This window comes from Taudactylus pleione, unplaced genomic scaffold (genome assembly GCF_031769625.1).
Source record: "Taudactylus pleione unplaced genomic scaffold, aTauple2 ptg000400l, whole genome shotgun sequence".
In the NCBI taxonomy this organism is placed as follows: Eukaryota; Metazoa; Chordata; class Amphibia; order Anura; family Myobatrachidae; genus Taudactylus; species Taudactylus pleione.
In genome coordinates, this window is record NW_028284802.1 from 5,240,475 (window position 1) to 5,293,277 (window position 52,803).

The 52,803-nt window shown below is 43.1% G+C and overlaps 1 protein-coding gene across 1 annotated transcript; it reads right to left on the minus strand.

Annotated features, from left to right (window-relative positions):
- Positions 1-837: 837 nt before the first annotated feature.
- On the minus strand, positions 838-46,249 carry EGFL8 (EGF like domain multiple 8). The gene is made up of 9 exons (XM_088446561.1): positions 46,148-46,249; positions 43,111-43,190; positions 38,881-39,009; positions 36,470-36,582; positions 35,145-35,240; positions 26,927-27,088; positions 4,952-5,016; positions 1,742-1,904; positions 838-1,028 (listed from the first exon to the last, which is right to left on the minus strand). Exons 2-9 carry the CDS (start codon positions 43,170-43,172, stop codon positions 979-981), a joined length of 840 nt encoding a protein of 279 aa, XP_088302687.1. The 5' UTR covers positions 43,173-43,190; positions 46,148-46,249; the 3' UTR covers positions 838-978.
- Between the last annotated feature and the right edge of the window lie 6,554 nt (positions 46,250-52,803).

Sequence of the window (52,803 nt, forward strand, 5' to 3'; positions counted from 1 at the left end):
ACCACAGGAGCTGCTGGACCTGCCTTACCCGGTAAATCACCACTAGATCACCAGAGACAGTTTGTTGACATTTTAATCGTGTCGACATTTGATCAGTGTTGACAATGAATATTGACAAGGTCGATGTCGACATGCTGCATGTCCACATTATAACCATGTCAACATTATAAATACGATATGATGAATGTCAACAAAATATACCACACCCAGTATTAGAACGTGGCAGAAAAGGACTTTATGCAACTGCAGGGAGCATCTGATAACGACAGCGTTGAGTTGGATAGGGAGTCAGGCTGCTGAAGTGCCCGCAGGAAGGGCCCTCAGGGGCAGAACCTCATATAGGGCCTGATTTTGCCGCGGATGGCAAGAAGCAATTGCAGACTGCACATGTGCTGTAACATGCATGTGTATGAAGCGAGAACAGAGGGTTCGCCATGTGGGTGGCCGGATTGCTCTGTCCATGCAATGGGACGGGAGTGCCATGGGAGTATGGTGGGCATGTAGCTGGTTTGTAGCATGTGGAGAGAGGTGAGACGCCTGTATCAGACAAATATTTTGCACTCAGCCTGGGGTGGGTGCGAGTGCTGATATTAGTGGGAGAAGCGATGCGTAGGCATGAAGACGGGCAGATACTCGCGTATGCTGCCACTTTGCACCCAACCCGGAATCAGGCCCATAATTTTCACCTGAGCACTATAAGGAAGTATTTGTGTCGCCAGCACTGAGAGTACCCACTTTTGAACCATTTTTTAAAAAATATATATATTTTCATTGTATATGACATATGTAAAATGAGCTGTAGATCTGTTCCCATGAAGAGAGATAACAGGAAATGTGTTTTATATAGAAATAGTATTTATTGATTACTGTGACATGACACAAAGGAACTACGGAGTTATAAATAGGAAAAAAAGGGGTCATAAATAAGCTTGTTCCATGGAGGGGCATATAAATAATTTGGGGGGACTCTGTAAGAGGTCAGCGCTTCAGATCTACAGGCATCTCGATGTCATTTCCGCGACAGGAGCCTGGGGGAAATGAGAGGGAGAGATCAGATGGGTCATCACGTTATTACCCGATCAGCCATACAGAGGGGAAATAATCTAGACCAGTAATCAACGGGGGGATCTGGAAAAATAGAGAGAGGGGGTAGGAATTATCGCAGTTGAGTATCTGTCAACTAAACACAGTGGACTGAAACGGTATTCTTGAGAATGCCACCTATTCAGTCAATGGGAGCTTGTGACATCACTTAGAAGCTGCAGAGCTGAGGGTGTGTCGTGCAGCTACTGTGCCTCATGCCTCAGTGATGAAGACTGGCACCATAGAGTGAGGAATGGATACAGATTTGTAAGGGGCATAATTACACCCTCCTGCGATGCTGTAATCCCACCAAAGTAATGTATGAGGAGGCATAGGCAATACCCCTCCAGCAGCCACATCCCCCAGCACCCAGGCCACCCAAAGTCTTAGCTGCCAAGGTTAGAAGGGAAGCAGCCCGGTGACAGACAGCAGGAGTATAAAATGGGGAGGTACGGTGAGAACCCCATCTCTGCTTCCTCTAAAATTTTGGCCCTCAACTTGGCAAATGATAGGAATTACTCTGGGTATGGATTTTGCTAAAGGCAAACGTGATGCTGATCTTCTCTTGAAGAAATAGAAAAGGGTAAACAAAAAAAAGTTAGTCTCTCACAGAGGCACAACCGCAGGTCTGGCTTCATTATCCACTGTTATCACTTACACTCCCCCATCTTTTCTTCCATGTACATCAGCTGATCACTCAGGAAATCCACTCGATCCAAACTGCGTATCTGCTCCCAGAATTGCTGCACCTGCTCCATTCGGATCTCTGATAGTTTAATGGGGAAGAGTCTTTGCAGAGCTGACACAGTGCTATCTAACTTCTGTGGAACAGAGACATCTTCAGGGAACTACAATGTTTGCCATCTTCAGGCTACTACAATGTTAGACACCTTCAGGGGACCAGAATGCAAGACATCTTTAGGGGACTACAATGATAGACATCTTCAGGTGATTACAATGTTACACATCTCCAGGGGACCACAATATTAGACATCTAGAAGGGACTGTAACGTTTGGATTTTTCGGGCTACTACAATGTATAGACACCTTCAGGGGACCACAGTGTTTGACACCATCAAGGGACAATAATGTTAGATATCGTAAGGGGACCACAATGTTATACCTCTTCAGGGGACCACAATCTAAGACCTCTCCAGGGAACTACAATGTTAGACATCTTTAGGTGATTACAATTTTACACATCTCCAGTGGACCACAATGTTAGACATCTTCAGGGGATCACAATGTAATATATCTTCAGGGAAGAACAATGTTAGACATCTTAAGGGAACAACAATGTTAGACGTCTTCAGGAGATTACAATGTTGCACATCTTCAGGGGACAACAATGCTAGACATCTTGAGGAGACTACAATGTTAAACATCTTAAGGAAACTACAATGTTAGACATCTGCAAGGGAGTACATTGTTAGACATCTTCTGAAGACAACAATGTTAGACATTTTCAGGGGATTACAATGTTAGATGTCTTCAGGGGACTACATCATAGGGATTACTATGCTAGACATTTTAAGGGGACAACAATGTTAGACATCTTCAGGGGATTGCACTCTCAGACATCTTCAGTGAAAAATATTAGGTGTCTTCAAGAGATTACAATGGCAAACTCCTGTTCTACTTAAATAGGCGATGACTAGGAGCCAGTATCAGATAGGGATTTAGACCTAGTGAAGTGGAGTGTCTACATAGATATAATGCATTGAGAGGACAGGGTTTAATTAGTGTAGTTTTCCACTCTCTTCAATGACTAGTCAACAGGACAGGTTTTCCTGATAATGTATGTCTTCTGACAGTTTAGACCTGTAACTGTGATTCAGTGGTCATCATTTTTGGGTACAATGAGCCACAACATTTCCTGAGCTTCTGCATTCTACTGGCAGTCATGCAGTATTAAAGGGGAACTCCACCTCCAGAGATTTATCTGGTCCATGCATCTTCTCTTTAGTTACACCATGCTTACAAGAGAGCTGTGGTGTTAATACAGTTGTACAGTTAATACAGTTGTACAGTATCAAATGCAACGACCTGAGGTTATGTAATGGTTTTATTCAAAAGCAACTAAATTAAGTCCATATATCTCTGCATGATAGGATCTCCAAAGGTGGGATTCCCCTTTATGTAGTGGGTGGAGAATGTTGAAGAAAGTTGAATCTAGATGAGGAAAGATGTTAATTTAACTAAATTAACAATAGCCATGTGGAAGTTGTATGTCCTTTTGGTCTTGTTACACTTTCACATACGAATGGCAAGCTGTGTAGCGGAAAGTGAAATATATCTATTTATACATAAATTATTATTATCCTTTATATGGTGCCACAAGTGTTCCGCAGCGCCTTGCAAAGTACATAAATAAGTGAACAAGAAACCAGTGACTTACAGTACAATACAATGCAGGACAAGGACATGGTTTATATACATTGCTACATTAGTGATCATAACACTCAAATAAGCAACAGGGCGTAAGCAACCAAGTGTTAGGTGCTCAAGTGGGGAGTAAGGATTAGATGAAAGTACAAGTAAGGAGAAGAGAGTAGAGGGCCCTGCTCAAGAAAGCTTATATTCTAAGGGGGAGAGGCAGACAAACCGATGTGACACAGATGGGGTAGACATGGAGGAAGGAGCATGTAGCAGCAGGTTAGGATGAGAGCTAGAAGGCTTTGATGAAGTAGTGGGTCTTAAGAGCCCATTTGAAGATTTGTAGATAGGCATAGAGTCTGATGGGGAGAGGGATAGAGTTCGAGAGGTGGGGAGCAGCGCAGGCAAAATCTTGGAGATGGGAGTGGGAGAAAATAAACAGTTGGCAGGAGAGGCGGCATGCATTAGTTGAGCGAAGAGGGGAGACAGGAGTGTGAACAGAGATGAGGTCAGAGATGTAAATGGGAGAGGAATGGGTGAGGGCTTTTTTAACCCAACCTTGAGTTGGGTTCTGAAGGGGAAGGACAGCCAGTGGAGGGCTTGTAGGAGAGGGGGTGCAGATGTAGAACATTTGAGGAAGAAGATAAACCGAGCAGCAGCAGGGAGGCCATATAGGGGGAGGTTACAGTAGACCAATCTGGAGATGATGAGTGAGTGGATGAGGGTTTTAGTAGCATCATTGGTGAGAAAGGGTCTGATCTTGGAAATATTTTTGAGATGGAAATGGCAGGACTGCAGGAGATGCTGAATGTGTGGTTTGAAGAGGAAGGAGGAGCCCAGGATAACTCAAAGACAACGCACTTTGAGGCTAGAGGAGATAGTTGTGCTGTCAATTGGTAAAGAAATTGTGGGAAGTGAGGTTATTCGGGAGGGTGGGAAGATGATCAGCTCGGTCATAGACATATTAAGTTGAAGATGGCACTGGGACATCCAGGAAGAGATAGCAGAGAGACAGTTGGAAATACGAGTGAGGAGAGAGGGGGAGAGGTCAGGGAAGGAGAGCTAGATCTGAGTATCGTCAGCATAGAGATGATATTGGAGGTCAGAAAAGCACTTGATTTTCACCTAGAGAGGACATATATAGGGAGAATAGGAGAGGTCCAAGAACAGAACCTTGGGACTACCAACTTTAAGTGGAAGTAGGGGTGAAGAGGAGTCATGAGAGGAGACAGAGAAGGAACGTCCAGAGAGGTCTCTTAGTACCTAGATCTCTTAGGTAATTATAAGGAGGGGACACATGGCCTTTAAAGGGAAATGTATTCCCTATCTCTAAAAAGTTAATTTCTCTATGAAGGTGCCTAGGTGAAGTGTGCCACGCTGGCACAGGTGAAGCGTATCATGTTGGGAGGTATGCATTGAATTTAGGCTTCTGTGATATAATGATACCCAGCAAGTAAACTGCAATAGTGCGACATTTGGAGACCACCCTTACCTGCTCTAAGGTTGTAACAAGGCTGCGCAGATCCTGTACCTCATTAGAGAGTCTGTGCGAGGCATCTGTGAAGGGTATATAGATATATCAAAATACGGCAAATACGAGTTGAAGATTAATATTTGTGTAAATTGTAACTCATGCCTTAATTCATTTATCTATATAATAAGCAAGAAAGCATGTCTGTCTGTTTGTCCCTTATGCACGGCCAGTTTTGGACCTAGCTCCACCAAATTTGGCAGGGTGGTGTAGTTTGAACAGGATTAGGTTTTTGCCTAGGTTTGAACTTTGTCAGGGCCACACACTGTCACACAATCCCTACAAATGGGGACACTCTTAAATTACACAGGTTCCAGGGCTGGCTCCAGTGGAAATTGGTAGTCTGCCAAAAAACCTGTGTGAAAGCTACAAAAGTATCCTTTTATCCTCACAGTCTGAGCAAGTGTCATGATTGTTTGACTCCTGCATGTTTATGACTCATGCAAGTTCACATTAAATCCAGAGTTATGGTGCATACACACGGTCAGATCTGTCAGATGAACGACTGAATAATTTTACCAAAGATTTGAACGATTTGACAAACGATTTGAATGATTGAACGATTTCAGACAGTATTAAAATTAATGGAATCGTCCAAATCTGACTGCAAACACATCAGATCTCAGATATCGTTATCTGACAATCGGGAACGCGCATCATTCATCGTTGCAGGCTCACATGTCAGATTTTCTTTCAGATATGAAGGATTGAACGATTTTTTAAATCGTTATCATTCAGATCGGACAGAAAATCTGACCGTGTGTATGCACCATTAGTCCTTTTTAAAGTGACCATACATAATAGTCAGCTCTCTGTGTTTGCATACAAGGGCATTACTAGAACTTTGTGGACCGCAAGATCTTAAAAGTCCCCCTTCCCCAGAGGTAAAGAAACACATACATTTGCCTCCACACAGAGGGCCTGATTCAGAGCCGCTCGTAAGCGGCCGCTCGTTCGCTCGGAGCGATGTTCGCACAACTGCGCATGCGTATGGGTCGTAATGTGCATGCGCAAGCCAGTCATTGCAGTCGGAAATCATGCGCTCATAAAACAACGAGGGGCTGCTAATTTGATTGACAGAATGTACCGTTTGTGGGTGGTAACAGGGGAAGGTGCTTGAAAACGGGGGAGTGGAGATCCGAACGCAGGCGTGCCTAACGGTCAAAATGGCGTTTAATGGGAGCGCATAATTAGTAAAGGAGCGTCATCGACCACGTCACTTAGTTGTCTTTTAGCCTGAACTGCTCGCAGTGATTGCGGGAAGTAAATCCTACCACAAGCACTGCGAGCAGTTCAGATGCCTTTCGATGTTCCCGATTAATCTAATAAATACCGGAGATGACGTGTAATGCGAATGGCAAAGGGGCGTCTTTACAAAATAGCGAGCGCATTTTTCGGATGCTCGCTCAGACATAGAGGCGTCAACAGACCGCAAAGAGCGAGCGCTCAATTTAAATATCCGGCCCCTTTTTAAGAACGAGCGTCCGCAAATAGCGTCCGGGTCTGAATCAGGCCCAGAGCCCATTCATGTTATGACACATAGAGCCCTTTCAGGTTATGTCACACAGTAGTACCCCTTATACACATTATGCCACTCTGTAGTAGTGCCTCTTATACATTATACCACACAGTAATGCCCCTTACACTACACAATAATGCCCCTTACACATTATACCACACAGTAATGCCCTTTAATAATTATGCTCAAATAGCAGTAGTGCACCATATAACACATTATTCCACACAGTAGAAGTACCCCTTACAAATGATGCCACACAGTGATCCCCCATTTAACTTTATGCCACACAGTACTGCCCCTTACACATTATGCCCCCCCCAGCAACTCACCCCTCATGTCCCTCCAGCAGCCTCCCGCCTCCCCCTGTGTGCTATCAGCAGCCAGCAGGTGTGGATTTGGTACCAGGCTGCCAGCTAATTACAGCTGGTGCAGCAGCACACATGGATAGTCAACGTAATTTGAATCTGGCGCTGGTTGCGAGTCAATAGGAGCTTGTGGAACGGCAGCCAATCAGGAGCCGCCACTGCTGATTGGTTGCCAGTCCGCGAGCTCTGCCTCATGACTGGCGGCGCTATCTCTGCATGTCTGGCTACCGGTGCACCAGCTGTAATCAGCTGGCAGGCCGGCACCAAATCAACACCGCTGACACTCGGGCCCCCCTCGGCAGCCCTGACTGGACCGGCCCACCATGTGTGCGTGACTAGGTACAAGGGGAGTGGCAGGCCATGGAGGCAGCTCGGGCACCATAGCAGCCGCACCCCTTGCACCCACAGTAGTTATGCCACTGTTTGGGGTTATAGGTGAGGACAATGTAGACAAATAAAGGCTGCAGGTGTACTTCAGGGTCCCGTCTTCAACCCGGGAAACTCCAGGTATCCCAGCTAGTTATAAAATATTCACACCCTGCCTGAAGCCAAGAGAACTTAAGGTTCTAAATATAACAACTGCTGTTTATCTCAGTCAAAGGAAACATGATAAAATAACAAAATTTAATATACAGCATTCACTTTTTTCACATAAAAAACCCAAAAACAATACGACATTTGATTTATCAAAATAAATTAATCTGTTCTTATTATTTCTAAAAACAAAACCAAGAAAATAGAGAAAAAAAAATTAGAAATTGTATTCACTAATATTTGGCAGGCTTCGCTTTTTGGCGTGTTACAATGTGTGCTGTGTTCATTTTTTTTGGTGCATGTTCCGTTCATGCAGCATTTTTTTTTTTTGTCCTGACAGAAGGGTGTCAGAGACGGGTACCATTACACTAGTACACTGTACTGTACAGAATTGCAATGGCAGCTAGTGGTAGTAAAAGTGGATAGAAAAAGAGGGGAAGCAAGTCACTCATCTTAAATACTAAATTAGACATGATAAAAGTTAGCGAACAAGGCATGTCTCAATTTCCGTCTGTCTTTGCTTCCCACAGGGTCAAGAACCTAACCTATCATATGTGTGGGCCCTCTTGTCTTTAAAAAGTAGGGACATAGTCAGACTGGGCTAGTAGGAGGGGGAGGGGCAGGGTCAATTCCAGGTGGGCCATCCTGCTTTGGACTGGGATAGCCTGACAAATAGTTTTAATTTAAAGGATAAAAATATTCACCTCTCCGTGTATAGTACTGCTGCTGTGCTGCCCTGTAACGCTGAGGAGTTTCCAGACCAGCGCAGGAAATCCTCAGCAGTGTTTGCTGTGCTCTGATTGGCTTAGTGACACATCACACACAGTCACTCAGCCAGTCAAAGACAGACACGCCCCCTACTTGACTGACAGGAAACAAAGAAGGTGGAGGAAAAACAGGAGGTTGCTGGACCATGGAGAAGAAACTGCAGAGCGCACACATGGAAAGGGTCACTGTGTATGTGAGTGCAAGAGGGAGAGACAGTGTGTGTGTGTGTGTTTGGGAGCGAGGCACAGTGTGTATGTGTGTATGCGAGAGGCACAGTATGCGTGTGAGAGGCACAGAGTGTGTGTCGTGTGTGTGAAAGGCACAAAGTGTGCGTCAGTGTTTGGGTGCCCTTGCTGGGCGGCTATATGATCAGGTACCCGTCGGAGCAATTCAATTGGAAGCCTAAAGCTGCGAGGGGGGGGGAGGACGGACATTTCTTCTCGCAGTCTCCTAAGATGCGAGAAGAAATGTGTAGTGTCCTATGTCTGTATACAGTGTAATAGATGTGTATTATGATCATGTACAGTGGTCAGGTCCCGTTGGGGGTGTAGTGTCCTATGTCTGTATAGTATGTAATAGATGTGTATTATGGTCATGTACAGTAGTCAGGTCATGTTGGGGGTGTAGTGTCCTATGTCTGTATACAGTATAATATAATTGTATTATGATCATGTACAGTGGTCAGGACATGTTGGGGGGTGTAGTGTCCTATGTCTGTATACAGTGTAATAGATGTGTATTATGATCATGTACAATGGTCAGGACATGTTGGGGGGTGTAGTGTCCTATGTCTGTATAGTGTGTAATAGATGTGTATTATAGCCATGTACAGTGGTCAGGTCATGTTGGGGGTGTAGTGTCCTATGTCTGTATACAGTGTAATAGAAGTGTATTATGATCATGTACAGTGGTCAGGTCATGTTGGGGATGTAGTGTCCTATGTCTGTATACAGTGTAATAGATGTGTATTATGATCATGTACAGTGATCAGGACATGTTGGGGGGTGTAGTGTCCTATGTCTGTATAGTGTGTAATAGATGTGTATTATAGCCATGTACAGTGGTCAGGTCATGTTGGGGGTGTAGTGTCCTATGTCTGTATACAGTGTAATAGAAGTGTATTATGATCATGTACAGTGGTCAGGTCATGTTGGGGATGTAGTGTCCTATGTCTGTATACAGTGTAATAGATGTGTATTATGATCATGTACAGTGATCAGGACATGTTGGGGGGTGTAGTGTCCTATGTCTGTATAGTGTGTAATAGATGTGTATTATAGCCATGTACAGTGGTCAGGTCATGTTGGGGGTGTAGTGTCCTATGTCTGTATACAGTGTAATAGAAGTGTATTATGATCATGTACAGTGGTCAGGTCATGTTGGGGATGTAGTGTCCTATGTCTGTATACAGTGTAATAGATGTGTATTATGATCATGTACAGTGATCAGGACATGTTGGGGGTGTAGTGTCCTATGTCTGTATACAGTGTAATAGATGTGTATTATGGTCATGTACAGTGGTCAGGACATGTTGGGGGTGTAGTGTCCTATGTCTGTATACAGTGTAATAGATGTGTATTATGGTCATGTACAGTGGTCAGGACATGTTGGGGGTGTAGTGTCCTATGTCTGTATACAGTATAATATAATTGTATTATGATCATGTACAGTGGTCAGGTCATGTTGGGGGTGTAGTGTCCTATGTCTGTATAGTGTGTAATAGATGTGTATTATGGTCATGTACAGTGGTCAGGACATGTTGGGGATGTAGTGTCCTATGTCTGTATAGAGTGTAATAGATCTGTATTATGATCATGTACAATGGTCAGGACATGTTGGGGGGTGTAGTGTCCTATGTCTGTATACAGTGTAATAGATGTGTATTATGATCATGTACAATGGTCAGGATATGTTGGGGGTGTAGTGTCCTATGTCTGTATACAGTGTAATAGATGTGTATTATGATCATGTACAGTGGTCAGGACATGTTGGGGGTGTAGTGTCCTATGTCTGTATACAGTGTAATAGATGTGTATTATGGTCATGTACAGTGGTCAGGACATGTTGGGGGTGTAGTGTCCTATGTCTGTATAGTGTATAATAGATGTGTATTATAGCCATGTACAGTGGTCAGGTCATGTTGGGGGTGTAGTGTCCTATGTCTGTATACAGTGTAATAAATGTGTATTATGATCATGTACAGTGATCAGGACATGTTGGGGGTGTAGTGTCCTATGTCTGTATACAGTGTAATAGATGTGTATTATGGTCATGTACAGTGGTCAGGACATGTTGGGGGTGTAGTGTCCTATGTCTGTATACAGTATAATATAATTGTATTATGATCATGTACAGTGGTCAGGTCATGTTGGGGGTGTAGTGTCCTATGTCTGTATAGTGTGTAATAGATGTGTATTATGGTCATGTACAGTGGTCAGGACATGTTGGGGGTGTAGTGTCCTATGTCTGTATATAGTGTAATAGATGTGTATTATGGTCGTGTACAGTGGTCAGGACATGTTGGGGGGTGTAGTGTCCTATGTCTGTATACAGTGTAATAGATGTGTATTATGATCATGTACAATGGTCAGGACATGTTGGGGGGTGTAGTGTCCTATGTCTGTATACAGTGTAATAGAAGTGTATTATGATCATGTACAGTGGTCAGGTCATGTTGGGGATGTAGTGTCCTATGTCTGTATACAGTGTAATAGATGTGTATTATGATCATGTACAGTGATCAGGACATGTTGGGGGTGTAGTGTCCTATGTCTGTATACAGTGTAATAGATGTGTATTATGGTCATGTACAGTGGTCAGGACATGTTGGGGGTGTAGTGTCCTATGTCTGTATACAGTGTAATAGATGTGTATTATGGTCATGTACAGTGGTCAGGACATGTTGGGGGTGTAGTGTCCTATGTCTGTATACAGTATAATATAATTGTATTATGATCATGTACAGTGGTCAGGTCATGTTGGGGGTGTAGTGTCCTATGTCTGTATAGTGTGTAATAGATGTGTATTATGGTCATGTACAGTGGTCAGGACATGTTGGGGATGTAGTGTCCTATGTCTGTATAGAGTGTAATAGATCTGTATTATGATCATGTACAATGGTCAGGACATGTTGGGGGGTGTAGTGTCCTATGTCTGTATACAGTGTAATAGATGTGTATTATGATCATGTACAATGGTCAGGATATGTTGGGGGTGTAGTGTCCTATGTCTGTATACAGTGTAATAGATGTGTATTATGATCATGTACAGTGGTCAGGACATGTTGGGGGTGTAGTGTCCTATGTCTGTATACAGTGTAATAGATGTGTATTATGGTCATGTACAGTGGTCAGGACATGTTGGGGGTGTAGTGTCCTATGTCTGTATAGTGTGTAATAGATGTGTATTATAGCCATGTACAGTGGTCAGGTCATGTTGGGGGTGTAGTGTCCTATGTCTGTATACAGTGTAATAAATGTGTATTATGATCATGTACAGTGATCAGGACATGTTGGGGGTGTAGTGTCCTATGTCTGTATACAGTGTAATAGATGTGTATTATGGTCATGTACAGTGGTCAGGACATGTTGGGGGTGTAGTGTCCTATGTCTGTATACAGTATAATATAATTGTATTATGATCATGTACAGTGGTCAGGTCATGTTGGGGGTGTAGTGTCCTATGTCTGTATAGTGTGTAATAGATGTGTATTATGGTCATGTACAGTGGTCAGGACATGTTGGGGGTGTAGTGTCCTATGTCTGTATATAGTGTAATAGATGTGTATTATGGTCGTGTACAGTGGTCAGGACATGTTGGGGGGTGTAGTGTCCTATGTCTGTATACAGTGTAATAGATGTGTATTATGATCATGTACAATGGTCAGGATATGTTGGGGGTGTAGTGTCCTATGTCTGTATACAGTGTAATAGATGTGTATTATGATCATGTACAGTGGTCAGGACATGTTGGGGGTGTAGTGTCCTATGTCTGTATACAGTGTAATAGATGTGTATTATGATCATGTACAGTGGTCAGGTCCCGTTGGGGGTGTAGTGTCCTATGTCTGTATACAGTGTAATAGATGTATTAAGATCATGTACAGTGGTCAGGACATGTTGGGGGTGTAGTGTCCTATGTCTGTATACAGTGTAATAGATGTGTATTATGATCATGTACAGTGGTCAGGACATGTTGGGGGTGTAGTGTCCTATGTCTGTATACAGTGTAATAGATGTGTATTATGATCATGTACAGTGGTCAGGTCCCGTTGGGGGTGTAGTGTCCTATGTCTGTATAGTATGTAATAGATGTGTATTATGGTCATGTACAGTAGTCAGGTCATGTTGGGGGTGTAGTGTCCTATGTCTGTATAGAGTGTAATAGATCTGTATTATGATCATGTACAATGGTCAGGACATGTTGGGGGTGTAGTGTCCTATGTCTGTATACAGTGTAATAGATGTGTATTATGATCATGTACAGTGGTCAGGACATGTTGGGGGTGTAGTGTCCTATGTCTGTATACAGTGTAATAGATGTGTATTATGATCATGTACAGTGGTCAGGTCCCGTTGGGGGTGTAGTGTCCTATGTCTGTATAGTATGTAATAGATGTGTATTATGGTCATGTACAGTAGTCAGGTCATGTTGGGGGTGTAGTGTCCTATGTCTGTATAGAGTGTAATAGATCTGTATTATGATCATGTACAATGGTCAGGACATGTTGGGGGGTGTAGTGTCCTATGTCTGTATACAGTGTAATAGATGTGTATTATGATCATGTACAATGGTCAGGATATGTTGGGGGTGTAGTGTCCTATGTCTGTATAGTGTGTAATAGATGTGTATTATAGCCATGTACAGTGGTCAGGTCATGTTGGGGGTGTAGTGTCCTATGTCTGTATACAGTGTAATAAATGTGTATTATGATCATGTACAGTGATCAGGACATGTTGGGGGTGTAGTGTCCTATGTCTGTATACAGTGTAATAGATGTGTATTATGGTCATGTACAGTGGTCAGGACATGTTGGGGGTGTAGTGTCCTATGTCTGTATACAGTGTAATAGATGTGTATTATGGTCATGTACAGTGGTCAGGACATGTTGGGGGTGTAGTGTCCTATGTCTGTATACAGTATAATATAATTGTATTATGATCATGTACAGTGGTCAGGTCATGTTGGGGGTGTAGTGTCCTATGTCTGTATAGTGTGTAATAGATGTGTATTATGGTCATGTACAGTGGTCAGGACATGTTGGGGGTGTAGTGTCCTATGTCTGTATATAGTGTAATAGATGTGTATTATGGTCGTGTACAGTGGTCAGGACATGTTGGGGATGTAGTGTCCTATGTCTGTATAGAGTGTAATAGATCTGTATTATGATCATGTACAATGGTCAGGACATGTTGGGGGGTGTAGTGTCCTATGTCTGTATACAGTGTAATAGATGTGTATTATGATCATGTACAATGGTCAGGATATGTTGGGGGTGTAGTGTCCTATGTCTGTATAGTGTGTAATAGATGTGTATTATAGCCATGTACAGTGGTCAGGTCATGTTGGGGGTGTAGTGTCCTATGTCTGTATACAGTGTAATAGATGTGTATTATGATCATGTACAATGGTCAGGATATGTTGGGGGTGTAGTGTCCTATGTCTGTATACAGTGTAATAGATGTGTATTATGGTCATGTACAGTGGTCAGGACATGTTGGGGGTGTAGTGTCCTATGTCTGTATACAGTGTAATAGATGTGTATTATGGTCATGTACAGTGGTCAGGACATGTTGGGGGTGTAGTGTCCTATGTCTGTATACAGTATAATATAATTGTATTATGATCATGTACAGTGGTCAGGTCATGTTGGGGGTGTAGTGTCCTATGTCTGTATACGGTGTAATAGATGTGTATTATGATCATTTACAATGGTCAGGTCATGTTGGGGGGTGTAGTGTCCTATGTCTGTATACAGTGTAATAGATGTATTATGGTCACGTACAGTGGTCAGGTCATGTTGGAGGTGTAGTGTCCTATATCTGTATACAGTGTAATAGATGTGTATTATGATCATGTACAGTGGTCAGGACATGTTGGGGGTGTAGTGTCCTATGTCTGTATACAGTGTAATAGATGTATTAAGATCATGTACAGTGGTCAGGACATGTTGGGGGTGTAGTGCCCTATGTCTGTATATAGTGTAATAGATGTGTATTATGGTCGTGTACAGTGGTCAGGACATGTTGGGGATGTAGTGTCCTATGTCTGTATAGTGTGTAATAGATGTGTATTATGATCATGTACAATGGTCAGGTCATGTTGGGGTGTAGTGTCCTATGTCTGTATACAGTGTAATAGATGTGTATTATGATCATGTACAATGGTCAGGATATGTTGGGGGTGTAGTGTCCTATGTCTGTATAGTGTGTAATAGATGTGTATTATGATCATGTACAGTGATCAGGACATGTTGGGGGTGTAGTGTCCTATGTCTGTATACAGTGTAATAGATGTGTATTATGGTCATGTACAGTGGTCAGGACATGTTGGGGGTGTAGTGCCCTATGTCTGTATATAGTGTAATAGATGTGTATTATGGTCGTGTACAGTGGTCAGGACATGTTGGGGGGTGTAGTGTCCTATGTCTGTATACAGTGTAATAGATGTGTATTATGATCATGTACAATGGTCAGGATATGTTGGGGGTGTAGTGTCCTATGTCTGTATAGTGTGTAATAGATGTGTATTATGATCATGTACAGTGATCAGGACATGTTGGGGGTGTAGTGTCCTATGTCTGTATACAGTGTAATAGATGTGTATTATGGTCATGTACAGTGGTCAGGACATGTTGGGGGTGTAGTGTCCTATGTCTGTATACAGTGTAATAGATGTGTATTATGGTCATGTACAGTGGTCAGGTCATGTTGGGGGTGTAGTGTCCTATGTCTGTATACGGTGTAATAGATGTGTATTATGATCATTTACAATGGTCAGGTCATGTTGGGGGGTGTAGTTGCCTATGTCTGTATACAGTGTAATAGATGTATTATGGTCACGTACAGTGGTCAGGTCATGTTGGAGGTGTAGTGTCCTATATCTGTATACAGTGTAATAGATGTGTATTATGATCATGTACAGTGGTCAGGTCATGTTGGGGGTGTAGTGTCCTATGTCTGTATACAGTGTAATAGAAGTGTATTATGATCATGTACAGTGGTCAGGTCATGTTGGGGATGTAGTGTCCTATGTCTGTATACAGTGTAATAGATGTGTATTATAGCCATGTTCAGTGGTCAGGACATGTTGGGGGTGTAGTGCCCTATGTCTGTATACAGTGTAATAGATGTGTATTATAGCCATGTGCAGTGGTCAGGTGATGTTGGGCGTGTAGTGTCCTATGTCTGTGTACAGTGTGATAGAAGTGTATTATGATCATGTACAGTGGTCAGGTCATGTTGGGGATGTAGTGTCCTATGTCTGTATACAGTGTGATAGATGTGTATTATAGCCATGTTCAGTGATCAGGACATGTTGGGGGTGTAGTGTCCTATGTCTGTATACAGTGTAATAGATGTGTATTATAGCCATGTACAGTGGTCAGGTCATGTTGGGGGTGTAGTGTCCTATGTCTGTATACAGTGTAATAGATGTGTATTATGATCATGTACAATGGTCAGGATATGTTGGGGGTGTAGTGTCCTATGTCTGTATAGTGTGTAATAGATGTGTATTATGATCATGTACAGTGATCAGGACATGTTGGGGGTGTAGTGTCCTATGTCTGTATACAGTGTAATAGATGTGTATTATGGTCATGTACAGTGGTCAGGACATGTTGGGGGTGTAGTGTCCTATGTCTGTATACAGTGTAATAGATGTGTATTATGGTCATGTACAGTGGTCAGGACATGTTGGGGGTGTAGTGTCCTATGTCTGTATACAGTATAATATAATTGTATTATGATCATGTACAGTGGTCAGGTCATGTTGGGGGTGTAGTGTCCTATGTCTGTATACGGTGTAATAGATGTGTATTATGATCATTTACAATGGTCAGGTCATGTTGGGGGGTGTAGTGTCCTATGTCTGTATACAGTGTAATAGATGTATTATGGTCACGTACAGTGGTCAGGTCATGTTGGAGGTGTAGTGTCCTATATCTGTATACAGTGTAATAAATGTGTATTATGATCATGTACAGTAGTCAGGACATGTTGGGGTGTAGTGTCCTATGTCTGTATACAGTGTAATAGAAGTGTATTATGATCATGTACAGTGGTCAGGTCATGTTGGGGATGTAGTGTCCTATGTCTGTATACAGTGTAATAGATGTGTATTATAGCCATGTTCAGTGGTCAGGACATGTTGGGGGTGTAGTGTCCTATGTCTGTATACAGTGTAATAGATGTGTATTATAGCCATGTGCAGTGGTCAGGTCATGTTGGGCGTGTAGTGTCCTATGTCTGTATACAGTGTGATAGATGTGTATTATAGCCATGTTCAGTGATCAGGACATGTTGGGGGTGTAGTGTCCTATGTCTGTATACAGTGTAATAGATGTATTAAGATCATGTACAGTGGTCAGGACATGTTGGGGGTGTAGTGCCCTATGTCTGTATATAGTGTAATAGATGTGTATTATGGTCGTGTACAGTGGTCAGGACATGTTGGGGATGTAGTGTCCTATGTCTGTATAGAGTGTAATAGATCTGTATTATGATCATGTACAGTGGTCAGGACATGTTGGGGGTGTAGTGTCCTATGTCTGTATACAGTGTAATAGATGTGTATTATAGCCATGTACAGTGGTCAGGTCATGTTGGGGGTGTAGTGTCCTATGTCTGTATACAGTGTAATAGATGTGTATTATGATCATGTACAATGGTCAGGACATGTTGGGGGGTGTAGTGTCCTATGTCTGTATACAGTGTGATAGAAGTGTATTATGATCATGTACAGTAGTCAGGTCATGTTGGGGGTGTAGTGTCCTATGTCTGTATACAGTGTAATAGATGTGTATTATGATCATGTGCAGTGGTCAGGACATGTTGGGGGTGTAGTGTCCTATGTCTGTATACAGTGTAATAGATGTGTATTATGGTCATGTACAGTGGTCAGGACATGTTGGGGGTGTAGTGTCCTATGTCTGTATACAGTGTAATAGATGTGTATTATGGTCATGTACAGTGGTCAGGACATGTTGGGGGTGTAGTGTCCTATGTCTGTATACAGTATAATATAATTGTATTATGATCATGTACAGTGGTCAGGTCATGTTGGGGGTGTAGTGTCCTATGTCTGTATACGGTGTAATAGATGTGTATTATGATCATTTACAATGGTCAGGTCATGTTGGGGGGTGTAGTGTCCTATGTCTGTATACAGTGTAATAGATGTATTATGGTCACGTACAGTGGTCAGGTCATGTTGGAGGTGTAGTGTCCTATATCTGTATACAGTGTAATAGATGTGTATTATGATCATGTACAGTGGTCAGGTCATGTTGGGGGTGTAGTGTCCTATGTCTGTATACAGTGTAATAGAAGTGTATTATGATCATGTACAGTGGTCAGGTCATGTTGGGGATGTAGTGTCCTATGTCTGTATACAGTGTAATAGATGTGTATTATAGCCATGTTCAGTGGTCAGGACATGTTGGGGGTGTAGTGCCCTATGTCTGTATACAGTGTAATAGATGTGTATTATAGCCATGTGCAGTGGTCAGGTCATGTTGGGCGTGTAGTGTCCTATGTCTGTATACAGTGTGATAGAAGTGTATTATGATCATGTACAGTGGTCAGGTCATGTTGGGGATGTAGTGTCCTATGTCTGTATACAGTGTGATAGATGTGTATTATAGCCATGTTCAGTGGTCAGGACATGTTGGGGGTGTAGTGTCCTATGTCTGTATACAGTGTGATAGATGTGTATTATAGCCATGTTCAGTGATCAGGACATGTTGGGGGTGTAGTGTCCTATGTCTGTATACAGTGTAATAGATGTGTATTATAGCCATGTACAGTGGTCAGGTCATGTTGGGGGTGTAGTGTCCTATGTCTGTATACAGTGTAATAGATGTGTATTATGATCATGTACAATGGTCAGGATATGTTGGGGGTGTAGTGTCCTATGTCTGTATAGTGTGTAATAGATGTGTATTATGATCATGTACAGTGATCAGGACATGTTGGGGGTGTAGTGTCCTATGTCTGTATACAGTGTAATAGATGTGTATTATGGTCATGTACAGTGGTCAGGACATGTTGGGGGTGTAGTGTCCTATGTCTGTATACAGTGTAATAGATGTGTATTATGGTCATGTACAGTGGTCAGGACATGTTGGGGGTGTAGTGTCCTATGTCTGTATACAGTATAATATAATTGTATTATGATCATGTACAGTGGTCAGGTCATGTTGGGGGTGTAGTGTCCTATGTCTGTATATACGGTGTAATAGATGTGTATTATGATCATTTACAATGGTCAGGTCATGTTGGGGGGTGTAGTGTCCTATGTCTGTATACAGTGTAATAGATGTATTATGGTCACGTACAGTGGTCAGGTCATGTTGGAGGTGTAGTGTCCTATATCTGTATACAGTGTAATAAATGTGTATTATGATCATGTACAGTAGTCAGGACATGTTGGGGTGTAGTGTCCTATGTTTGCATACAGTGTAATAGATGTGTATTATGATCATGTACAGTAGTCAGGTCATGTTGGGGGTGTAGTGTCCTATGTCTGTATACAGTGTAATAGAAGTGTATTATGATCATGTACAGTGGTCAGGTCATGTTGGGGATGTAGTGTCCTATGTCTGTATACAGTGTAATAGATGTGTATTATAGCCATGTTCAGTGGTCAGGACATGTTGGGGGTGTAGTGTCCTATGTCTGTATACAGTGTAATAGATGTGTATTATAGCCATGTGCAGTGGTCAGGTCATGTTGGGCGTGTAGTGTCCTATGTCTGTATACAGTGTGATAGAAGTGTATTATGATCATGTACAGTGGTCAGGTCATGTTGGGGATGTAGTGTCCTATGTCTGTATACAGTGTGATAGATGTGTATTATGATCATGTTCAGTGGTCAGGACATGTTGGGGGTGTAGTGTCCTATGTCTGTATACAGTGTGATAGATGTGTATTATAGCCATGTTCAGTGATCAGGACATGTTGGGGGTGTAGTGTCCTATGTCTGTATACAGTGTAATAGATGTATTAAGATCATGTACAGTGGTCAGGACATGTAGGGGGTGTAGTGCCCTATGTCTGTATATAGTGTAATAGATGTGTATTATGGTCGTGTACAGTGGTCAGGACATGTTGGGGATGTAGTGTCCTATGTCTGTATAGAGTGTAATAGATCTGTATTATGATCATGTACAGTGGTCAGGACATGTTGGGGGTGTAGTGTCCTATGTCTGTATACAGTGTAATAGATGTGTATTATGGTCATGTACAGTGGTCAGGACATGTTGGGGGTGTAGTGTCCTATGTCTGTATACAGTGTAATAGATGTGTATTATGATCATGTACAGTGGTCAGGACATGTTGGGGGTGTAGTGTCCTATGTCTGTATACAGTATAATATAATTGTATTATGATCATGTACAGTGGTCAGGTCATGTTGGGGGTGTAGTGTCCTATGTCTGTATACGGTGTAATAGATGTGTATTATGATCATTTACAATGGTCAGGTCATGTTGGGGGGTGTAGTGTCCTATGTCTGTATACAGTGTAATAGAAGTGTATTATGATCATGTACAGTGGTCAGGTCATGTTGGGGATGTAGTGTCCTATGTCTGTATACAGTGTAATAGATGTGTATTATGATCATGTACAGTGGTCAGGACATGTTGGGGGTGTAGTGTCCTATGTCTGTATACAGTGTGATAGATGTGTATTAAAGCCATGTTCAGTGATCAGGACATGTTGGGGGTGTAGTGTCCTATGTCTGTATACAGTGTAATAGATGTATTAAGATCATGTACAGTGGTCAGGACATGTTGGGGGTGTAGTGCCCTATGTCTGTATATAGTGTAATAGATGTGTATTATGGTCGTGTACAGTGGTCAGGACATGTTGGGGATGTAGTGTCCTATGTCTGTATAGAGTGTAATAGATCTGTATTATGATCATGTACAGTGGTCAGGACATGTTGGGGGTGTAGTGTCCTATGTCTGTATACAGTGTGATAGATGTGTATTAAAGCCATGTACAGTGGTCAGGTCATGTTGGGGATGTAGTGTCCTATGTCTGTATACAGTGTAATAGATGTGTATTATAGCCATGTTCAGTGGTCAGGACATGTTGGGGGTGTAGTGCCCTATGTCTGTATACAGTGTAATAGATGTGTATTATAGCCATGTGCAGTGGTCAGGTCATGTTGGGCGTGTAGTGTCCTATGTCTGTATACAGTGTGATAGAAGTGTATTATGATCATGTACAGTGGTCAGGACATGTTGGGGGTGTAGTGTCCTATGTCTGTATACAGTGTAATAGATGTGTATTATAGCCATGTACAGTGGTCAGGTCATGTTGGGGGTGTAGTGTCCTATGTCTGTATACAGTGTAATAGATGTGTATTATGATCATGTACAATGGTCAGGACATGTTGGGGGGTGTAGTGTCCTATGTCTGTATACAGTGTGATAGAAGTGTATTATGATCATGTACAGTGGTCAGGACATGTTGGGGGTGTAGTGTCCTATGTCTGTATAGAGTGTAATAATAGATGTGTATTATGATCATGTACAGTGATCAGGACATGTTGGGGGTGTAGTGTCCTATGTCTGTATACAGTGTAATAGATGTGTATTATGATCATGTGCAGTGGTCAGGACATGTTGGGGGTGTAGTGTCCTATGTCTGTATAGTGTGTAATAGATGTGTATTATGATCATGTGCAGTGGTCAGGTCATGTTGGGGGTGTAGTGTCCTATGTCTGTATAGTGTGTAATAGATGTGTATTATGATCATGTGCAGTGGTCAGGTCATGTTGGGGGTGTAGTGTCCTATATCTGTATACAGTGTAATAGATGTGTATTATGATCATGTGCAGTAGTCAGGACATGTTGGGGGTGTAGTGTCCTATGTCTGTATAGGGTGTAATAGATGTGTATTATGATCATGTACAGTGATCAGGACATGTTGGGGGTGTAGTGTCCTATGTCTGTATAGTGTGTAATAGATGTGTATTATGATCATGTGCAGTGGTCAGGTCATGTTGGGGGTGTAGTGTCCTATATCTGTATACAGTGTAATAGATGTGTATTATGATCATGTGCAGTGGTCAGGACATGTTGGGGGTGTAGTGTCCTATATCTGTATACAGTGTAATAGATGTGTATTATGATCATGTGCAGCGGTCAGGTCATGTTGGGGGTGTAGTGTCCTATATCTGTATACAGTGTAATAGATGTGTATTATGATCATGTGCAGCGGTCAGGTCATGTTGGGGGTGTAGTGTACTATGTCTGTATATGGTGTAATAGATGTGTATTATGATCATGTGCAGTGGTCAGGTCATGTTGGGGGTGTAGTGTCCTATATCTGTATACAGTGTAATAGATGTGTATTATGATCATGTGCAGTGGTCAGGACATGTTGGGGGTGTAGTGTCCTATGTCTGTATAGTATGTAATAGATGTGTATTATGATCATGTGCAGCGGTCAGGTCATGTTGGGGGTGTAGTGTCCTATATCTGTATACAGTGTAATAGATGTGTATTATGGTCATGTACAGTGGTCAGGACATGTTGGGGGTGTAGTGTACTATGTCTGTATATGGTGTAATAGATGTGTATTATGATCATGTACAGTGGTCAGGATATGTTGGGGGTGTAGTGTCCTATGTCTGTATAGTGTGTAATAGATGTGTATTATGATCATGTGCAGTGGTCAGGTCATGTTGGGGGTGTAGTGTCCTATGTCTGTATAGTGTGTAATAGATGTGTATTATGATCATGTACAGTGGTCAGGTCATGTTGGGGGTGTAGTGTCCTATGTCTGTATAGTGTGTAATAGATGTGTATTATGATCATGTACAGTGGTCAGGACATGTTGGGGGTGTAGTGTCCTATGTCTGTATACGGTGTAATAGATGTGTATTATGATCATGTACAGTGGTCAGGTCATGTTGGGGGTGTAGTGTCCTATGTCTGTATAGGGTGTAATAGATGTGTATTATGATCATGTACAGTGGTCAGGTCATGTTGGGGGTGTAGTGTCCTATGTCTGTATAGTGTGTAATAGATGTGTATTATGATCATGTACAGTGGTCAGGTCATGTTGGGGGTGTAGTGTCCTATGTCTGTATAGTATGTAATAGATGTGTATTATGATCATGTACAGTAGTCAGGTCATGTTGGGGGTGTAGTGTCCTATGTCTGTATAGTGTGTAATAGATGTGTATTATGATCATGTACAGTAGTCAGGACATGTTGGGGGTGTAGTGTCCTATGTCTGTATACAGTGTAATAGATGTGTATTATGATCATGTGCAGCGGTCAGGTCATGTTGGGGGTGTAGTGTCCTATGTCTGTATAGTGTGTAATAGATGTGTATTATGATCATGTACAGTAGTCAGGACATGTTGGGGGTGTAGTGTCCTATGTCTGTATATGGTGTAATAGATGTGTATTATGATCATGTACAGTGGTCAGGATATGTTGGGGGTGTAGTGTCCTATGTCTGTATAGTGTGTAATAGATGTGTATTATGATCATGTGCAGTGGTCAGGTCATGTTGGGGGTGTAGTGTCCTATGTCTGTATAGTGTGTAATAGATGTGTATTATGATCATGTACAGTGGTCAGGTCATGTTGGGGGTGTAGTGTCCTATGTCTGTATAGTGTGTAATAGATGTGTATTATGATCATGTACAGTAGTCAGGTCATGTTGGGGGTGTAGTGTCCTATGTCTGTATACAGTTTAATAGATGTGTATTATGATCATGTACACTTGTCAGGTCATGTTGGGGGTGTAGTGTCCTATGTCTGTATAGTGTGTAATAGATGTGTATTATGATCATGTACATTGATCAGGACATGTTGGGGGTGTAGTGTCCTATGTCTGTATACAGTGTAATAGATGTGTATTATGATCATGTGCAGTGGTCAGGACATGTTGGGGGTGTAGTGTCCTATGTCTGTATAGTATGTAATAGATGTGTATTATGATCATGTGCAGTGGTCAGGTCATGTTGGGGGTGTAGTGTCCTATGTCTGTATAGTGTGTAATAGATGTGTATTATGATCATGTACAGTAGTCAGGTCATGTTGGGGGTGTAGTGTCCTATGTCTGTATACAGTGTAATAGATGTGTATTATGATCATGTACACTTGTCAGGTCATGTTGGGGGTGTAGTGTCCTATGTCTGTATAGTGTGTAATAGATGTGTATTATGATCATGTACAGTGATCAGGACATGTTGGGGGTGTAGTGTCCTATGTCTGTATACAGTGTAATAGATATGTATTATGATCATGTGCAGTGGTCAGGACATGTTGGGGGTGTAGTGTCCTATGTCTGTATAGTATGTAATAGATGTGTATTATGATCATGTACAGCGGTCAGGTCATGTTGGGGGTGTAGTGTCCTATGTCTGTATAGTGTGTAATAGATGTGTATTATGATCATGTACAGTAGTCTGGACATGTTGGGGGTGTAGTGTCCTATGTCTGTATAGAGTGTAATAGAAGTGTATTATGATCATGTACAGTAGTCAGGTCATGTTGGGGGTGTAGTGTCCTTTGTCTGTATAGAGCGTAATAGAAGTGTATTATGATCATGTACAGTAGTCAGGTCATGTTGGGGGTGTAGTGTCCTATGTCTGTATACAGTGTAATAGATGTGTATTATGATCATGTACAGTAGTCAGGTCATGTTGGGGGTGTAGTGTCCTATGTCTGTATAGAGTGTAATAGAAGTGTATTATGATCATGTACAGTAGTCAGGTCATGTTGGGGGTGTAGTGTCCTTTGTCTGTATAGAGTGTAATAGAAGTGTATTATGATCATGTATAGTAGTCAGGTCATGTTGGGGGTGTAGTGTCCTATGTCTGTATACAGTGTAATAGATGTGTGTTATGATCATGTACAGTAGTCAGGTCATGTTGGGGGTGTAGTGTCCTATGTCTGTATAGAGTGTAATAATAGAGTGTAATAGATGTGTATTATGATCATGTACAGTGGTCAGGTCATATTGAAGGTGTAGTATCCTATGTATATATACAGTGTAATAGAAGTGTATTATGAACATGTACAGTGGTCAGGTCATGTTGGGGGTGTAGTGTCAGGTCACGTTGGGGGTGTAGTGTCCTATGTCTGTATAGTATGTAATAGATGTGTATTATGGTCATGTACAGTGGTCAGGTCACGTTGGGGGTGTAGTGTCCTATGTCTGTATATGGTGTAATAGATGTGTATTATGATCATGTACAGTGGTCAGGTCATGTTGGGGGTGTAGTGTCCTATGTCTGTATAGAGTGTAATAGATGTGTATTATGATCATGTACAGTGGTCAGGTCATGTTGGGGGTGTAGTGTCCTATGTCTGTATAGAGTGTAATATAAGTGTATTATGATCATGTACAGTAGTCAGGTCATGTTTGGGGTGTGGTGTCCTATGTCTGTATAGAGTGTAACAGGTGTGTATTATGATCATGTACAGTAGTCAGGTCATGTTGGGGGTGTAGCGTCCTATGTCTGTATAGAGTGTAATAGATGTGTATTATGATCATGTACAGTGGTCAGGTCATGTTGGGGGTGTAGTGTCCTATGTCTGTATAGAGTGTAATATAAGTGTATTATGATCATGTACAGTAGTCAGGTCATGTTTGGGGTGTGGTGTCCTATGTCTGTATAGAGTGTAACAGATGTGTATTATGATCATGTACAGTAGTCAGGTCATGTTGGGGGTGTAGTGTCCTATGTCGGTATAGAGTGTAATAGATGTGTATTATGGTCATGTACAGTGGTCAGGTCATGTTGGGGGTGTAGTGTACTAAGTGTAATAGATGTGTATTATGGTCATGTACAGTGGTCAGGACATGTTGGGGGTGTAGTGTCCTATGTCTGTATACAGTGTAATAGATGTGTATTATGGTCATGTACAGTGGTCAGGTCATGTTGGGGGTGTAGTGTCCTATGTCTGTATACAGTGTAATAGAATTATATTATGGTAATGTACAGTAGTCAGGTCATGTTTGGGGTGTAGTGTCCTATGTCTGTATGGAGTGTAACAGATGTGTATTATGATCATGTACAGTAGTCAGGTCACGTTGGGGGTGTAGTGTCGTATGTCCGTATACAGTGTAATAGATGTGTATTATGATCATGTACAGTGGTCAGGTCATGTTGGGGGTGTAGTGTCCCATGTCTGTATACAGTGTAATAGATGTGTATTATGGTCATGTGCAGTGGTCAGGTCCCGTTGGGGGTGTAGTGTCCTATGTCTGTATAGTATGTAATAGATGTGTATTATGGTCATGTACAGTGGTCAGGTCACGTTGGGGGTGTAGTGTCCTATGTCTGTATACGGTGTAATAGAAGTGTATTATGATTATGTACAGTAGTCAGGACATGTTGGGGGTGTAGTGTCCTATGTCTGTATACAGTGTAATAGATGTGTATTATGATCATGTACAGTGGTCAGGTCATGCTGGGGATGTAGTGTCCTATGTCTGTATACAGTGTAATAGAGGTGTATTATGATCATGTACAGTAGTCAGGTCTTGTTGGGAGTGTAGTGTCCTGTAACTGTATACAGTGTAATAGATGTGTATTATGATCATGTACAGTGGTCAGGTCATGTTGGGGGTGTAGTGTCCTATGTCTGTATACAGTGTAATAGATGTGTATTATGGTCATGTACAGTGGTCAGGTCATGTTGGGGGTGTAGTGTCCTATGTCTGTATACAGTGTAATAGAAGTGTATTATGATCATGTACAGTAGTCAGGACATGTTGGGGGTGTAGTGTCCTATGTCTGTATACAGTGTAATAGATGTGTATTATGATCATTTACAGTGGTCAGGTCATGTTGGGGGTGTAGTGTCCCATGTCTGTATACAGTGTAACAGATGTGTATTATGGTCATGTGCAGTGGTCAGGTCCCGTTGGGGGTGTAGTGTCCTATGTCTGTATAGTATGTAATAGATGTGTATTATGGTCATGTACAGTAGTCAGGTCATGTTGGTGGTGTTGTGTCCTATGTCTGTATATAGTGTAATAGATGTGTATTATGGTCATGTACAGTAGTCAGGTCATGTTGGGGGTGTAGTGTCCTATGTCTGTACACAGTGAAATAGGAGTTTAATTTTTTGCTCCTTTTTGTTATTTTTTAAATGATGGAGACTTGGAAGACCGAAAAATGTTTTGAATAGGTCTCATTGTATGACCACAACAATGTAACCAATTTTTACTGAACCCCCGTGTGTTGCCTGGCAACGAAAAGTTCAACCTGCTTTGTAATGCTACTATTCGGGCTCCCCACTTTGTAGAGGCTGCTCTGTTTGGCTCGGAACCAGTTGAATGGTTTTGGTTATGATGACAGTGGACTCCCAGGCTGTAGCCGATGAACACCAGTGTCTGGAAATGATGACGCTCTATCTAGCGTGTGGCGGCCATCTTGTTATCTTGGGTGCATGTGAAGGAGGAGCTACATAGAGTTTGCTATTGAAATAATTTTGCCATTGGTTATGACTAATACTTTCCGTTCATTCTCTTCCATGCCACACTTTTACCTTCAGCTTGTTGAACCGGAACCACAGGTGTCTTGTTTTTTATGCATGATTTCCCATCTTCCCCTAGGACGTATCCTGCGTTACATTCACATCGGTAACTGCCCCGAGTATTGACACACAGCTGGGGGCAGTAACGAGAGGGACGTCTGCATTCATCTATATCTAAGGAGAGAATATAGAATGTTGAGGACCACTGAACGCCGATTTATTTAATAGAGTCATACATAACAATTACAAACCGATATGCAAATATTACAGGAACTTGCTGAGATTCTGTATCCTGGCAGAAAACCGTTTTATTACGCACGCTGGCTTCCTGCAAGGCTGAGAAGAACATGACAAGAAGCCACTTGGAGCCTTACATGGAAAATTACAATAGATTGCAATCAGCCAGCAAATTAGATCTCCTACAATGCAGAAATCTATGTCCTGCACTGTAACCTCTATTTTATGGTCTCAGCATTTATATACATACATTATAATTGTGAGCATGAGAAGATTTTGGAGGTATATTTACAAAAGTGCAGGTTTTTAGAAGTGGAGATGTTGCCCATAGCAACCAGAATCTAGCTATTATCTTCTAGAACAGTGATTCCCAACTTCGGTCCTCAAGGCACACTAACAGTCCTGGTTTTGGTGATATCCAGGCTTGAGCACAGATGGTTAAATCAAAATAACTGAGGTACTAATTAAGTCACCTGTGCTCCAGTATGGCTATCCTCAAAACCTGGACTGTTAGTATGCCTTGAGGACCGTGGTTGGGAACCCCTGTTCTAGAAGGTGCTAGATAAATGATAGGTAAAATCTGATTGGTTGCTATGGGCAACAACCCGCACTTTAGTAAATATACCCCTTATTTCCATATCGCATCTAAAGGGGCCTATCCATTACCCGACTTTGTGAACAATCCGACCAAACCAGGAGGTTTTGGTCGCATTGTTCACAAAGTCGGGTAATGGATAGCCGGCAAGGACCAGCGATGCGCGTGCACGCTGTGTCCTTGCCGACCCCGACTATCTACTGAACATGCCCGTCCACCTGACGACGCTCATCAGGTTTAGCATGTTCAGAGATAGGAGGTCGGGCTCCATCACTGAATCACGTTCAGTGAACGCCGTTCAGTGCAGGCACCGCAGCAACCTGAAGGTCTGAACGCTAGACGTTCAGTCTTTCAGGTCGCCTAGTGGATAGGCCCCTTAAACATACCTGCCGACTTTCTGGCTGCTCCTACCGGGAGGGAGCAGCCAGATCGGCAGGACAGGGGGGGGCGTGGCCGGGACAAGGGGGAGTTGCAGGGCGGGTGACATCACTCGAAGGCGTGGTGGGGACGGGGTCACGTGATCGCGTCAGTTTGGCCCCGCTATGCAATGCCTATAAAATAGGCATTGTGTAGCAGGGGACGGGGCCAAAATGACGCGAATCGCGTCACCGCCCCCCCCCGCTGCGGGGGTTGCAGGGGTCATTGCGGGGGGGATAGGAGGGTCGGGCGGCAGCCGGGAGAATTGCCTGCCTTCCCGGGAGGTCGGGAGCGGCACCCGATTTTCGGGAGGCTCCCGACCAAATCGGGAGGGTAGGCAAGTATGCCCTTAAATGTAGTTTAATACTAATGGCCCTTGAGATAATGTTAATAACCTAAATACATGTCATAATTTGTATAATATAATTAGAAAGCAATACAGTATAATGTACAGCCATGTAGATAACATTGGTTTCTAGGTGATGGAGTCCATAAATTTCCCTACATTTTACCCCACAGTTTCCCTCTCCTCAGTGTGCATTATATCAAAGGTAGTGATGCAACAGAAAATCATCATGTATTCCATAGTATTGGGATGGTATTGTACCCACTAGGCAGTGTGGCAAATATAAATACCCCCTGTTACCGTCATGGAACAGTTGTCGTGCGGCGTGGCGGGCTCATTAGTCAGTTGGTCTGACCGAGCATTCTGCCATTACCACTAATCAGAAAACAAGATGTTAGATTTGTGCCGTAACAAAGAAAAAAATATGTACTAAAACATATGTTAGTAGTAAAAAAACAAAGAACAGCAATGTATGGACACAATATACCACATAAAACAATGTGTTTCTTATTTCGTTTCACTTCTAAGAGTAATCACAATTGCAATAAACTAAAACATATATCAGTTTAATGATGAATTTCTATTCATAAAAAGACCCAAAACCCAGCAATGGTAATAAATATAGAATTATGGACCTGATTCAGAGCCGGACTCTATTTGCGCTCGCTCGTTCAGAAAAAGGGGCTGGTTATTTAAATTAAGCGCTCGCTCTTTGCGGTCTGTTGACGCCTCTATGTCTGAACGAGCGAACGAAATATGTGCTCACTATTTTGGAAAATACGCCCCCTGGCCGCTCGCATCCTACGTCATCTCCGCTATTTATTTGATTAATCGAGTACATCGAAAGGCGTCTGAACTGCTCGCAGTGCTTGTGTTTGGATTTTCCTACCGCAATCATGCGAGCAGTTCAGGCTAAAAGACAACCAAGTGACGTGGTCGATGACGCTGCTTTGTTAATTATGCACACCCTTAAAATGCCCGTTTTGACCATTTGGCACGCCTGCGTTCGGATCTCCACTCCCCGTTTTCAAGCACCTTCCCCTGTTACCACCCACAAACGCCTCATCCTGTCACTCAAATTAGCAGGCATTCGCTATTTTGCGAACACACAATTTTCGACCGCACTGACTGGTTCGCGCATGCGTACTAAAACCCATACGCATGCGCAGATGTGTGAACATCGCTCGGAGCGAACGAGCGGCCGCTTACGAGCGGCTCTGAATCAGGCCCTATGATCATGTACAGTGGTCAGGTCATGTTGAGGGTTCAGTGTCCTATGTCTGTATAGTGTCTGTATATTGCAGCAAACAGCCGGACAGAGCGCGGTTTACCGGCTGGTAATATATGATCAAGTGCAAATAGTACTATTTGCACTGGACAATATATTACCAGCTGGTAAACCGTGCTCCGTCTGACTGTTTGCTGCTCCCGCCTGTTGCCACACATACGGACTCCCGGCATAGCGCCAAGGCTTGCCGCTGTATACAGGAACCCTCCAGCACAGCGCCACGGCTTGGATAGACTGCTAGCCATTTACTAAAGGCTGTCACACATACAGACTTGTGACATAGCGCTGCAGCACCTCTGAATGAAAGTCTCCCGAGGACCTATAATCCTAAGGAGCAGGGACGGACTGCGGCTGTACATCAGCCCTGGCAGTCCGCCCTTTGTGCTCTCCCGAAGGAGGCGTGGTTTAGATTCAAGGGGGGCATGCCGTGTGTCACAGGAGCCTGGCATTGTGGCATGCCCCCCTCTCTTTCCGGCCCACTGCCGCCACCCCTTCCCTCCCCCGGAGCTAATACCCTGTTTCCTGCGGCGGAGGGTGGGGATACCATATCCACTTGTGATTTTATTAAAGAGACTTTCTGGAGTACAAATTAAGCATCTCATTTTTAACAGCCAGACGTGGCTGCTTTTTTAGCAAGAACAGTCGTTTTTAGCAGAACATACAGCCACTGAATGTTTAACACTGATCTGGATGTTAAGAACGGATGGTAGTCTGGTCAGATATAGTGCCAGTCTTGAGGGTGAATTTTGCATGGACTAATTGTGGCCACGAGGCTTACGGAGGTGGTACAGTTGTTTGGGCTGTGGAGGCAGCCTTGTGCTGGCGAGCTGTGGCTCATTGTGGCTGGAGGCCTGGAGGTGAGATGCAGTCTGTGGGCTGAAGGAGCTGGTTGTGGCCTTTATAGTCGTGGCCAAGGGACTGGTTATGTGAAGCAGCCTTTGGGCTGTTGGAGCAGGCTTGGAGGCTGATTGTGGCCTTTATAGTTGTGACCAATGGACTGATGGTGAGAAGCAGCCTTTGGGCTGTTGGAGCAGCCTGGAGGGCTGATAGTGACCTGGGGCCCCAGGAATGTTGCAGCCTTTGGGCTGATGAGACTCAGGTCAGGTATGCAACAAGATCGTGGGGCTGCTACCAGTGCCACCAAGATGACACTGGCGACGGTGTGCTTAATTGCACACCTGGAACTCAGAGTTGCTACCAGTGCTGCTGGGATGACACTGGCGATGGTGTGCTAATTTTCTCACCTGGAACACAGAGTTGCTACCAATGCCGCCGGGATGACACTGGCGATGGTGTGCTGAGTTGCGCACCTGGAATGCAGAGTTGCTACCAATGCCGTCGGGATGACACTGGCGATGGTGTGCTGAGTTGCGCACCTGGAACGCAGAGTTGCTACCAATGCCGCCGGGATGAAACTGGCGACGGTATGCTGAGTTGCGCACCTGGAACGCAGAGTTGCTACCAATGCCGCCGGGATGACACTGGCAACGGTGTGCTGGATTGCGCACCTGGAACCCTAAAGCGTGACTGGTGCCGCCAGGTTGACACAAGCCACCGGATGGGGACAGACGCTTTTTGGGTAGGAAGTGCTCCATGCTGCCCAGATGGTACAAGCAGCACGTGTGGACGAGATGCAGGTGGAGCCATCTGGATGGAATAAACGGCACACACAAAACACAGCTAGACTGATTCAGGAACTCGACTGACAAGCAGGAGCCTGGAAACCGGAAGTATGAAAGGCTCTATCACCAGCATGGAGTGAAGGGCTGGCTGGAATTTAACAGAACAGGGCCCAATCAGAGCAAGTCTCCCTTAACGATAGATTATAGTGCACCTGGGCTGTGCACAGACAAGAGAATCAATCAATGTGCACCTGATGCTGCACACAGACCAGGCAGTAATCAATGCAGTGCCTCAGGCTGGAAACTGCAGATCCTAACACTGGAATTGTGATGATTCTTAATCTGGCCACACACATAGCGATATTTTACCCGATCTGGCCAATTCCGACACATTGGAACGACAGATCGTGTAAAATATGGCCAAATCCTGAGTAATTCGTCAGTCCCCACTCACAATGCGATGTGCGTCCCCGCTGGTCGCACATCGCATCGTCAGATCTGCCGTGCTGTAGGGCAGATATGACAATCTAGGACGCGATGCACTGTGACAGTCTGGATGCAGGAGAGATCGTATGAAGATTGGACACCAAATTGTGTGGAGATCGTTTGCAGAGCTGCCGGGGAGAGTTTCAAGGGAAATCGTACACAAATTGTACACATCGGTTGATCGTGTGCAGATCGCCATGTGTGTGGCCAGCTTTAGAATTGTAACAAGATAGGAGACATATTCTTTATTTTTTTATGTGTTGATACATTGTTTCTATATTTATTACCATTGCTGGGTTTTGGGTCTTTTTATGAGTAGAAATTCTTCATTAAACTAACATGTTTTATTGCATATCTTGTATTATTTTATTTAATTGCAATTGTGATTACTCTTAGAAGTGAAACTAAATAAGAAACACATTGTTTTATGTGGAATATTGTTTCCATACATTGCTGTGTTTTGGTTTTTATTACTAACAATATATGTTTTAGTACATATTTTTTAATTTTTTACGGCACAAATCTAACAACAAATTGATACATTCTTAGCGCGGTTATTTATTTATTTATTTTCTTCTGTATATACATTGGTTAGCAACCAATATTTAACTGCAGCAAAGAAGTATCCAACATATAAAGAACTGTATAATCGCTGTTTTATTAGTGTTGTTGTGTCCAAGCCCCTGTGGCTATATTTTTTTCTATTTTTGTTATAATCAGAAAACATGGCATGCTCTATGGGATGTGGCCATATACCGTCTCGATCAGGGCCAACCGAAACTTGGGCGATATGGGATAGTGAGGGATGAATCAGAATGGAGAACGATTCTCGTGAGGAACAGAAATGACAGAAGGAATATTGCAGGGGAGAGGCGGAGATAGTACACCAGGTAATCAGATAGATGGGTGTCATTAAGCAAAGTATTATTATACATTTTAGTCAGTAAATGAGCAGCTAAGTGATAACCTGACAGTAAGAGAAATACTGCCTGTCATTTCTTTAAATGAGCAGTTAAGTAATAACTTGTCATTAATTGGTAATTAACATGAATAATAATTAAGCTGTTCGCAGGTTGGATATTAGCTGTCATGGAGGTAGTTTTCTTAGTAAGTAAGTAGCATAAGTAGCAAATTAATTTAAGAGAAAAGCAATGGACTCTCACTAGTTAAGCCAGAAAATAGATAGCTACTGTAATACAGTTACTGACGAGGGGTAGTGTGAATCCATAGGGTTTATACAGTATGTAAGATACAGCAGATGGGGCAGGTGGCAGCAAGACAGGCTAGGAAAGGGCTGAGATAAGGGTGAGACACTGAATTAGTGGGAGACTGGACTCCTGAATAAGGGTAGATGTCCTTCCATCAAAAGACTTATTGGACGTCTTTAGGGCCTAAGGGGTCTAGGGCCTGATTCAGAGCCGGACGCTCTGACAGAGAGCTCGCTCTGAATCAGGGCTGTCCTTCTTGTTTTTCAGAGCGGCCTCCTGGGTGCTCGCATAGCTGTGGGTGACCACCCACAACTATAGCGAGCAGCCAGGATGATGGTCGCAATGGTAAAGACCATCGCGACCATCGGGCTTGCGACAAGACCCTTGTGGTAGGGTCTCGTTGCCGCAAGCCCTAGAGTGCTTTCGGTGATTTCAGTGGGGCCGGCCACAGACGGTAGGCGTTCCCATGGGCAGCCACACCCCCGGCCCACCCACCACAGGGGGCGTGCTGTCACTCAACATCGACAGCATGCCCCCTTTGGTACGAGACCCGGAGCGACGGTTTGCCCGTCGCTATCCAGGTCTCGCGCATACGCACGACGGAGCCGGCTCTGACGTGCGCATGCGCACTGGGCCACCATCGACTCGCTTGCGAGCGCATAGCACTTGCGAGCGGGTCTGAATCAGGCCCCTAGTTACTAAGCAGTGTTAGGAGACAGAGTGAAAAGTGATAAGGTGCCAGCCAATCAGCTCCCAACTGCCATATCACAGGCTGTGTTTGAAAAATGACAGTTAGGAGCTGATTGGCTGGCACCTTATCACTTTTCACTCTGTTTCCTAACACTGCTTAGTAAATAGACCCCTAAGGCCTGATACAGAAATGTACGCAATGCCGATGTTTACGCAGATCGTGCGATTATTTGCCATTGCACATGTATGTAAGCCATACTGTGCACGCGCAGCGATTGTTTTGCAATTACGCTCGCATAGAGGTGTCATCCACAAAGGGAGTGACAGGTAGGCAGCGTTTGGGGGAGGTAACAGGGAGTGCCTAGGCAACCGCAGGTGTGTCCGACTGTGTACACGGCAATTGTTTTTATTATTATTATTATTATTATTATTATTATATTATTATCATCATTATCATCATCATCATCATCATCATCATTCAATTTCAACCAGGGCTTTCTCTGAGTGGAGTTTGTATCTTCTCCACATGTATGCGTGGGTTTCCTCAAGGTGACCCATGTTTCCTACCATGCTCCACATGTGACTGAGAGTGAAAATTAGGATCTTAACCACATATAGTATTGTTAGGGTCATGATAGGCTTTAGTAAAGAGTTGGGGTTTCAGAAAGTGTTTGAAGATTAAAAGTCAGGTAATGACATAGGTGGTTACCGGGAGTGACAGGTGGTTACCAGAGAGGGGGCCCGGCAAAGGCCTAATTATTGCTGCTCATCAGTCAGTCCAAATCATTCTGCATTATTTACTAATGGAGAACATGCCCCTATTACCAGGAGTTTTAGTCCCAGAAAATTAGCCCAAACATTAGTTCATATGAAGTTAATATGAGGCCAGCATCTGTCCCTCAGCTAAAACTTGGCCTAAATCTAGATCACGCAGATGGATAAAGATCCTAAGTGCACCAGCAAATCTATCACTGAGTGGAGGAAAAAGAAAAGAAAATGAGTGTTTGGTATGACCAATTCCAGACCTTAACCCAACTGAGTTGCCGTGTTGAGATGTTCTGGCTAAATATTGTGAGAGATCCGTACTTCCCCTGGTTGGGGGGATGTTTCCGCTCAGCTTAATTGGTAATAGATCCTAATAAAACACGGCCTCCATTAACCATAACTTTATGCAAAATTTACAAATGACTTGCGTTGCCTTTGATAAATAAAAACATTTTGTGCAGAGCAATTCTTCTCATGCACTTTTGTCCACTGATGTTTTTTTTAGCAAAAAGAGATCGACAAAGTGCAATAAAAGTATGTAAGACATTAGGAAAGATAAAAAACTGCATAACTCACCCACGTGGCAGTGCCTTCCTCCCCAGCCTGGAGTGCAGCGGCACATGTTGGGTTTGATACAAGTCCCCCCATTCTGGCATGGTTTGTGGCACACAGCTAGGTATACAGAAAGGGGGGACAGTGATAAATAGAGCTGGGAGAACAGAACGGCAATTATCAACCCTCTGAACACTTTATAGAATGCTAAAACCTACTAATGAAATTTATAAATATAACAAAAATAACAAAAAGGAACATCTCATAGTGCATATAAATATATTACTCACTTTAAACACAATAAAGACCCCATACCAACTATACATAGCATCTTTACTGACACAGTATAATTCACTCCCACTACATTCACTTATAATTGTGCCAAGTCATGCTTAAGTTTAAGGGAATGTATAGTCTACGGGGGTTGAATGGCAGAGTTGGGGGTTTGGGAGGGTGCATCGAGTCTCTTTAGGAAGATTAAACTGGTCCCAGAACTGGGGCTGACCTTTGCTGTCAGTGTTTTGGAACAATCAATGGTTGAAGGTTTTGCCATAAAATGGCGGCAGCCTTATGGTTTTGTGGTGATGTTTTATCAACAAGCTCTGTTTGTGGGAATTCCTCTTTCACTGAAGATGTCTCTCCTGTACCACTGATGTCCATCGATGGCTGAAATCATTGATGGTTTTCTGGCGATGGTTACCGGTCATCAATGGCAATTAGTGATGGTGCTATCAGTTAAGGCTATAGGTGGCCACTCCTTCAATGGACAGTCTTCCCCAGAACACCTGAGTGGGGGCCTTAGAATGGTGGGCCAGCATTGACAGACCCCTCCTCACGGCTGGGGCCAGGAGCAGCTACGCTCCCTATGGTGGTTGTAGACATCCTCTTTCAAGCCTTCATGTCAATAACCCTGGTGGGTGCACTGTTCCCATATGGAAACTGAGATGTACTAAGCCTTGAATAGTGATAAAGTGAATAGAGATAAAGGGGTTTATTTATTAAGCAGTGAAAAACTTAGTGAAGCGGACCAGTGGAGAAGTTGCCCATGGCAACCAATCAGCTTTGAAGTAACATTTATTAAGTACAGTCTATAAAATAATAGGTAGGAGCTGATTGGTTGCCATGGGCAACTTCTCCACTGGTCCACTTCACTAAATTTTTCACTGCTGGATAAATAAACCCCATAGTGCATCTCCTAACTGCCATGTCATAGGCTGTGTTTGAAAAGTGACAGGAGCTGGTTGGTTGGTACTTTATCTCCGTCCACTTTATCACTTTCCAAAGCTTAGTACATAGACATTTAAAGTAACAAACACACGTGTTCTGCTATTACCGCCAAACCTTCTCACCTTCTTCGCAGGACTCGGAATCGGGCTCCTTTTTTCTCCACCCCGGGCAGCAGACTGACTTTGCCTGTAGGATTTCTCTTTTCACCTGCCGGACGGCTACTGAATACACCGTCCTGAAAGAGCAGGAGATTGGTTTGTGTCACTGGCATGGTCACGGCTCTTCCTATGCTATAATATATAATATAATGTGCCCCTCTCAGCTGTTCCTGGTAAGCGACTCCACCGACCTCAGCGGGCGTTAAACAACTCCGCTCAAAGGGGCTGATTTTGAGTCACACACATGGTGGCTGTAGTGGCGGGCAACAGCGGAAGCCGGTTTTACCATCTTATGCTAATGTGAGAATCCGTTGAACTAATGCGGGGTTGGTGCTCGTGCAGGAGGGAACCCGAGGCGCCCAAGAACATTGCAAATATGTGCGGCTCTGAATCACGCCCTGTACATGTGGGGTTTGTGTTCTGTCCTACCCGTGGCTTTCCCTCACATGCGCTAGTTTTCTCCCATGGGATCGGTATGAAATACCGCCGGACCTATGTCCGGCGTTTCAAATCCTGACGTCGCAAGCCCGGCAACAGTGAAGATCCCCACTGCTCTAAAGGTAAGTACTAACCTAACAACCCTAACCCTTCTTTAGGGGTGCCTAACCCTAACCTCTCTCCCTAGTGCCTAACCCTAACCCCCCTCTAAGTGCCTAAACCTAACCCCCCCTTCCCCGCAGCATAAACCTATCCCTCCAGGGGGGGGTGCCTAACCCTAACCTCCCCCCGGGGGTGCCTAACCCTAACCCCCCCTTCCCCTAGCCTAACCCTCCCGGGGCGGTGCCTGACCCTAAGTCCCACCCGGGAGCCCCTAACCTAACCCTCTCCCCCCGCAGCTGTCCGTGCCCGGCACAATGCTAACCTTCGATCGGTATGCCGGGCGTCTGGCTCCCGGCGTAGGTAAAATGACAGGCGTCGGGATCTCGACGCCTGTCAATAGACCCCTGCCGGGATTAGACAGTCGGGAAGCCGGCGGTCGGCATTTCGACCGTCTGCTTCCTGACTGCATCCCTCTCCCATACTCCAAAATCATACTGGTAGCTGAATAGGCCTCTGACACAATGGGATGATTGCAGATGTGTCCTCATACACCCAGCGTCAATGTGCCACACGGCACTAGACGCCCGGCATGGCCGAGCCGCTCCAGGAGGAGCACGCGTATCAAGTCAACATACAGAAATGTCCGCACGCTTCTAATTTTGACATTGTGCCTGTCGATGGTCAAAATGTTGACATACCATTTTTCACTATTTTAGCCTAGCTCTAACCCTAAATTGAACACAAAAATTATATGCTGACATTGTAGGCATAATGTATACGTCGACAGTATGGTAATGTTGACATTTCCTTATGTTGACATGTTACATGTCGACATTCTGACTGGATCTGGGGTGTTTCAGATCAGGACTAACCCCCTCCCCAACTCTATTCCCTCTACTGCATCTTCTTACTGGGACCCCGACACCTACCTCTCACCCCAACCAGTGCCTGCTCAATGTTAGAGAAGAGGGGTCCTATGTGCGGGCCCTCTCGTCGCTGTGGTACAGTTATTGGCACCATGCCAGAGTCTATTGCTCATGCCGAGGGCTCTAGTAACATGGCGCCCGCATCATGATCCGGGAGACTTCTCTACTGCGCAAATCTCTAGGAAAATGGCAACCCTAACGTTTTCTCGGTGATTTGTGCTGCTCCTGCAGCACCGACACGGGACTACGGAGAGGTAAGTGTTAAACATGGGTGCGGGGTAGGCCCCCCTGGACACAGGGGCACGTGGGCACTACACACCCTGCACCCATTATACGCTCTCGACACTCCAGCCGACGGGCTCGCCGACTAAAGCCACATCCCCAGTCACCATCCGGGAACGCCTATCAAAATTGTATGGATCTCTATGGAATTCCGATATGCATAAATTTACTAAAGTGAGAGTTTTTAGAAGTGAGTTTTAGAAGAGATGTTGCCCATAGCAACCAATCAGATTCTAGCTATTTTCTAGAGGGTGCTAGTTAAATGTTAAGTAGAATCTGATTGGTTGCTATGGGCAACATCTCTTCTACAACTCACTTCTAAAAACTCTCACTTTAGTAACTTTACCCCCTAGTGTCCAATCACATTGTGAGCTTAGTGATTTTTTTGCTCCCTTCTAACACTTTAGAAACATTAATAATAATTAGAATAATAATATATATTCTAACCAATTCCAGCTGTACATGTAATTTACTATAATAAAACAAAACACAGGGTGACTCTTTTACTCCTGATCAGGGAGAGCCCAGCAGATGCAGGTGGTAAGTAGTAGAGTGTCAGAGAGTCCTGTAAGTGACCCCCACCAAATACAGGCCCGTCTGTCACCCCTCATATATGACCCCTCTTACCTGTAGGTGCTGCAGGTCCGCTGGCCCCGGCACATTGTGAGATAGGGCTGGTATAACGGCTGGATGAAGGTCTCGTTGTATATAACCGGAATCTTGTCCACTTGTCTTGAACAAACTCCAGCGAATGAGCTGGAAACAAGGACGACAGCTTCAGCTTAACTATAGACACTTCCATACTGTGTACACTCAGTGATTCTAGTGCTGGGTCTGAGCTCTCTCTGCCCCCAGTACATCCTGAATTCTTTGTGGCATGGATACAGTGAGGTGCTGGACACATTCCTTAGAGATTCTGGCCCATGGTGACAGGATAACATCACGCAGATTTCTCAGCTACACATCCCTGCTGCAAATCCCCTACCGCATCCCAAAGCTGCTCCACTGTACTGAGATCTGTGACACTGCAGCCTTTGGAGTACCCTGAGCTCATTGTCACATTCCTGGCTGAGAACACGTGTGCTGTGTGACATGGCGCGTTATCCTGCTGGAAGTAGCCATTAGAAGATGTCCAGACTGGGCACATGGTCAGCAAAAATACTATGATGTGGCATTTTCATCTTGCACAATAGGTTTTAAGGGGCTTAATGTGTGCCAAGAAAACATTCCCCACGCCGTTATACTACCAGCCTGATCCGTAGACATATGAGAGTAATATGGATCCATGGATTCTTTTGTTTTACACCAAAGTCTGTCTCTGCAATCTGCATTTTGCTGCAGGAATCTAGATCCATCAGAGCATGTCAGGTTTTCCCAATCGTCAGCTGTCCAGTTTGGTGAGTGTCTGCCCACTGTATCCTCAGTTTCCAGTTCTGAGATGACTGGAGTGGAACCCGCTGTGGTCTTCTGCTGCTGTAGCCCATCCACTTCAAGGTTCAACATGCTGTGCATTCCAAGAAGCTCTTGTGTATAGTGCTGATATAATAATCTGAGTTACTGTCACCTTGAACCAGTCTAACCATTCTCCTTTGACCCTATCATTAATTCTCCCACAGAACTGCCACTCATTGGATTTTTTTGTGCACCATTTTTCTAAATGACTTTTCTAAATGCCCTTCTGCTCCCCGGGAGGTTTCTGTCCTCCCTGAGCTCACCTTAAGACACCTGCATTACGGTTGGACAGGTGTTCTAGAGTCTGTACATGTGAAAATCCCTGGAGATGAGCAGTTCCTGAGAAACTCCAACCACCTCATCTGCCACCAACAATCATTCCACTGTCCAAGTTATTTGGTTCAAATATCTTCCTCTGGCGCTTGGTCTAAGCAACAACTAAACCTACTGACCATATCTGCATCTTTTCACACACTAAATTGTTGCCACATGTTTGGCTGACAAAGTATTTTCATTAATGAACATATGTACAGTGTATAGCTGTACCTAATTAAGTGGCCACTAAGTGTAGATAGATAGATAGATAGATAGATAGATAGATAGATAGATAGATAGATAGATAGACATGGGATACATATATAGATAGATAACTATGAGATAGATAGATAGATAGATAGATAGATAGACAGACATGGGATACATATATAGATAGATAGATAACTATGAGATAGATAGATAGATAGATAGACATGGGATACATATATAGATAGATAACTATGAGATAGATAGATAGATACACAGGAATCGGTATGAAATACCGGCTAACGCATGGCCGGAAGTTTGATTCCCGGCAGCGTCAGTCCGACAGATGCAGAGATCCCGGCAGCGGCAGCCGACAGCGCTGGAAATCCCGATCGTCCCTAGGTAAGTACAAACTAACCTAACCCTAACTCTCCTTAGGGGTGCCTAACCTCCCACCCTGTGCCTAACCTTAATCCCCCTTCTAAGTGCCTAACCACCCCCTTCCCCGCTGCCTAAACCTAAGTCCCCAGGGGGGTGCCTAACCCTAACCTCCCCCCCGGGGGTTGCCTAACCCTAACCCCCCTTCCCCTAGCCTAACCCTCCCGGGGAGGGTGCCTAACCCTAAGTCCCCTCCGGGTGCCCTTACCCTAACCCTCCCCCCGCGGCTATCCGCTTGCGGTGCCCGGCATCCCTTCGATCGGGATGCTGGGCGCCGGTCTACCGGCGTCTTGAAAATGACAGGCGTCTAGATTTAGAGATAGATAGATAGACATGGGATAGATAGGTAGGTAGACATGGGATAGATAGATAGATAGATAGATAGATTGACATGGGATAGATAGATAGATATGAGATAGATAGATAGATATGAGATAGATAGATAGAGAGATATGAGATAGATAGATATGAGATAGATAGATAGATAGATAGATAGACATGGGATAGATAGATAGACAGACATGGGATAGATAGATAGATAGATAGACATGGGATAGATAGATAGACAGACAGACAGACATGGGATAGATAGATAGATAGATAGACATGGGATAGATAGACCTTAGATAGATAGATAGATATGAGATAGATATAGATAGATAGATAGATATTAGATAGATATGAGATAGAGAGATATGAGATAGATATATATGAGATAGATAGATAGAGAGATATGAGATAGATAGATAGATATGAGATAGATAGAGAGATATGCGATAGATAGATAGATAGATATGAGATAGATAGATAGAGAAATGTGAGATAGATAGATAGAGAGATATGAGATAGATAGAGAGATATGATATAGATAGATAGACATGGGATAGATAGATAGATAGACATGGGATAGATAGTTAGATAGACATGAGATAGATAGATAGATATATATGAGATAGATAGATAGATAGAGATATATGAGATAGATAGATAGATATGAGATAGATATAGATAGATAGATATGGGATAGATAGATAGATATGAGATAGATAGATAGATAGATATGAGATAGAGAGATATGAGATAGATAGATACATAGATAGATAGATAGATATGAGATAGATAGATATATAGATATGAGATAGATAGATAGAGAGATATGAGATAGAGAGATATGAGATAGATCGATAGATAGAGAGATATGAGATAGATAGATAGATAGATAGATAGGATAGACATGGGATAGATAGATAGATAGACATGGGATAGATAGATAGATAGATAGATAGACAGATAGACATGGGATAGATAGATAGACATGAGATAGATAGATAGATAGACATGGGATAGATAGATAGATAGATATGAGATAGATAGATAGATATGAGATATATAGATATGAGATAGATAGATAGATAGATAGGAGATAGATATATATGAGATAGATAGAGAGATATGAGATAGATAGATATGAGATAGATAGAGAGATATTAGATAGATAGATAGATAGATATGAGATATATAGATATGAGGTAGATAGATAGAGAGATATGAGATAGATACATAGATAGACAGACAGACATGAGATAGATAGATAGATAGACATGGGATAGATAGATAGATATGAGATAGATATATATGAGATAGATAGAGATATATGAGATAGATAGATAGATAGATATGAGATATATAGATATGAGATAGATAGAGAGATATGAGATAGATAGATAGATAGATATGAGATAGATAGAGAGATATGAGATAGATAGATATGAGATATATAGATATGAGATAGATAGATATGAGATAGATAGATGGATAGATAGATAGAGAGATATGAGATAGATAGATAGATGAGATAGATAGAAATTTATGAGATAGATAGATATGAGATAGATAGATGGATAGATAGATAGAGAGATATGAGATAGATAGATAGATGAGATAGATAGAAATTTATGAGATAGATATGAGATAGATAGATAGAGAGATATGAGATGTATAGATAGATAGATAGATATGAGATAGATAGATAGATATGAGATAGAAAGAGCGATATGAGATAGATAGATAGATAGCTATGAGAAACGCGTCACGAGAATGGGGAATAACTGAAAAGTGTAAGATGAGCAATAGGCATTTAATGTGGGCTGTCTACTAATAGTATAGTACACTAATTGGATTTAGCAATATTTATCACTGGTGTCCCACAGGAAAGAACTAATCCTGTGGGATCTGTGTCAGCACCAGCACGGTGTTACGGTTCCACTTTAAAGGAAACATTTTGGGTAGAGTAGAGTATTTAGGCACCGGGCCCCTATGAACATGCCAGCATTTGGGCGGCTGCTTGAAAATATATAGATTTGAAGTTAAAGTGAATTTACACAATTATTAGTGTCAGCAGCAGGAATACTTCATATTTATGTGGAATGCTGGGAGTATGCTCACCTGGACCCCTGTGCATGTGCTGATAAACCCATTACTATGGCAAGAGCAGTCCAGACAGACATTGCGTTCCAGAGGTCCACCTGCCAGGAAAACATTTTCTATAGTTATTATAACTCCTTATAAAGCACCAACATACTCCACAGCGATGTGCAACAAAACAGACACAAGAGAAAGTGAGAGGGCCTTGCTCTCCAGAGCTTACAATCTAAGTGAAACATGAGGATAAAACACAAGTGTGTGAATTCTGCAGTGCTGTAGCAGATTATTAGGTGCTCAGTAGGCCACCAGGCCAGCTTATGTGAATAGACAGTAATACGTACAGGACATCAGGCAGGACATAGGAAGGGAAGGTGTCTGGGGCAGCGAGCAGTGATGGGTACTGTAGAGATGATGAGGCAAGGTGGTAGGTAGCAGGTGGTGGGGTGTTGTACTGTACTGGTGCAACTAATTCCTTACAGCTGTACAGGAGGGGTGTGTTGTCAGGTAAAGCTAATATTAGATGGTAGGATTGCTCATATTGAGTCAGATCAGGACTATTTTTATAATGGTATTAAACAGTATGTAGTATGGGAAACTTTTTATTTTGTTGTATAATTTAAAATTCTTATACAGTAACTAGTTCTGGAAACTGGAAGAAATCAGTGAAATAACGGAAGAAATTAGTAAAAGTAAGGGTGGAAATTCAATTAACCGCCTCACGCGAGGTAAACCAGGGGTTAATATGCTCTAACCCAGTGGTCTCCAACGTTAATTTAGGTGTGAGCTACTTTAGAAAAATGAAATCTCCTGAAGAGCAACTAAAATTGTAGAAAAAAAAATCTGGCCAATAACCGAACAATTGAAGGTAAGTTAATGAAAATGAAAAAAATGTTTCATAGAAAATAAAAATGCATTTAATGATTACAGTGATATTATTATAGTTTGTAAATAAAATGTAAGCACAGGCACATTTCACTGTTAATTACCAGCTCCAAGGAGGTACGTGCAGTAGAGGAGCAAAATACAGTATATAAACAGGGCTGCTGTGTGATTTTCTGGCAGGGCTGGATGGGAGTAACTTGCTTCGCCGTAGCGTAGACGCCGTGGGTGGAACCACTGGGAAGCACGTCAGGTGATTGCTGTAGAGGCTGCGGCAATCACCTGACGTGCTTCCCTGTGGCTCCACCCATGGCGTCGATGTCACGGGGGAGCACACGTCAGAGGTCACCTCCTCCTAGTTTACTCGGCAGCTGAGCTACCAAAATTAAGAGCTCCTGGTTGGAGACCACTGCTCTAACCCATTGATACCGCGTAAAGTTTTCCTTACGTGTTAACCCCCCCTGGGTGCCTTTTCTCGCTAACTATTCGTCGCAGCTCCTAATATTGAGAGGAAAAGTCCACATCAGTAGTTTGATGTATGGAGTAAAACCTGCTACTTGAATCTCCCGGTGTGGATGATTAGCTGCAGGTTAGACCCCGCGGCTAGTTAGATTCTCCTCCAAGTGTCTGAAGACTTGTACAGTGCATAAAACCTACTATAAATCTGATATCAACATGAGTAATCAAACTGGTACACCAATATGATGAATAGCACATGAAGTACCAGCTGCAGATTAATAACTACATGAATGATGCTTTTTTTTTATTTGTTTCTTCAGCTGAAACCCCAAAAATGTTACTGTGCCATTTATCTGTGACCCCCCCTCCCCTCCCCTCCCCCTCAAATGAGGTGTCTACTAATAGGATTTATTGCTCAGCTTGCAACCATGGGACACCAACACAGGTTCTGGGTCCCCACGTGCCAACTCCCACAGCCCACTGTAATATATAGCGCTGGGCACTAGGGATGTTAGTAGTGCAGGCACTAGTCTGTGTCACTAACAGTTTGCACTAGGGATAGATCAAAAACTTTGCTCAATGGAAAATTTGGTTTCCTAATCATCAGCTTTTCCCCTCTCAATCAGAGGTTTCCTGCACAATGTAATGTTAACATATAGGGAACCAGAAAGATTTACTGCAGGGTGGAAACAAAAATCCTCATCAATTAGTACACGTGTGCAGTCTGCAAGGGGGGGAATAAGTTCATTTAGGATCTAGAATAGCTTGCAAAATGTTACTAATCAAGAATAAATAATCACATTGCAAATTTGTAAATTAAATGTTTAATATAAAGTTAAAATAAATGTAAAAAATATTTAAAATATTGTAGTTATTTACTCTATCTTCCTATACACTGGTCCTGTTATTTATTATATTTGTCTAACAAAAAAGGTGCACACAATGCAATAGGATGGAAACCCTTCACCTGCATCACACTATTTATTGTGACTAGGGGTCTATTTACTAAGCCTTGGATGGAGATAAAGTGAACAGAGATAAAGTACCAGCCAATCAGCTCCAAACTGCCATGTCACAGGCTGTGTTTGAATAATGACAGTTAGGAGCTGATCGGTTGGCACTATATCTCCGTCCACTTTATCTCCAAAAGTGATAAGAAAGTGATAAGGTGCCAGCCAATCAGCTCCCAACTGTCATCTCACAGGCTGTGTTTGAAAAATGACAGCTGGGAGCTGATTGGCTGGCACCTTATAACTTTTCACTCTGTCTCCTAACACTGCTTAGTAAATAGACCCCTTAGCCTGGTATATCAGCAGCAGCAGCAGGCCGTACCTAGACAAAGATGGCATCCCAAGGTAAGGCATGATCTGGTCATGTGACACTCACATCCAATCCTGGATGCCTTGGGCAGGTACACTCCGCTGCTGCTGAGTTGCCCGGCCAATGGGAATAAATATTGAGATGCAGATTTCCTTCAATTTGAAAATTATTATTGTTTTATTAAGACAGATATAATAAAAATATAATTCTGAATATAATCACAAATAAGGAGAATTTGGAAAAAGTATATTAGCGTACATCACAAAACTGCGAATGATAAAATGTGCTCAGTATCATTTCTGTAGAGAATATTAGAAACATGAAAGTAAAATATAACAATACACTACAGTGAGATAAAGCTACAGCAGAGCACACAGCACAGAGCTATGTACAGACTCACTGTGACAGCGCTGAATGTCCCCTCTCAGTCCCAGGCTGAATAATCACATACTGTACACAGCATAGAGCAGAGAGATTGTGAGAGGAGGAAGTACACACCCCTAATACACTGCTACAATCCTTACTGTGCCAGAGACTCCCCTCTGCTACTCCAAACACCCCCACTGCAATTCCACAGATGCCCCTTCTACAGTGCCATTGTTGTAAATAACTCCAAATTCCAGAGATACCCCTCTATAATTCCCACATTACACATATGTATGCCCAGAGATACCCCTCTATAATTCCCACATAACACGTATATATGCCCAGAGATACCCCTCTATAATAGTCACATAACACATATGTGTTCCCAGAGTACCCCTCTATAATTACCACATAAGACGTATGTATGCCCAGAGACACCCCTCTATAATTCCCATATATGATGTATGTGTTCCCAGAGATACTCCTCTATAATTCCCATGTAACACGTGTGTATTCCCAGAGATACTCCTCTATAATTCCCATATATGATGTATGTGTCCCTAGAGATACCCCTCTATAATTCCCATATATGATGTATGTGTTCCTAGAGATACCCCTCTATAATTCCCATATATGATGTATGTGTTCCCAGAGATATCTCTCTATAATTCCCATATATGTGTCAGGATCTGCAGTTAAACAGATCATATTGGTTGCAGTTTCCAGCCTGAGGCACTGCATTAATTACTGCTTGTCTGTGTGCAGTGTCAGGTGCACGCTAATTGATTCTCCTGTCTGTGCACAGTACAGGTGCACACTGGTCTATCATTAAGGGAGACTTGGTCTGGTTGGGCCCTATTTCTGTTAAATTCCAGCCAGCCCTTCACGCCATGCCGGTGATAGAGTTTCTCGTGCTTCCGGTTATTCCAGTCTCCTATTTGTCAGTCGAGATCTAGAGTCCTGTCTGTTGAGTTATTTCCCTGCCATTTGTTTCATCCAGGCGGCACGGTCCGCATAACATCTGCCGCATGCTGCTGAGTCATCGAGGCTGCACAGTGTGCATCTCTACCGTAGCCGTGTGTCATCTCAGTGGTGCGGAGTGCACTTCATCCAGTATGCAGGTCAGTGTTAGGCGGCTTGAGTCAACCCAGCAACACTGGTCGCATCCCTGCGTCCCAAATACGCAATCCAGTGCACCGTCGCCAGTGTCATCCCGGCGGCACTGGTTGCATCTCAGCGTCCCAAGTGTGCAATCCAGCGCACCGTCGCCAGTGTCATCCCTGTGGCACAGGTCACAACTAAGCATCCTAAGTGTGCAATCCGGTGCATCACCACTAGTGTCAACCCGGCGACATTGGTAACATCTTCCTGCCTTGTTCACATTACATCAAAGACTTATCAGCCCAAAGGCTACATCCCAACCATGGCCCTCAGGCTACAACTAGCCAAGACAGACCAGCCCTCAAGGCTGCATCCACAGCCCAAAGGCTGCATCTCAACCTTAGCGCTCAGGCTACAACTAGCCAAGACAGACAAGCCCTCAAGGCTGCATCTACAGCCCAAAGGCTGCATCTCAACCTTAGCCCTCAGGCTACAACTAGCCAAGACAGACCAGCCCTCAAGGCTGCTTCCACAGCCAAAAGGCTGCATCTCGCCCTTGGCCACAGGCCACGACTAGCAAAGGCTAATCAACCCTCAAGGCTGCCTCAACAGCCCCAAGGTTGCATCATATCCTTAACCCTTGGCCACAACTAGTCACTGCATTACAGCCCTCAAGGCTGGCACCAGACTTTAACCTGCTGGTCCCACTTTTAACCATTTATACTGCAGCAACGAAAGACCACTCAAAGGAATACCTCCACCAACTCCCTACTCAAATCTCCGCTCTACGCTATATTAATCGATTCCACCCTGGAATCGCAACAATGTGATGTAGGTGTTCCCAGATTAAACCTTCTATAATTCTTATAAATGATGTATGTGTTCCCAGAGATACCCCTTTATAATTCACATATATGATGTATGTGTTCCCAGAGATACCCCTTTATAATTCCCATATATGATGTATGTATTCCCAGAGATACCCCTCTATAATTCCCATATATGATGTATGTGTACCCAGAGATATCCCTCTATAATTCCCATATATGATGTATGTGTTCCCAGAGATATCCCTCTATAATTCCCATATCTGATGTATGTGTTCCCAGAGATACCCCTCTATAATTCCCATATATGATGTATGTATTCCCAGAGATACCTCTCTATAATTCCCATATATGATGTATGTGTTCCCAGAGATACCCCTCTATAATTCCCATATATGATGTATGTGTTCCCAGAGATACCCCTCTATAATTCCCATATATGATGTATGTATTCCCAGAGATACCTCTCTATAATTCCCATATATGATGTATGTGTTCCCAGAGATATCCCTCTATAATTCCCATATATGATGTAGGTGTTCCCAGAGATATCCCCTTATAATTCCCATAAATGATGTATGTGTTCCCAGAGATACCCCTCTATAATTCCCATATATGATGTATGTGTTCCCAGAGATACCCCTCTATAATTCCCATATATAATATATGTGCTCCCAGAGATACCCCTCTATAATTCCCATATATGATGTATGTGTTCCCAGAGATACCCCTCTATAATTCCCATATAACGTGTGTATTCCCAGAGATACCCCTCTACAACTCCCATATATGATGTATGTGTTCCCAGAGATGCCCCTCTATAATTCCCATATATGATGTATGTGTTCCCAGAGATACCCTTCTATAATTCCCATATATGATGTATGTGTTCCCAGAGATACCCCTCTATAATTCCCATATATGATGTATGTGTTCCCAGAGATACCCCTCTATAATTCCCATATATGAAGTATGTGTTCCTAGAGATACCCCTCTATAATTCCCATATATGATGTATGTATTCCCAGAGATACCCCCCTATAATTCCCATATATGATGTATGTGTTCCCAGAGATATCTCTCCATAATTCCCATATATGATGTATGTGTTCCCAGAGATCTCTCTATAATTCCCATATATGTGTCAGGATCTACAGTTAAACAGATCATTTTGGATGCAGTTTCCAGCCTGAGGCACTGCATTAATTACTGCTTGTCTGTGTGTAATGTCAGGTGCACGCTAATTGGTTCTCCTGTCTGTGCACAGTACAGGTGCACACTGGTTTATCGTTAAGGGAGACTTGGTCTGGTTGGGCTCTATTTCTGTTAAATTCCAACCAGCCCTTCACTCCATGCCAGTGATAGAGTTTCTCGTGCTTCCGGTTATTCCAGACTCCTATTTGTCAGTTGAGTTCTAGAGTCCTGTCTGTTGAGCTATTTCCCTGCCATTTGTTTCATCGAGGTGGCACAGTCCGCATAACATTTGCCGCATGCTGCTGTGTCACAGTGTGCATCTCTACCGTAGCTGTGTGTCATCTCAGTGGTGCGGAGTGCACTTCATCCAGGATGCAGGTCAGCGTCAGGCGGCTTGAGTCAACCCGGCAACACTGGTCGCATCCCTGCGTCCCAAACACGCAATCCAGCGCACCGTCGCCAGTGTCATCCTGGCGGCACTGGTTGCATCTCAGCGTCCCAAGTGCACAATCCAGCGCACCGTCGCCAGTGTCATCCCTGCGGCACAGGTCACAACTAAGCATCCTAAGTGCGCAATCCGATGCATCATCACTAGTGTCAACCCGGCGACATTGGTAACATCTTCCAGCCTTGTTCACATTACATCAAAGACTTATCAGCCCAAAGGCTACATCCCAACCATGGCCCTCAGGCTACAACAAGCCTAGACAGACCAGCCCTCAAGGCTGCATCCACAGCCCAAAGGCGGCATCTCAACCTTAGCGCTCAGGCTACAACTAGCCAAGACAGACCAGCCCTCAAGGCTGCATCTACAGCCCAAAGGCTGCATCTCAACCTTAGCCCTCAGGCTACAACTAGCCAAGACAGACCAACCCTCAAGGCTGCTTCCACAGCCAAAAGGCTGCATGTCACCCTTGGCCACAGGCCATGACTAGCAAAGACTAATCAACCCTCAAGGCTGCCTCAACAGCCCCAAGGCTGCATCATATCCTTAACCCTTGGCCACAACTAGCCACTGCATTCCAGCCCTCAAGGCTGGCACCAGACTTTAACCTGCTGGTCCCACTTTTAACCATTTACACTGCAGCAACGAAAGACCACTCAAAGGAATACCTCCACCAACTTCCTACTCAAACCTCCGCTCTACGCTATCTTAATCGATTCCACCCTGGAATCGCAACATTATGATGTAGGTGTTCCCAGATTAAACCCTCTATAATTCCTATAAATGACGTATGTATTCCCAGGGATACCCCTTTATAATTCCCATATATGATGTATGTGTTCCCAGAGATACCCCTATATAATTCCCATATATGATGTATGTGTTCCCAGAGATACCCCTCTATAATTCCCATATATGATGTATGTGTTCCCAGAGATATCCCTCTGTAATTCACATATATGATGTATGTGTTCCCAGAGATACCCCTCTATAATTTCCACATATGATGTATGTGTTCCCAGAGATACCCCTCTATAATTCCCATATATGATGTATGTGTTCCCAGAGATACCCCTTTATAATTCCCATATATGATGTATATGTTCCCAGAGATACCCCTCTATAATTCCCACATAACACGTATGTATTCCCAGAGATGCCCCTCTATAATTCCCTTATATGATGTATGTATTCCCATAGATACCCCTCCCATATATGATGTATGTGTTCCCAGAGGTGCCCCTTTATAATTCCCATATATGATGTATGTATTCCCAGAGATACCCCTCTATAATTCCCATATATGATGTATGTGTTCCCAGAGATACCCCTCTATAATTCCCATATATAATGTATGTGTTCCCAGAGATGTCCCTCTATAATTCCCATATAAGATGTATGTGTTCCCAGAGATACCCCTCTATAATTCCCATATATGATGTATGTATTCCCAGAGATACCCCTCTATAATTCCCATATATGATGTATGTGTTCCCAGAGATACCCCTCTATAATTCCCATATATGATGTATGTGTTCCCAGAGATACCCCTCTATAATTCCCATATATGATGTATGTGTTCCCAGAGATACCCCTCTATAATTCCCACATATGATGTATGTGTTCCCAACGATACCCCTCTATAATTCCCATATATGATGTATGTGTTCCCAGAGATACTCCTCTATAATTCCCATATATGATGTATGTGTTCCCAGAGATACCCCTCTATAATTCCCATATATGATGTATGTGTTCCCAGAGATACCTCTCTGTAATTCCCATATATGATGTATGAGTTCCCAGATATACCCCTCTATAATTCCCATATATGATATATGTGTTCCCAAAGATACCCCTATAAAATTCCCATATATGATATATGTGTTCCCAGAGATACCCCTCTATAATTCCCATATATGATGTATGTGTTCCCAGAGATACCCCTCTATAATTCCCATATATGATGTATGTGTTCCCAGAGATACCCCTCTATAATTCCCATATATGATGTATGTGTTCCCAGAGATACCTCTCTGTAATTCCCATATATGATGTATGAGTTCCCAGAGAAACCCCTCTATAATTCCCACATAACACGTATGTATTCCCAGAGATACCCCTCTATAATTCCCACATAACACGTATGTATTCCCAGAGATACCCCTCCATAATGTCCATATATGATGTATGTATTCCTAGAGATACCCCTCTATAATTCCCACATAAGACGTACGTATTAAAAAAGATACCCCTCTATAATCCCCATATATGATGAATGTATTCCAAGAGATACCCTCTATAATTCCCACATAAAACATATGTATTTCCAGAGATACCCCTCTATAATTCCCACATAACACGTATGTGTTCCCAGAGATACCCCTCTATAATTCCCATATGACGTGTGTATTCCCAGAGATACCCCTCTATAATTCCCATATATGATGTACGTGTTCCCAGAGATACCTCTCTATAATTCCCATATATGATGTATGTGTTCCCAGAGATACCCCTCTACAACTGCCATATATGATGTATGTGTTCCCAGAGATGCCCCTCTATAATTCCCATATATGATGTATGTATTCCCAGAGATACCTCTCTATAATTCCCATATATGATGTATGTGTTCCCAGAGATACCCCTCTATAATTCCCATATATGATGTATGTGTTCCCAGAGATACCCCTCTATAATTCTCATATATGATGTATGTGTTCCCAGAGATACCCCTCTATAATTCTCATATATGATGTATATATTCCCAGAGATACCCCTCTATAATTCCCACATAACACGTATGTGTTCCCAGAGATACCCCTCTATAATTCTCATATATGATGTATGTATTCCCAGAGATACCCCTCTATAATTCCCACATAACACGTATGTGTTCCCAGAGATACCCCTCTATAATTCCCATATATGATGTATGTGTTCCCAGAGATAACCCTCTATAATTCCCATATATGATGTATGTGTTCCCAGAGATACCCCTCTATAATTTCCACATAAGACGTACGTATTAAAAGAGATACCCCTCTATAATTTCCATATATGATGTATGTATTCCAAGAGATACCCCTCTATAATTCCCATATATGATGTATGTATTCCAAG

Bases quoted from the DNA above. Each gene is read 5' to 3' on its own strand.
- EGFL8 (XM_088446561.1), bottom strand. From the start codon at position 43,172: ATGTCTGTCTGGACTGCTCTTGCCATAGTAATGGGTTTATCAGCACAT. The intron at 5,017-26,926 runs GTAAAAGTGTGG...TACCCTTCACAG, and splicing joins TCCGGTTCAACAAGCTGAAG to ATGCCTCGCACAGACTCTCT. The intron at 1,905-4,951 runs GTAAGGGTGGTC...TCTGTTCCACAG, and splicing joins TTGTTACAACCTTAGAGCAG to AAGTTAGATAGCACTGTGTC.